The sequence below is a fragment of the Gopherus evgoodei genome, chromosome 5 (assembly GCF_007399415.2).
Source record: "Gopherus evgoodei ecotype Sinaloan lineage chromosome 5, rGopEvg1_v1.p, whole genome shotgun sequence".
Classification (NCBI taxonomy): Eukaryota; Metazoa; Chordata; order Testudines; family Testudinidae; genus Gopherus; species Gopherus evgoodei.
The window spans coordinates 109,053,014-109,125,102 of NC_044326.1; the positions used below are offsets into that span (position 1 = coordinate 109,053,014).

Genomic DNA, 72,089 nt, shown 5'->3' on the forward strand with positions numbered 1-72,089 from the left:
CCGCATGTTATTTGTCAGAGAGGCATAAACTTCCCTTTTGATCATAGTCACATGTTGATTGTATTCTCTTATAGCTCCTATTAATAGCGTCATAAAGACTGGTTGTCATAGGTTTTTATTTTCTCCTTGCTCAGTGCAGCTGAGGAAAGTAATGACTTTTAGTTGACAAGAAGGTAATGACTGGGAGTGGATGGGTCACTACAAAACTAAAAACCAATTCCCTCCCTTCCCCCCATTACTCACACTTTCTTGTCAACTGTTTGAAATGGGCCCCCCTGAGTGATTTTTCCTCCTGTTGATAATAGCCCACTTTAATTGAATTGTCTCATTAGAATTGATCCCCCTCTCCATAAGGCAACTCCCATCTTTTCATGTACTGTGTATATGTATTTTCCACTTCATGCATCTGATGAAGTGGGTTTTAGCCCACAAAAGCTTATGCCCAAATAAATTTGTTAGTCTCTAAGGTGCCACAAGTACTCCTCGTTGTTTTTGCTGATACAGACTAACACGGCTACCACTCTGATACTTGGTTAAAGTTGATGTGTGCACTAACCACCCTTCATTCAGGCTAAATAGACAGAGTGATTAAATGCTCCTATGTGTAGTGATAGATAGTTGACAGGGTAGGAAGCCATCATCCAAGGAACTGAGCTGTATGGCTAGGCCAATCACAAGCTAAGCCATGTGGGTTTAAAGGGTTTCTCTGCAGTGGAGAGGATTGACTATGTGTGAGACAGGCAGAAAGCAAGCAGACAGTAAAGAAGAAATGAGAGAGGAAATAGTCATATGACCTTAGGACAAACTGGAGAGACAGAGCTTCTTATAGATATAGTATTCAGTGGAAATGCAGACCTGGATTTCTGAATAAGGAAACTGTCTCCTACTGTTGGTTTCTACTGTATGCGGGGAAATAGAGTTTTGTGTACATTCTTTGTAAATAAATAGGGTTGCACCAAAGAAATACCTGACTCATATACTCAATTTTTCCTCCTACCAAAGACAAGGCCACAAATATTGTCTAAATACTTGAGTGAAACAGAGGCAATGCCCTCTTATGCAGAAATGTCATTGGTGCTAATGGGCTAAGCAAATTCAGGCATGGTGGTGCGTAAGCAGAGTGTGTACTTGAACTAACAAAATAATTACATTTGGATTGTATAGTGTAGGGGTTGGCAACCTTTCAGAAGTGGTGTGCTGAGTCTTCATTTAGTCACTCTAAATTAAGGTTTTGCATGCCAGTAATATATTTGAACGTTTTTAGAAGGTCTCTTTCTATAAGTCTATAATATATAACTAAACTATTGTTGTATGTAAAGTAAATAAGGTTTTTAAAATGTTTAAGAAGCTTCATTTAAAATTAAATTAAAATACAGAGCCCCCCGGACTGGTGGCCAGGACCCGGGCAGTGTGAGTGCCACTGAAACTCAGCTTGCATGCCGCCATCGGTATGCATGCCATAGGTTGCCTACCCCTGGTATAAATGGCTTTCAGTTTACTCTGAATGCATTTTTTTTAATTACCTCACTGATTTGGTGTAGCAGAGATTGAAAACACAGGATCATTTCTTTCACTAGTCGGTTACAATAATCCTCCTTCAATCAATCTATTTACCACACAATTAATTTGGGATAAAGGCAAGCAAAGATTAAACAAAAGAAAGAAATAAAGAACATGTTCATGAGTTCCATTTCTGGTTTTCAGTCAAGTTCCTTTGTTTTTGAGGTCTTTCTCTCCAGCTCTCCCAGATGTTGACAGCTGGCAGATTCCTATTATTTCCTCAGGTTCACAGGCATCCTTTCCTTTTTCAGCAACAATGGCAGGCAGCTATAGAGACAATTGGGAAGTACCTCTAGTTTGTAAGTCATTTCAGAATTATTTAAGTATTGTCTTTCAGTTTAAGTTGAATAAATTCTCCAACTCTAGTTCTTTTATTCAAAGGTAAAAAGGAGAAAAAAATAGAGACTGTAGGACGAGATAGGCCCTTTCTGTGGGAAAAAAAATGGGACTGGACAGAAAGAGGGAAGTTCTGTGGTGTCCACCTGACTGTGACTGTACTTTACTCTTAACCAAACTGCTCCTTCATGGAAGCAGGGAATGGGTTCCATCATGGCTCATTGTGGGGATGGAAAGGCGAATGTCAGGAGAATCTCACCCCACCCCTGGAACAATTGGGAGAGAAAATCCAGGAGGGATTTTCCTGTTTATTAATACCACCTGCTAGTTTTATTGCAGAAGGGGGATGATCCACCATCTAGTTACTAGGAGGTTGCTCAAGAGTGTTTGAATATGTAAGTCTGTTACACTTGCCATTTGTTTCTAGTGTCAATGTCCTGAGTTACTTAATACTTGTTTTCCCCTCCACATAGGTGACATTAACAAAATCAAGAACACAGCTGGATACAGAAAAGTGTAGAACTGGTACCAACATAAATTACACACCAGATATTAAAACTTTAAATAAATATTATATACACTTAATTTAGCCTACAAAGGACTACAAACACCAAGGTATATTTTGTACATCAATGAGAATATTTATTTCACTGACATAGGCTAAGCATCAGAATGAATATAAATATTTTGTATATGTCGCTACAAGCGGCTGTAATAACATTATTCAGATTATGTAGGAGATGGGATACAATTTTATAGTTAATTCCTTAAAATAGCGTAACCAGTTTCAAACACTGGTTAATGGTATCAACATCTTTGTGCACTTTGAGAGGCAAGAACCAATTTTGTCAAAAGTGTGGGAAAAGCTCCTGAAATCAGTTTGTTCATTTAAAGTAACGTAATTGGCCACTTGGTGGCAGCATAATTTAAGAAATGAAAATAGGTACTTGAAATGTAAAATATGCAACCCTTATTTCTGTAGGGGTTTTAGGCTATGTCTTCACTGCCCAAAACTGTCTTTCCCTTTTAGAGTGAAGTAACTAACCTTTGATAGTTATTTCACTGTAAAATCTTAGTGGAGACAAGGTGCCTGTAGTTTTCAATGCAAAGTAGCTAGGCGAGGTCAATATTATACCCCGTGCCTGTAGTTGGCCTCCCCTAGTTTACCTCACACTAAAACTACAGTGCCTTGTCTCTGCTAGGATTTTACAGCAGGACAGCTAATGTGTTTTTGTTATTCCATAGTAAAACACAACTTTTGTTAGAAATGAAGAGAGCCTTACCACTATTGCAAGTCCCCAAATGGTGTTTAGAATATTATGCTTCTGTTTATCCATTATATAAAAACAGTTCTTGAAGAATTGGTCATTGATTTTGGCCTCTGGCTTCCAACTCCCTTGCTCATAAAAAAATTCTACTTCTTAGCCTGCTATTTTTTCATATGCCCTATAACTCTCTCTTTTTCTCATCAGCAGTTACTACCTGTATTACATATTGGATCCTTGGGATAGTGACAGTGCCTCTATACGTTTTTGTATTGCACTCAGCACAACAGGTTGCTAGTCCTGATTAGGGCCTCTAGACCCTATACAATATAAATATTAAATAATAATGATACTAAACATTTGTATTTGCATGTTGCAATGTCATCTGTTGTGAATCATTTCATATGTTCTTGCACAATAAGCACCGGGCAAAACCAAATTGTGTTGCTGTGTTGTATTTTTTAAGCTCTCTTTTCTTCATCAAGTTTGCCAGATACTAAGACTTACCTGTTCTGATTGACAGGCTTGTACTAGCAGGGAAAATTCAGAGGGAAGTTGGGGACCTTTGGCACTGATATGGTTAAATGCACACTGTTCAGTCTGTTTCTTCTTTGTATCACTGGTGAGGGATACATATCCATTCTCCTTATCACAGTGAGGCAGCTGGGTGATCTGTACCATAAATCAGGAGAGGGAATAATAGAGTATAACCAGAAATAGGGGAGAGTTGGGATTGGGTAGGGACTGAGGATGGGAGCAGATCATGCTCAATTAAAGCAAGATTGTTCAAAGCAGGTATGAGAGAGAGATGTGGAGGAACATGAAACCCATGGTACAGCGGAAACAGAAAGAAAGGAACCAGGCAGATGGTGCTGGGACCGGAGGGACGAACCTTTCCCAGAGGAGTAAGAAATCACCTCATTACGAGTGGAGTAAATGGGAGGTGAGTGTGCAGCCCCAGAACGTGGGATTGGTGGTAGGATTGTCATCACCTGGGAATCAAATTATGTACTATGTTCCAGTCAGATAAATTCTCAGCAGGTTTGAGTCTGTGCAAATGCTATTGAAATGGCAGTTTACAAAATGCTCCCATTTGTTTCCCTTATCTTGTACTTTACCTGCATTTGTATCAGCAAACTCTCTTCATTGCTGTTGTGCATGAACAGTAAAATCCCTTATAGTCAGATCTAATATGGGGTCAAATCCTGCAATAAGCGGAGCACCCTGAAAGGTGGGAAGTGAGGGCACTGTGGATATCACATGAAGCACTTAGCACCTCCTGGGATCAGGACCTTACAGAGCTTCTAATGTAACCTGTTTGTCAAATGTGAATCCTATCTTTTTTCCTGTACATCCTCTCTCAGCATTATGATATCACAGATACTAGATTGTGACATCCCTGAAGGCATCTATAAAGTGCCTTAGGCCGCTTCTGTCTGTGTAAACAGTGTACTGGAGCTCTCAGTGATAGTTAATACAAATAAAGCAGCGGAGAAGTTTGCTAACAAACAAACAGTTGTTTTTAAGAATTTACTGTAGCATGGCAAAGGCTGTTTAGGCACCCTTTGAATTTTGGCTCTTGTTTCTGGGTGCATCCTATTTGAAATAATCTTATGCTGTGACAGAGTTGATGATTCAGAGAGATGGCTGAAGCACTCCTACAATGACTTAAAAAGTTCTGTAGAGGTGGCCAGGTATGAGAGTCAAAGACAAGGAGTCCAGAGGGCAGAGTTTTAGAAAAGACCAACCACCTCCCTCACTCCAGTAGCAAATTAAGGCAGTATCCTTGGAGAACTAGGTTGCAGGTTTCAAGTTAGGAGGGAGCCTCTAAACTGAGACCACAGCCTGGACTCTTAATGTATGCTACCCTAGTGTGGGAGCAGCTGCTCCATTGTAGCGGAGACAATTTTTTATTTCAGAAGGTGGGGAAAGCTACTAGGGGAGAGACTGTTCTATATTTGAATTTGACAAATAGGGAGGAACTGGTTGGGAATGTGAAGATGGCAGGCAGCTTGAGTGAAAGTGACCATGAAATGATAGAGTTCATGATTCTAAGGAATGGTAGGAAGGAGAACAGCAAAATAAGGACAATGGATTTCAAGAAGGCAGACTTTAGCAAACTCAGGGAATTGGTAGGTAAGATTCCATGGGAAGCAAGTCTAAGGGGAAAAACAGTTGAAGACAGTTGGCAGTTTTTCAAAGAGTCGTTATTAAGGGCACAAGAGCAAACAATCCCACTGCGTAGGAAATATAGGAAGTATGGCAAGAGACCACGCGGGCTTAACCAGGAGATCTTCAATGATCTAAAAAATAAATAAATAAAAGAATCCTATAAAAAGTGGAAACTATGTCAAATTACAAAGGATGAATATAAACAATTGACACAAGTATGTAAGGACAAAATTAGAAAGGCCAAGGCACAAAGCGAGATCAAATTAGCTCGAGACATAAAGGGTAACAAGAAAACATTCTACAAGTACATTAGGAGCAAGAGAAAGACCAAGGAAGGAGTAGGCCTGTTACTCAATGGCAGGGAGGGGGACAAAGAGAGGGAAATAACAGAAAGTGTGGAAATGGCAGAGGTGCTTAATGACTTCTTTGTTTCGGTTTTCATCAAGAAGGTTGGTGGTGATTGGAAGTCTAACATTGTGAACGCTAGTGAAAATGAGGTAGGATCAGAAGCTAAAATAGGAGAAGAACAAGTTAAAAATTACTTAGACAAATTAGATGTCTTCAAGTCACCAGGGCCTGATGAAAGGCATCCTAGAATACTCAAGGAGCTGACTGAGGAGATATATGAGCCATTAGCAATTATCTCTGAAAAGTCATGGAAGACGGGAGAGATTCCAGAAGACTGGAAAAGGGCAAATATAGTGCCCATCTATAAAAAGAGAAATAAGGACAACCTGGGGAATTACAGACCACTCAGCTTAACTTCTGTACTTGGAAAGAGAATGGAGCAAATAATTAAGCAATCAGTTTGCAAAAATCTTAGAAGATAGATTCATAGATTCTAGGGTCAGAAGGGACCAATGTGATCATCTAGTCTGACCCCCTGCACAAAGCAGGCCACAGAACCCTACCCATCCACTTCTATAACAAACCTCTAACCTATGCCTGAGTTATTGAAGTCTTCAAATTGTGGTTTGAAGACCTCAAGCTGCAGAGAATCCACCAGCAAGTGACCCATGCCCCACGCTGCAGGGGAAGGTGAAAAACCTCCAGGGCCTCTGCCAATCTGCCCTGGAGGAAAATTCCCTCCTGACCCCAAATATGGCGATCAGCTAAACCCTGAGCATGTGGGCAAGACTCACCAGCCAGCACTCAGAAAATAATTCTCTGCAGTAACTCAGAACCCATCCCATCCAACATCCCATCACCAACCACTGGGCATACTTATCTGGCAATAATCAGAGATCAATTGCCAAAATTAGGCTCTCCCATCATACCATCCCTTCCATAAATTTATCAAGCTTAATCTTAAAGCCAGATATGTCTTTTGCCCACACTAATCCCCTTGGAAGGCTGTTCCAGAACTTCACTCTTCTAATGATTAGAAACCTTCGTCTAATTTCAAGTCTAAACTTCCTCGTGTCCAGTTTATACCCATTCGTTCTTGTATCTACATTGGTATTAAGCTTAAATAATACCTCTCCCTCCCTAATATTAATCCCTCTGATATATTTATAAAGAGCAAGCATATCCCCCCTCAGCCTTCTTTTGGCTAGACTAAACAAGCCAAGCTCTTTGAGTCTCCTTTCATATGACAGGTTTTCCATTCTTCGGATCATCCTAGTAACTCGTCTCTGAACCTGTTCTAGTTTGAATTCATCCTTCTTAAACATGGGAGACCAGAACTGCACACAGTATTCCAGGTGGGGTCTCACCAGCGCCTTATATAATGGTACTAACACCTCCTTATCTTTGATGGAAATACCTCGCCTGATGCATCCTAAAACCGCATTAGCTTTTTTAACGGCCATATCACATTGGCGGCTCATAGTCATCCTGTGATCTACCAATACCCCAAGGTCCTTCTCCTCCTCTGTTGCTTCCAACTGATGCGTCCCCAATCTATACCTAAACTTATTATTAATCCCTAAGTGCATGACCTTGCACTTTTCACTATTAAATTTCATCCTATTACTATTACTCCAGTTTACAAGGTCGTCCAGATCTTCCTGTATGATATCCCGGTCCTTCTCCGCGTTAGCAATATCCCCCAGCTTTGTGTCATCCGTGAACTTTATTAGCACATTCCCGCTTTTTGTGCCAAGGTCGGTAATAAAAAGGTTAAATAAGATTGGTCCCAGCACCGATCCTTGAGGAACTCCACTAGTAACTTCCTTCCAGCCTGACAGTTCACCCTTCAGTACGTCCCGTTGTAGTCTCCCCTTTAACCAGTTCCTTATCCACCTTTCAATTCTCATATTGATCCCCATCTTTTCCAATTTGACTAATAATTCCGCATGTGGAACCGTGTCAAATGCCTTACTGAAATCGAGGTAAATTAGGTCTACCGCATTTCTTTTGTCTAAATAGTCTGTCACCTTCTCAAAGAAGGAGATCAGGTTGATTTGGCACGATCTACCTTTAGTAAAACCATGTTGTACTTTGTCCCAATTACAATTGACCTCAATGTCCTTAACTACTTTCTCCTTCAAAATTTTTTCCAAGACCTTACATACTACAGATGTCAAACTAACAGGCCTGTAGTTACTCAGATCACTCTTTCTCCCTTTCTTAAAGATAGGAACTACGTTAGCAATTCTCCAGTCGTACGATACAACCCCTGAGTTTACGGATTCATTACAAATTCTCGCTAACGGGCTTGCAATTTCAAGCGCTAGTTCCTTTAATATTCTTGGATGAAGATTGTCCGGGCCCTCCGATTTTGTCCCATTAAGCTGTTCAAGTATGGCTTCTACCTCAGATGTGGTAATAACCACCTCCATATCCTCATTCCCGTTTGTCATCCTTCCATTACCCCTAAGCTCCCCATTAGCCTTATTAAAGACTGAGGCAAAGTACTTATTTAGATATTGGGCCATGCCTAGGTTATCCTTAACCTCCTTTCCATCCTCAGTGTGTAGTGGTCCCACTTCTTCTTTGTTTTCTTATTTATATGGCTATAGAACCTTTTACTATTGGTTTTAATTCCCTTTGCAAGGTTCAACTCTACTTGGCTTTTAGCCTTTCTCACTTTATCCCTACATGTTCTGACATCACTAAGATAGCTTTCCTTGCTAATCCCACCCTTCTTCCACTCCTTGTAGGCTTTCTGCTTTTTCTTAATCACCTCTCTGAGATGCTTGCTCATCCAGCTTGGTCTACAACTCCTGCCTATGTTTTTTTTCCCCTTTCTTGGGATGCAGGCTTCCGATAGTTTCTGCAGCTGCGACTTAAAGTAATTCCAGGCCTCTTCCGCATTTAGATCCACAAGTTCTTCAGTCCAATCCACTTCCCTAACTAATTTCCTTGATTCTTTAAAGTTAGCCCTTTTGAAATAAAAAACCCTAGTCCCAGATCTATTTTTGTTTATCCTTCCATCTAGTTTGAACTGAATTAGCTCATGATCACTCGAACCAAGGTTGTCCCCTACAACCATTTCTTCTATGAGGTCCTCACTGCTCACCAAAACCAAATCTAAAATGGCATCCCCTCTTGTCGGTTCTTCAACTACTTGAAGGAATCCATCAGCTATCACATCCAGAAAAGATAATAAGATAAGTAACAGTCAGCATGGATTTGTCAAGAACAAATCATCTCAAACCAACCTGATAGCTTTCTCTGACAGGGTAACAAGCCTTGTGGATATGTGGGAATTGGTAGACATGGTATATCTTGACTTTAGTAAAGCTTTTGATGCTGTCTCGCATGACCTTCTCATAAACAAATGAGGGAAATGCTATCTAGATGGAGATACTATAAGGTGGGTGCAAAACTGGTTGGAAAACCATTCCCAGAGAGTAGTTACTAGTTGGTTCACAGTCATGCTGGAAGGGCATAACGAGTGGGGTCCCACAGGGATCGGTTCCAAGTCTGGTTCTGTTCAATATCTTCATCAATGATTTAGATAATGGCATAGAGAATACACTTATAAAGTTTGCAGACGATACCGAGCTGGGAGGAGTTGCAAGTGCTTTGGAGGACAGGGTTAAAATTCAAAATGATCTGAAACTGGAGAAATGGTCTGAAATAAATGGGATGAAATTCAATAAGGACAAATGCAAAGTACTCAGTTTAGAAAGGAACAATCAGTTGCACACATACAAAATGGGAAATCACTGCCTGTGAAGGAATACAGTGGAAAGGGATCAGAGGGTCATAGTGGACCACAAGCTAAATATGAGTCAACAGCAGAAAGACTAGGAAGTATTTTGGAGCCACTGATCCTTGTACACTCCTAAATGCATGGGGGACAAATAGGCCTTGCACATTTCCTGGCTCTGGGACCAATTTAATTGTATTCCCCTGCATTCTTCCATGGGAAGCTCTTAGTATCAGTGGCAGCTGGTATTAAATGAGTTCTTGTTTTCTTCACCTTTTTCATCTCAGTGTTATCTGAGTCCCAAAGTCTGAATGCACAACATTGAAATAAGCTTCACAAATACATGCGTCAGCAGGGCCAATGATTTGTGCCAGTTGTGGGTAATATCAGCTGAGTCCGAGGGAAGATCAGGGGATCTCATCCCACTCCCTTGTTACTGTTAAAAGCAAGGTTCCATTTTATAACTGTTCCTCCTCAGTGCCAACTGCTTCTTGGGACATGGATCTCCTGTTAGTGGTTATCTTTAACAATTGTGTGCTGCACAATGAACTATCATGGTTTTGTTTAAAAGATTGAATTGGCCCTTTCTAAGGTGAGGCAGCCTGCTAGATGTTTGAATTCTCTGTAAAATATAGAGCTTTCTTCCTGTTTGCTTTGTATGAATTAGCAGCAACCACCTGCAAACCTGCTGATAAGCTGGCTCATTGGTGACCTACACAAAAGGCTGATTGAAAAGGTCTGAGCTATCCTGTCATTTCCTGTACGGAAAAGAACAAAAAAAACAGCTAACCATCTGTTTCAACACAGAGAAATCTATCCATGCCTGTGGAGTACAAATAAGCAGCATCATTGGAAAGTGGTGAAAAACTTGGCAATGTCTCCCGATATCTCACTCTTATGCTGTCAGATGAGTTGTGCACATCTGGATTCGGAGTTCTGCAGGACTACTCAACTGAGGTCACTTGTGGGACTTTCTTCTTGAATCCCCTCCCAAGTGACTTATGCAAGTAAGCTTACAGGCTTGCTTTACCATCAATTGCTGGCCTTATCTGAGCATTTGCCATGGTGATTATTCATGTGTAAGTTGCTGTGTTCCTCCAGAGTTTGAAAGAAGAGGTTTTCAAGTGACTGTTTCCTCCTACAAGTCTCAAGATGCATTCTTTAATAAGTGCTGCATGCAAGAAAAGTCTGTAAGAGTAAAACATTAACTACTGTCACCTTTCAGTGACTTTTCTGGAGCACAGTCCTAAAATCATCAGAGAACACTTGATTTTAGAAACAATGATTTCTTGCCCTCAGGCCTGCAATCTGCAGAATGATTTTATTCTGCATGATCTTTCCCAAGGAGTGGTAACATCATCTCTTCCCCTTGCGAAGATGTTCAGCAATAAACAGGATCAATCTAGGATGTCATCTTAAAAAAATTGCCATGGGATCACCACAGATTTACCCAGGCATTATTTGTGACACTGCAATCAGCTGGAGTGTCTAGGTATGTTACAAGGTTCTTGGATAACTTTTCTCTGAAGCATTGGTCACTGCCTGAAGAGGATAACAAACTAGTTGGATTGGTGGTCTAATCCAGGGCAGCAAATCCTATGTTCCTAAATTTGTCAGCCAGACATCTGAATACTAGGAGATGTTTGCTCCATTATCACTTACCTGTGGCTAATTTAATTCTCAGCTTTGATATGAGATGGACCTGAATCAGGAGCCACATTTTGGGAGATGCTGATACTGAGCACCAGATGGCTTTAATAAGAACTATGGCTGCTCAGCACCTAGGATTTAACCCAAGAACTCTGGGTCCAAAGGTTCCTCACCATGAATCTTTCAGGACAGTTAAGATGCAGATCATGATCTGAATGTCACAGGACAGATCTGTGTCTACTATGGGTTAATCTGAACAAGGAGTCCAAGTGCTCTTGAACTTTGAGGAAGTTTGGATATAGACCTAATCTTTGCAATGCTGTAAAGTGCCACTGCAACCAGGTCTCTTGCTTAATGAATATGGCACAGATGATCCTGGTTGCTTCTGCCACTCTCTTTCTATCCAATCTCTATCTTTTAAATTTTCCTTTCACTGTTGAATCTAAAAACAATTCTAAGTGCCAGTTAAGAGGTTTCTTCTGTAAGTTAAAGAAGGGGCTGTCAATCTTCCTTACCAGTGACTCCAAAACTGGATGCAATGACTAGCTGAGATCCCAGTCCAATAATCCCTTGCATCTACATTCCACAATCCTTTGAGAATAATACATTACAAACACCAATGTTTTTAATAGCAAATACTTAGTAATATATCATTTGTAAAATACAAACAAGAAAAAATAATTATTTTAGGAGTCCTGTGGATAAGCCCCTAGACTAAGACAGGATATCTAAATTCTATTCCTGGCTGTGCTGCACGACTTTGGCCAAGTTACTTCATCTCTCCAGGGCTCTGTTTCCCCATGTGTAAAATGGGATAATGATTACCCTCTTTGCAAAGTGCTTTGTCTTGTGGATGAAAAATGCTATGTAAAGAGCCAAGCGTTAATTACAGTGAAACACTGATCTTCTATGACTTTATCTTCAGTTCATTGCTAATTCAGGGGATGGGGAATGAGGGAGCGGTTGGGTAGGGGGAGAGGCAGAGGCAGAGCCTCAGAAATTCTCGTGGGAGCCCCTGAGGGGCCCAGAGCCTGGGGCAAGGGGTAAATTACCCCACTTGCCCCCCCCCGGGCAGCCCTGCCAACCCCTTCTCCCAGCCCTGGCCCGCCCCCCTTACCATGCTGCTCAAAGTGGCAGGAGCTGCAGAGCTGCGCTGGTGCCAGTGGCTCGGCACGCTGTGGCTCTGGAGGGAAGGGCCGGAGGAACCTCCCCAGCTAAGAGCTCAGGCGGGCCGCAGAGGACGGTCCTGCGGGCCAGATGCGGCCTGCGGACCGGAGTTTGTCCACCTGCCCACCCCTTTAGCAACTGGTTCTACACTGGTTTCTAAATTTAACCAGTTTCTAAATTTAACTGGTTCTTGCGAACCGGTGCGAACCAGCTCCAGCTCACCACTGGTTGTATGTGAAACTATAAATCCTTTCATCACAAAGTTTATAAAGAGAGCTGTCAGACCCATACAGAGTAACTAGTTACCCGTGAAGCAGATGACATGGATGTGAACGGATCCACCTGGAGAGAAATTCTCATTCTCACAAACCTTCTTAATGAATTACTCATCCTGATCTGCTACCAACTAATGAATTCATCTCACAAAAGAACCATTAGACAATGGAATTATTTTAATTTGCTACAGCAGAGCCAAAAGTTACTTGTCTACACATAGGGTTGCCAGCTCTGACTGAAGCTATTCTGGGAGATTTCTCTCCCACACCCCCTCCAAACATGATGTAATGTCATTTTCTTAAAATAGCCAATTAAAATCTCCCAGATTGCTTTCAATAGTCACCTGGAAATCTGTGCAGATTCCTGGAGACTACAGGCCAATTCTGGAGGGTTGGCAATCCTATCTATACATCATGGCAAAGCGCACTAGAGAGGTGTGATTTCTAAAGTGCACCAGTATGTTGTCCACTAACTGGCATGTGCTAAACATTTTTTAGTGCACCAAGCACTATGTTAACATTCACTAGGGAACTTCTAGTGCCTACTATCAGCGTCTACCTGGGCCACTTAGTGGGCAGTGCTTCAGTGCACTTTAGAAATCACACCCCTCTAGTGCACATTGCCACACTATAGAGACAAGGCAGGGGCCTGGTCCAATGTCTCTTGTTGTCTATGGAGTCATCCTGTAGGCTCTAATGGATGTTGCATCAGGTTCTGTATCCATTGTACAAGGCTAAATTACATTTTCTGTTATTACATGAAGCTTCCCTAGCTTTGCTATTTGGAAAGCAGCACACTAAGATGCTTTCAGTGCTTTCGATGAAATATTTGCTGTATTTGGTCCTGTTTTAATGTCTACCTCTGTCATGACTCTTTCCTTATCCTTTACAGTTGCTGGCTATGATTGTCCCTGTCCTCCTGCTTTACATCTTGTTGTGCTATGAGAACTTCCATTTCCATGTGGCTCATATGTATGCTCACCTGGGGTACCCCAATGCCCAACACATTGTGGGACAGAGATATCTGCAAGGTAACATTTATCCAAGTCAGAGGGTAACTCGGCTTCAGAATATATGTGTGTGCAAATAGAGAACTTGTGAACATGTTACACAATACGTTACCTTGTGGATAGATGTTGGCCCCCATATTGTACATTTTAACTGAAATTCTCTTCATTTCTTTGTCATGTCTTTGTCTCACATCCAGGAGCCGGTGTGGAAAAAAATGAGGAGATGGCCATGCATTGGTTCAGGTGAGGTGGAGTAAAAGATTACTGAAGTGGCAACCTGCGACACTGGTCCCCAGGGTAAAGGCCCACAGGTGCCTTTAGAAGATTTCCTGCAGGAGTGGATTAGTGAAGAAAAACAAACTATTTTTTTCCCCTGGTACTGTAGCTTGTTTCAAAATTGCTCTAATTTATGAGAGATTAATGTGGTCTAACTTGGACACTGACTCCCTCTGTGGCTTTGGGCAAGACGCTTCACCTCTCTGTCTGATTTCCTCCCCCATGAGTTATTTCTATTTTTAAAAAACACAGCAGGTGCTCAAATACTAAGGTGATGGGAGCCATACAGGTACCTATAAAGAGATTCTAGAGGCCTCTGAGTGCTGCTTCTGCTGTGATGGACAAGAACAAAGCCTTCTGTGGACACTAGAACAGCAGGCAGGCAGTGGAGGAAAAAAAATGTACAGGGTCAGGAGCATTTAGGGACATTAGCAGCATATGATTTTTTTTCTCCACTGTTAATTTATTGCTCATGAAAGCTTTCTGCTGTGAGAGTAATGTAACTGTCCCTCTACAAAAGATGTCTATGCCATGATCAGACAGTATTAAAATGGGTCAGAGGAGATTTTGATTAGAGTCATCTCAAACACAGGTTTTTAAACATTGTACTTTTAGCTCAGTTGTTCTGCTAGCACAGATAGGGCCATGGGAATTGTGGAATGGATGGAAGAGTAGCCCAGTTAATGAAAAGTGAAACAGTAACTTTGGGAGACAGTTTTCAGACCACAGACTGCAATACAATAACTCCTCGCTTAACATTGTAGTTATGTTCCTGAAAAATGCGATTTTAAGCAAAACTATGTTAAGCAAATCCAATTTCCCCATAAGAATTAATGTAAATAGTTGGGGGTTAGGTTCCAGGGAATTCTTTTTTCACCAGACAAAAAACTATTATATATATACACACACATGCACACACATACAGAGTACAAGTTTTAAACTAAGAATTTAATACTGTACACAGCAATGATGATTGAGAAGCTTGGTTGAGGTGGTGAAGTCAGAGGGTGGAAGAGGGTGGGATATTTCCCAGGGAATGCCTTGCTGCTAAATGATGAACTAGCACTCAGCTGAGCCCTCAAGGGTTCACACATTGTTGTTAATGTAGCCTCACACTCTACAAGGCAGCACGAATGGAGGGAGGGGGAGACAGCATGGCAGACAGACACACAGACTGTGTGAGAGAGAGAGAGAGAGAGATGCGCATTGCCCCTTTAAGTACGCTGACCCCACTCTGAGTACGCTGCCTGTTTAAGTATTTCAGGAAGTTGAGACAGCAGCTGCAGCCAGCAAGCTCTCTCCGTCCTGAGCTCTGTCCTGTCCCAACCCTGGTCTATATGGAGAAGGGATTAAGTGGGGGCCAGGACTAGGGGGGAGAGGCACACCCTAACATTAGCCCCCCCTTCCTTCTCCCCCCTCCCCCGCACAGCAAGCAGGAGGCTCCCGCGAGCAGCTCCAAAGCAGGGGGGGGGAGGGACAGCTTAACTGCCAGCAATTGCTAGCCTGCTGGGCGGCTGTCACACAGGGAACTTAGGGGAGCCGGGAGCCGATAGCGGGCTGCCAGTCCACCCTGGATCCAAGCCCCCACCAGGTAGCTCCAATGGGCTGCTCTTCCTGCAAGCAGTGGACAAAGCAGGCGGCTGCCAAATGTTATAAGGGAGCATTGCGCAACTTTAAACGAGCATGTTCCCTAATTGATCAGCAACGTAACAACAAAACAATGTTCACCGGGACGACTTTAAGTGAGGAGTTACTGTATCTGCTTGTTGAACCTGCAGATTGGATCAGACTTTATATATACCTAAGTCCATTGTAGCACTAACATCAGTGGTCTTTGAATCAGATCCATAGTTCCCTACCTACTTCTGAAGATGTTTATGTAGGTAGCAAACCTGCAGTGAACAGATACACACACAGAGAGAGGAATTATAAGTAGTCTGTTGTGTGTCTGCACTTCCAGGAGCAATTACATGTGTTTTCATTAGAGCAACACCAGAAAGAGTAAATAGTGGGTAACATCAAAATATCAACATATACCCTGCTGCAGTAGCTGCCTTTACTATGGCATTTGAAATGTTAGCTATGCTTAAGACCAAATTCTGCCCTCATATCTGTATGTACTGTTCCCTTTGAAGTTACCAGGAGTGGAGCACACAGCTGAAGGAAGAATTTGGTCCTTAGTGTGGAAATTGCCACAGCAAGTGAAACTACAGCTGGTGGTAAATGTGAATTTTTACTCACTGTAACTTCACCGATGAACTGAGACACACCAAATTTTGATTCCTGTCATAAACACTCACTCACTTTTGGACACAGAAGAAGGTGGAAACAGTTTGTCAGCGGCAGTGCTTTAAGAGGTGAAAAATCCTATTTCGAACAACAGAGGGCCTAATCTGGGAAAGCACTTAAATGTGTGCATAAGGCCATCCCTAATGAGGAAAAACACAAGGTTAAGTGCTTTCCTGAATTCAGGTCTCACACTTTAAATACGAACCCCACTTAAGAATCTAAATACACTCATACCTTCTCATTGTTTGCCCTTTTTCTGGGTTAGTTCATTCACAGGGAGGATCCTCTCAGGGTTTCCTTCTTTTCCTTTTCCTCTGACATTCCTTTTTCTTGTCTTTCAGGGAAGCTGCAGAGCAGGGCCACCCCCACTCCTCCTTTAACCTGGCTGTGGGAAAGCTGAAGAACATGACCATGTCACTTGACAAAGGGTAACATTTTCCTTTTCTAAATCCTAGTTCCTTCCTCAGATGATGTCCCAATATCGCTATCAGTAGGAGAGTCTACATTAGCATTTTTGTTGAAACTACCCACCACTGCACTGTGAGTCATGCAGCGCCTCCAGTAATAGAAAAGTTGGAAGAGTTAGTGTAGACCTGCTCCTTTTTAAAAACCAGGATTAGATGATAAGGCAGTTAAAATGCCTGTAGCCTGTCTATATTAATACTGCTGCCAGTAGAACTGTGCTGCTGATGGTGCTATAGTGAGGAAAAGTTAAGAAAAATACTAGTGTAGACAAGGCCAATGAGGGGGGAAAATAATGAGAGTCAAATTTTCAGAGAGACTGAATTGTCCTTCTAGTGTCAAAGCATTCTTTGGGCCTGATCCAAAAGCCACTGAAAGTCAATAGAAAGACTCCCATTGACATCTATGTGCTTTGGATGAAGCCCTTTGAGAAAATATCCTGCTTTTCTCTCTCTCTCTCTCTGTATGAAGTGTTGTTTTCTTTATGTTGTGTTTGGGAGCACTTAAGCTGCATGAAATGTTCAGAGTGACATCAGTAATCCAGAGAAAAACTTGCCTGGCTTGGTGTTTTGTATAATCACTATGTATGAACATGGGTCCAGTTTTGATTGAATCTAGGTTAACTGAAGGCTTCAGATCTAAGTCAACTAATGAGTTTCACAGCAGATTTGACTGAGTTTTTGTTTCTTGTTTTTGGAGTTTTTTGGTTCATTCAAACCTGAAACTCAAAATAAAGCTTCGGGAGTGTAAAATCAAGTGACCTAAAGCTGGGAAAAAATGGATTTGAACAAAGCCATATGATCTGAAACTACGGTGTGTTATAAATCTCTTCCGCATGTTTCTCTTTCAACAACACTGCATTAGATTTGGTGGAGTTAGGTACTCAGTTGTATGAAAAGTGTATTTAGAGTGATCAGTGATACAAATTCAGCCCAGCTGTAACTCCACTGAGTTAGAAAGCACAACAAAGCATAGCTCCAAAGACCTTGGGAGAAGTAGGGAGGAAATTAGGGCATTGTGATGTTGACAATTAACTCTTTAGGAAGTTCTTCACTGTTACAGTGAAGGATGCTGTTATAAAAGCCTGAATATAGAGAAAGGCAGCACAGCTAATTCATTCCTATCTGTGTACTTTTGTTCTTAAACTTTTCTTCTCTTGATAATGACTGTGTATTCTTTAGGGAAGTGGAAAATCTCCTCAGTGTGGCTGCAGGTCATGGGCTCCAAGAAGCTCAGGAACTTTTAGACATCATCATCAGGAACAGAAATCTTCCTTGATGGACCCCAAAAGAGATGGCAGCACTTTCACCTTTCTAGTCTTTTTACTTGGGTACTGTAGCACAACTTTTCTTCTCTGTCTTTGATCAATTTCTTGTCATTTACTTTTGGAAACCTTCAATGGGACACTGCATTTGTCTTGCACTGGATCACTGTACTTAGAATGAATGGCATTTTATATTGTACGATGCAGGAAGAAATACCATTATATCCAGCCATCTTGATTTAACATGACAGAACTTTGTCTTGAATCCAACTTGATCACCACTCAGCACAGATTTGCTCATGCCTCAGTCTTACAACAAGCTGCTATTCAATTTTATCATAGTACAAAGAGTGCTCTGGGGATAGGGAAAGATAATAGAAGTGATCAGCATATAAATAGCTTTCCATTTGTTTGTAGCTCACTACATTTGTACAGTGCTAGTGCCATTCGCTTGCACGTAGCTGGGAGCAGCTTCCATGCCAGAGGCTGTGCATGAACAGCCCAGGAGTGGGGGTTCTCACAGCAGAGCAGGGTAAGGCTGGCTCCCTGAGTCAAGGATTGGAGAGGCCTAGCAGATCACTGGTCCAGATATCACCAGAAGGAAACGTTACACCTCCATGTTCCTTGGCTCAAGGATTTATACCATCCTCAGGCCTTGTTCTGGGCCCAAGTAAAATGTTTTGTCTGTAAGAATAAGGAAGTTGAAGGTATGTGTACTGCAGTGTCCATGTTTCTATATATAAAACCATCTTCATCATGTTTATGACCAAAATCACCCCCCCAAAACTGAAAACACACACATAGTCCTACTGGGGACTAGAGCCCAACAAAGTAGTTGGTTGTAAACAATTTATTTTCCCCTTCCCCTACTACATTTGGAAGCTGATTTTTCTCTGTATTGCACTTTGTGTAGTCGTACATACCTGTGTAAAGGGGGCATGAAATGCAACCAGATCAAAGAGAAAGGCCAGATACTCCCGCCCATTGAAATGGTCAGAGGAACCCAGTGGAGAATCCCTTCCTTCAAGAGAATTCTCCACTAGCCTAAAGGTGATGGAAGCAGCACAGCTGCCTCCTATGCCAACCCTTCCCCTTACACAAGAGATAAGGGGGCAAGATAGGGAGGTGGTAGGGAAGATCTTTTGTCAACTGTGCAGCCCTCACTTGTGCTGCATGGCCCTGACTGAAAATTGCACCTAGTTCCTGTAGCTCTCTCTTATCTATGGCCGAGTGCAGGCTGTGGCATTTTAAGCCAGTTTTGCACAAGTGTTCATGACTAAGATGGAAGGCAGAAGAGAGCCAGGCGTTTGCACGCACATGCGCACATGCGCGCGCGCACACACACACACACACTTTGGAGCACTAGCTTGAGGGAGGGTAGGCAGGGAAACAAACACTTATTTGAAATTAACCATTTCAGTGTGATTTATAATTGTTTATTTTCCTGGCCCATCCAGTGCCTTTTTTCCTAACATTCTTTTTTAAAGTCTAGAAAACACAAAAGACAATAGTGTCTGCCACTACCTGCAGAGTGTAACAGAACCTGAGCCTCTTCTCCCTTCCCCTTAACATCAACTTAAAAAGGAAAAGCAAAGGCAGAAGCAAAATAAGTTCTCTGGCCCTAGAATCTGAATGTATCTTATTTCCATTGCATATGACAATTACCAACCACAGGCCTGAGCCTTTGAAGGCGAGGGAAATCTTTCTATTGACGTTAGTGGGTTTTGTATCATGCCCCTGTCAACTGTTTTTCAATCCCCCACACACAAACACCTGCTTTAGCTCCAGCACTGCAATCCTTTCCTTTTATTTGAAAACTAGATCTGTGCTATATGTAAACAGCTTGTTGTCAAACAGGGACCCACCAATAAAGTACAATGAACACTATCTTTTCCAGTCATACAGTGTTCCCCAGGAGACTGTTCTTTTTCTATAGCTGTGAGCACAGAAAGCAGAAAATGGGGATAAGGAAGGGTAGGAATGGCTCAGAGTCAGGAATTGTATTCATCCTTTATGCTGCCTTGACTTATAGATGTCAGAGCAAAAGTAAAATTGCATCACTCCTGTGTGAGCTCAGATCTGTCCTGATTTTAATGGTCCTCTTAGGTTAAATATCTCCTGCAGTGTTACAACTGATGCTTAATGGAAAAATCTATCATAGCTGTGACACTCCTCCTAGATTCCCTCTCATGCTGTGAGACTGCCTGGTGCTACAGTAGCTAATATGAAGCTGCAAAAAGACAGTTAAAAAAAAATCACCCCAGCTAAGACTCTAAGATGCTGTAGTGTAGCAACATCAAAAGGTGCTTCTTGCATTGAATGTGTATGTGTGTGGGTGGAATGGCTCATCTGGTCCTGGGTTCGTTTATAAAGTGATAGAATGGTCCTGGGTTCAGATAGTGAGTGAGGCAGCTCTCTATGAACTTACTGTTATTTCCAAACAGTTAGCTGTAAACGTCAGAGGAGTGTTCTTTCAGCAGTGGTTTCAGAAGCAAAGAATCGGTAGCAAGTGAGATTATTCTTAAAGGTGAATCTGTTCTGTGTCTCTCCCAGGTGATAAGACCTAGGAGACTATTTTCTAGTGACAATGGCTGGTTAACTGGTTCCCAGCTGTGATTTTCTGGGGTTGGAGCAGTGAGGGGCTTGAGGGAAGATGAGAGGGAAAACTGGACAGTGCATACACTGATAGTAGCCACATTGAAAGGCTAAGTAGAATAATGATGGAATGGCAGCACAGAATTGACAGGTGGTGAGAAAAAGGGCTTCCACACCCTAAAAACAGCCCCTTCTTCAGGTGTCATCCATCCAGTTTTCTAAGGGCAGTTTTCAAGGCAGAGGTCTGTTCAGGGTTCACAGTCCTGCAGTGTAGAAGATTCTCTGGAAAGCTAAAACTGCATGGAGGAGAGCGGGGGGAGGTATTTCAAGTGTATAATGGATCCTGACACCCTTTTATGTCCCTCTCCCACATGTAGTGGGAAATTCCTTTCCATAATGTAATGACTTACATTATTACATGACTTGGGATGTGGTCATACTTCTTCCCTGAGGTATACTGTCACTACCCCGATTATCCTTGGAATGGAGACTAATGCTCGTAAGTACACTTTGGTGCATCCTTGTGCACAGGACTTGTACAGTCAGAAATTCCAGTCAGGTGAGCCACCATCTTCCTGAGAACTGCATTCAGTACTAATGCATATTCCAACACTGCCTCCAGCAGTGATAATAATGGGACAAGTCTAACCATCTTGTCATCTAGCCCTACTAGAACAGTTCTAGCCAATATGGGAGTTAAAAACTGGAAGTCACCAGTGACATACCTAGACAAGTGCTCACCCTAGTGGAGCTGTAGGAACAATAGGAACACTAGGAAATTTTACAGACAAACAAACGAACAAAAAGAAATCTAGTCCACACTAGAATGGTCTGCTCGGCATCTCTGAGTATATAAATCAAGAGCAGGTTTACTTCTGAATTAAGAAATTATTCTGAAGTTAATCATACATGGAGAGACTGTGATGCCACAGCTGAAGTACAGAGTAATAATACTGCAGGATTAGAGTGGTATTCTGGACTCTGCTTTGCCCAGGATAATAATAGAAGGCTCTTATGATGTCACAAGTGAAATCACTAACATGATATCTGATAAAGAATGATTAGACTATAACAGGTGAGTTGAGTGTCTGATGAGAGATCACATTCAAACTGATGATGGGAAGTAAGTTCCTAACCTCTTGCTCAAACAATAAAAGGAAAAGGTACAGCTGCATAGCATTTAAGAGAGCGCTGTGACCATGGAAACACTGGCCTCTCTTGCGCACCCAATCATTATTGCAGAAACAAACTTCAAAGAGCCACAAGAACAGTTCAGTGATCACTCCCTATCAACATCTGGTATGATAAATACCTGCCACAGAAGGAAGCAAGTTACCAAGTCTTCAGTATAAGACAAACAGCAGCCCAAAGCCTCATTTCCTACTGGATCTGCGCATGTCCTGCATGGCAGCCCCTGGGTCCAGGAAATCTTCCCGGTCAGTCAGAATGGGATCCACTCAGCCAGCAGTCCTCAGAGCATGCACCAAGAAGGGCATCATCAATTACTAATGACTTAGTGTCACCTTCCATGCAGGGAGAAGAGGGTTCTGGACAAGAAAATGAACAGCACAAATCTGCCTTACAGTTCATACCAATATCCCTTCTTGATTAGCATTTACCTCTGCTGGCAGAGAAGACACTGGAATAGCTGCAATCTTAGCCCTTCCCTCCTTCTTGAGAGAGTGCCAAGGACCCCAGGCAGCCTAAAGGATGCTCTTGCTGATGACTAATTGATTTCTTTAACTATGGTATGTAATATTTTGTGTCACTGCCACCTGATGGAATACATGCAGATAGACATTACCCGTTGTTCCTTTACAGGAGAGGGTTTTAGTTTAATTGTTTGAGCACAGGTGTAGGCTGGTGGACACAATCACCAGCCTGGGACAGACAACCATGTTCAGTTCAATTTGTAGCCCTTACTGCAAAGCCTTGATTATTTTCTCTCTCTCTCTCACACACACACACACACACACACACACACACACACACACACACACACACACACACACCAGCAAGTAACAGGCCTGTTCCCATTAAGATTGAGGGGCCTTCTGGCAGCTTAATGACCAGGACCTTCTCCAATCCATGAGGTCCTACGGAATCTACTCACCCTCTAGAAATTGTCTGCTGCTGTCACAGGGGAGCATTCTCCTAGCCCTCTCCTGGTCTCAGGCTCCCTGGTGGCTCTGGGGCCCTCATTTATATCCCCTAGCTGGCAATCATATGACCTAATCACTGGATACCATCCAGCTGGATCCGATGATGCCCAGCGCTTGCTTGTTGGGATCTTCTCCTTAATAGGGCTGGCTGGCCCCTGGGTTCTTAAAAGGGCAGACTACCCTGTTACAAAAGGAGTGGGAGCCAGCCAGGGCTCAGAGTCAGTTGGTACACACAGATACAGCATGAACACCTCTTTCATGCTGCCACTTTATTCTTCAGAATCTAAGCTTTCATTTTAAAAGAATGAAGTCTCTAGCTTATAGCTGCTGAGAGAGCCTCAAAAATAGGAACCAAGTATAACTGATAAAGTGATGTCTGTCTGCATTGGCAGAATGTGAAACAATAACTCAGAAGTGTGGACTGTTCCTTCGTCTCAGTGCACACTGACTTGATGTTCAGTGACAAGGTTGATGGCAGTGACCAGCTCATGTTTCATCAATGCCTGGAAAAAAGGGGAGGGAGAATTATGTGTTAAAGATCTGTCCAATCTACTGAGAGGGACAGCTTCTTCTGGCACCATGAGGAGTGGGCCTGGGAAAATATTGCTACTTTTCCCATCACCCATTCAAGAAGCCAAGCCCAAGGAATTTAGGAGAGTCCCGCAGGGCATTCAAGTCCCCCACAGAGGAGTCAAATTCAAGATCTCCAGTAGGACATAAGAGCCTCATCAAGGGGAAGCCAAGAGCTTAACACCTCCTGCCACTGCAAACACACTTTACTATCAATGTAAAGTGAGTCACTTGATTTTTTTGGATGCTACACCCAAAGTTTATTTCACTAATCCTCCCCCAAATCCTGTTATGATGGACCAAAGTCTTATGTGTTTGGTGAGGGAGAAATGAAAAATTGCTTCTTCATCCTGCTCCCAAATGCCAAGACTGTCCATGCTACGGAAATTAAATATGAGCCCTGGGCTCAGAAGGGCTGAACCCTACATTGGATACGCACACCCTGATTCTGAAATAGGAATCATGGTACCACTGTGACGTTGCACTCCATATGATTCTATGAAAATATGCTAACGAGTGTGACTATAATGTAACTGGAATATGCTTCATGCAAAAGGTCTCTTGTCAGGTATCATTACGAAGTTTATAATCTACTGAGTGTGGTCATCCTATTTGTATAAATGTATCATTCTTGTATCTGAAATTAGATATATGAAATATTACTCTGAGGTCCTATTGTAATTATGCAAAGTGTGGGCCATTAATGGTGGTTTGGAATCTTGATGGCTCCCATCATCTAGGACAATTGGTTGTAAATGGCTCTGTTTACTTGCAAGGCTTCCTGTGAGTCAGGCCAGGAAGAATGAAGGCTTGGGGTCTCACAGGACACGTGACCGTGTCACCTGGTATTGGAATCCATCTTAAACCTGGTGCTTTTCCATTTAGAAGGAGGAGTGGGGAGAGACAAAAGATTCCTGCCTTGTGCCAAAGCTATATAAGGGGGTGGAACAGAACAAAGGAGGCTGCAATCATGAGAAATCCCCTAACTACCACCCGAGCTGGAACAAGGACTGTACCAGGGGAAAGGATTGGGCCCAGACTAGAAAGGGGTTCTAGTCTGTGAAAGAAGCTTATTGGAATATCGTTGAGGGTGAGATTTACCTGTATTCAGTTTCTTAAATGTATTAGGCTTAGACATGTATCTTTTGCTTTATTTTGCTTGGTAACTTACTGTTTTCTGTCTGTTATTACTTGGAACCACTTAAATCCTACTTTTTATATTTAATAAAATCACTTTTGCTTATTAATTAACCCAGTGTAAGTAATTAATTCCTGGGGGAGCAAACAGCTGGGCATCTGGACTCGATGACCTCTCGAGGTCCCTTCCAGTCCTAGACTCTATGAATCTCTCTCTATCAGTGTTATAGAGGGAGGACAATTTATGAGTTTACCCTGTTTAATCTTTATACAGAGTAAAATGGATTTATTTGGGGTTTGGATCCCATTGATAGTTGGGTGTCTGGGTGCTGGAAGTAAGAGCACTTCTTAAGCTGTTTTCAATTAAGTCTGCAGCTTTGGGGGATGTGGTTCAGACCTGGGTTTGCAGTAGGCTGGTGTGTCTGGCTCAACAAGGCAGGGTTCTGAAATCCCAAGCTGGCAGGGAAAACAGGCTCAGAGGTAGTCTCAGCACATCAGGTGACAGTCCCAAGGGGGTCTCTGTGACCGAACCTTTCACAACCACGTTAGGTAGCCTGACAACCCTCATATATGTGAATTTAATTCCTAAGCTGGTAATGCTGATATATAGAAAGTTGCAGAGTGGATAGGAAGAGGTTATAAAAGTACATGAGGAAAGGAGAAATGTGAGAAGCAACAAAGCCATTTACATTTATGATGTTAATCTTTCCTCACTATTAACTTTGAGGGTGATGCTCACACTCGCTCTTTCTGATAGACAGAAGATATTACATGTATAATCACCACTATCAGCTTGGTGACACTGGAGAGAACCAGGGACAAATTTTCTTTCTTCAGCTCATCTATGGCCAAATTTGTTTTGTCTTTAGAAATTTTTATTTCCCCATCATATTCAGCTACAATCAGTGTCTGCTGCCTGTATCCAACCACCAGCTGACTGCGGTCTACCAGTGAAGAACCACAGGAAAAAAAGACATTCCAGCAATACAGCAGCCGGGAGAGCTATAACTTGAGGGACAAGGAGCTAGGTAAATGGAAAGGGAATTAGAAATTAAAGCATAAAGGTTTGATATTGGGGTGTGATGGACTGGCTTTTCCACTCTTTGGATCACTTCCAACAACCTGGACACTTGTGCATTTGTAAGCACCACTATTTATTATTGTTATTTATTGAGTCCCCTCCACCAGTTCAGCCTTGTGCAGCAACATGTATATGGAAGTAAACTCCCCCTTAGCCCACTTTCCAGAGAAGGAGAGGGAAAGCTACCCTCATCTTGAGATCCTGTCTCCCCTGGCCCCTGCCAGCCTTCTCCCTTGCATGTCTTTCCTGTCCTTTAACTGTTTGCAGTTGATAGATTGATTGTTCTCATTAGCTCACTAATCCCCTGCCTAATTAAGCTATTGAGTTCCCATCCCCTACAATTAAATATATTGTGTGGGAGATGGGAATAACTTGTATCTTAGTGACCAGAGTGCTGGGTCAGCTCTACGATCCTAGTACTCTGTCACATGGGGAAGTACCAAAGCTGTGCTTAGCAATGCAGGTAGGGCAAGGATGAGGAGACAGGGAACTAAAATAAGTGGCCTAGGAAACTGTAGGTGGCATCCTGAGAGACATGGTTTAGGTACCAAAACTACAAGACGGGCTAAAATTAACTGATCTTTACTGTCATCCTTGGAAATGGTGCCCCCCTGAAGGTTGCGATTCCGGTCCAGCACAGTAGCGTATGGACAAAGATCTTCACGTTTTACCAGCAGGGAGAACAAATGCGTCTCTCATCCTGAACAGACATAACTCATGAGAATCCCTCCAAATGTCCCCACCAAAAATATCTGAGGTGTAAGACATGCTCACCTCCTTGTAGGTGTCATGATGATGAAGACATTTGATGTTTCAAAGGTCTGGAAGAGAAAGGAATACTGCAAAGTAACATAAGGGGCTGCCACCTCCTCCCTCCACATGTGGAGCGGGTGCTGCTTCTGCAGTAGACTCAGTTCCTGTCCAAACGGAAGCCCTACATTAGTATAGTACTCCTCTCTGTGGAAGACTCTCTCCTGCCCCAAAGGCATGGAGCCAGTTATGTGGGGGTGGGGGTGAGAGAGGATGAGGTGTCCATTCAAACTAGCCGAGTGCTAAGAAAAGCTCCTCACAAAGAATAATTATTTCTATAGAATTCAAGAAGATTCGCCATTACTGATTTTATAGCCTAAGTTAGAGATGGAAAAGAAGATTCGCCATTCAAGAAGATTCACCATTACTGATTTTATAGCTTAAGTTAGAGATGGAAAAGATCTATTATAACATCTATACTCTATGCAAAGGACAGTGTGTGTCTGGTGCAATGGCCGGAGAAACTTTTAAGTGACTCAAGCTTCCTTTGGGAGAATATTCTATTGTTCAGCTTCACTGCTAGGAAGATTTGTCCTGACACTCATCTTATATGCTTCCTTTCTTAAATTAATTAAATTATACTCCTAGTTATGTCCCCTCTGCCCTCTTAAGCCATCCCACTACCTTCTTGGTACTTATATTCCTTCAAATAAAACACAGTTAGGTCCCATCTTACCCACCATTTAGTGAAAGGAGACAATTCCTCTGTTTCTTGCGGGCTTCCAAGATGCTCCTGACAGTGCTCCTGTGCAGACAACATTAATACACACCCACTTGGTCACAGGCTCCAGGACTCATCTCAGCCATTGAACGGGCCTCTGAGAAGGAACTGTTTAGAGGACAAATAGGGAGTTAAAGAAACATTTTAAAAAGGGTCAGAGAGAGGTAGGCACACAACTCCTATTGAAAATCAATGCATGTGAATGTCTAACTTCTTTAGTGAAATAGGGAAGTCCCAGGCTGTGCCTATGACAGCAGGATCATGGCCTGAAATTGAACATGTAACTTGTGAAAGGTTACCAGTCGTCAGGTTGTTACCCATGACATGGCCACTGAAGACTAGAAGAACAGCAAGAAATAGCTGCTGCTGATTGGGAGACATCGTTAATGTCCAAATCACAAAACTAGTTTAAGTCCTTTTAGTTTGATCTCTTCTTTCACTGTCACTCCTTATTTCCAGTTTCCTTCTTTTTTTGTCTCTTTCTCCTTTTCTACAGTTTTGGTTTCTCTTTCAGCTCAGCCACCTTTTCCAATTTTCCAAGCATTGGAGACAGTGCTGTAAAGGAAGAAAGATTCATAAATATAACATTAAGATACCAGTGTAGAAGTGTCACAATTCTTATAGTAGGCCAAAGGAAACAGTGTGTTTATCATTTAATATATTCTGCCTATCAGTTTTCTAACTTTTACATTGCTGTTTGTAAAGGAAATGGGCAACAAAATGTATTTTAAGAGGTCATTGTCAATATAAAAGTTACGTACTTAAAAAAAAAATCTTACCATGTTAGTAACAACTCCTTAAGACTGAAAGCATTATGCACATAATTATTTCTGTTTCTATAATTAGTCTCTTCTATATTTCTTTTTGGTTGTAATAAAAACTGTATACGCTAATAAAGTCTCTGAAACAATTAAAACCTTTTGTTTATGGTTCATTATTTCTAGTGCTGCAAGAGTAAATTTTAATTTGCCAAAACCCAGTTCTCACTGACAATTTATGCAGTCATATTTCTCCTGCTATTAGTGCAGGTTGAAATATATATATATACACACACAATTCTTCTGTCGACTGGGTGGGTGGCAGGGCCTGGACTGGGAGGGCAGGGCCCTCCCCACCATTTATCTCTGTTGTTACCTCCCTGCTCTTCCCAGCTGCTGCTCCATGGTGACTAGGGAGAGTTGAGGCAGAAAGCACCTTGGCCCCTAGTGGCTGGGAGGAGTCACTGCATGAGAATCCAGCTGTGCAGGAGGCAGATGTGAGGAAGGTGTGGAGCCTCTGAAGTTATGCGTGTCACGTGAGATTAGAGTGACCAGATGCCTTGATATTAAGGACCTTGTCTTATATAGGCAACTATACATCCCCTCTGAAAATAGTGTCCCAGTTTTTCACACTTGCTATATGAGATGTGTGACATCTGGCAGGTCTGCTAAGAAATCAGAGAGAATGAAATCTTCCATACTGCTACCTGTGGCAGGCCCAAGGCCACCAGAGAACCACAATGCATTCCTTGGGAGCGTGAGTTCTCAAGCGTATGACAGGAGGACACAATCCCTAGAACCTACTTCTGTAGTTACAAAACAGTAATACACCAGGAAACTAAGACAGAAGGAATACTACAACAAGAATGCCCCATGGTTATCCCCATTGTATGGGAGAGATTACAAACATAAAATGGCTGGAAAACTGCTCAGGTAACAGCATGTCATCCACAAGCAGGTCATATGTCATACCCATTCTGGGGTCATGCCTATAGAAGCTGTGCGACATGTCTAAACAAAATGAAAACAAACAGGAGTCTGGTGACACCTTAAAGACTAACAGATTTATTTGGGCTTAAGCTTTTGTGGGTAAAAAAACTCACTTCTTTAGGGAGACAGTAGCTCTGTTTCTTGTGGGCTTACAAAATGCTTCTGACAGTGCTCCTGTGCTGACAGCACTAACACAATGTCCCATCTGGTCACAGGTATCGGGAGAAGATTCATCTTGGTCACTCTGCAGAAGGAACCATTTTAAGGACAAGTAGCTGTGTGATGAAAAAGCCATTGAGTTAAAGAGGCAGTATTTACTGACAGGTTAGTCTGTGCTGGTTGGGTTTGGCTACAATTGTGTTTTATTTTCATTTGATTTTTTTTATAAAGAGGAAATGGAACAGTAGCCACTGGAGTCAGTTAGTACTAGGTATTAACCTTAGGTAAACCTGACCCATGTGAGCTCCATGTCAAGGAACTGGCACCAGGCAATAAAGACCAATGTCTTTTCATCACAACTTTTTGTTTCACCTTAATTACAGAGGTTGCCTAGAATTCACTCAGTTCTAGCCACAATGGGTTTTAAATTAGACTAGAAGCTGTCTGAGGCAGGGGCCATGACTTCTTGTATGTTTGGACTGTGCTCAGCACGGTGGGCCCCTGATCCAGATTGCAGCCTTTGATTCTACCACATGATAAATAAAGATAACAAGTGATGCAGTAATGGCAATAGCCAGATACTCAGCACAGACATTATTTTAAACTATATTTCATTTCATATTGTTGTGGTCAACAGCACAAATGTTAAGGGAAGTGTGAGTGCTTATAAATCGAAGGTGATCATCTGGCCTCATGGTTTTTCTCATGCTGTGGAGGAAATGTAGGATGTTTGCACAAGCACTCAGTTATTAGAGTTGAGTGACATTTTTCATCCAAAACTTTTTTTCAGCAACAAATGCAGACTTAGTAACACTGAAATGTTTTGCCAATTTGTGTATGTTCCACTAAACTGTTTCAGATGCTCCCCCCACAAAAAAATCCCAAAACAGCAAAATATTTTGCTTTGACATTGTCAGATTAAACATTTAGATTTTTCAGTTTGAAACAACTTTTTGTTTCAAAATTTCCTTCAGTTTTATTTAAAATACAATCAACCCAAAACACTGTAAACTGGTCAAAATCAATACAAAATGTTTCAATTTTGTCAAATCCAAAACATTTTGTTTGACCCAAAGCAACTTTGTTTTTTTAAAAAAACTTTTTGGTTTGCCAAAAATTTTGAAAAATGTCCTTTTGGTTCAACCCTAAATTATTATTTCTTTCTCTATTTTTCAGCATTGCCAGCTAACTGAAAAATCCATTATTCACATAGCTCACTGTACAGTCTTCTGAATGGTCTGTTAGTCTATAAGGTGTCACAGGACTCTTTGCTGCTTTTACAGTCCTCTGATGTGTACCCTGAATTGTGCTGTCCTGTTCCCATAATGCTGACCTGCAAACTGCACCCTGGATTTATCTTGCAGCTTCCAATCCCCTTATCATTGGCATCAACTTTGCATTGTCAATTAAAAGGATTATCTTTCCCAGCACACAGCTCTAATTATAATCTAACTCAGTTTATCTGAAGTACATTTTGGTAGCATTGCTATTATGCAAATATAAATTTATTATCCACTCATTATGTTTTGACTACAGTGTTGCTAATTAGAGGCAATTTAACTGCCTTAAAAAAAATCCTTTCCTCTCCATGCACTTTCACTAACTTGAAAACTGTACAGAATGCACATCAAGAACAGCATCAGCGAAGAAAACCTGCAGTTAACAACTCTGGTTTAATCACCTTAATTGACTTTCATTATGTAGAAAGCCACTTATAACGTGCAAATTATTCTGATTGACTTCAGTTTGGTGACAGGAATGTAAAAGATAAGGGGCAGTTTATTCTGATCACATTTGTAATGCTATAATAGCCCAAATGTTTACATACATTTGGTGCAGTTGCCTACCTTAATTAATCCAGTTACAGGATTTCCCTTTGTAACGGTATTTGACTATGGAGAAAAACTACTTCGGGAAATTTGGGGTAGTTTTGAAACTGGACTATTTTCAGAATTTAGGTCCATATGCATGCAAGAACTCCACAGTTGACTTGAAGTGGAGTCTGCACATCCTCTCTCACCCACAGGCCTGCTCAATACACCAGTAGGGGCACAGAGGAAGCAGGGCAAACACCAACACAAGCTGCAAGATGTCTTCCCCTGGATACGGGCCTTGCAGCGTGGAATGACTCACTTGACAACCTTTTCTAAAGCCACCGCCCCTGCACTGCCAGTAGCCCACACCTTAGCAACGTGACCTGGGAAGGGAAGGGGAGAGATCCCAGAGTGCACAGAGGAGTTAATGCCTCTTCAGGCTACGTTAACTTTATGCTGCATTCGCTCTAGTTTTTCTGCAGTTCTTGGCAGGGAGCACAATGCTTAGCACAGCTCAGCCTCAGTTCCCACTTCCTGGCCTCGCCCCATTTTTCCAAATCACCAAAGGGCAAAAAGGGGATTTTTTCCTGCCAAGGAGAAAGGTAGCTATGTGTGAGTGTATTTGGGAGCCACTATACTGTCAGTGGTTGCAAAGGTCTTAATCCCCAGAAGTCTTTCATTGATATCTGCATAGGGAAAGAGACTTGTTAGCTTTTAAAACAGTTCCTGATCCATTTGGACATCTCTGAGGATAGCTGTTTGCTTTTGCTTCTGTTAACTGATTACGATGCCATCTTGCAGTAACTTTGTTAAACTTTTCTTTCTTAGATGTTCACTTAATATCTAAAAAGGATTTAAGTAAGAAAAACAAACTATACTCCATTGCGCTCAATCATTTCTTCTCTTGTGGACTTTGCCACTGTATGTCAATATATGCTGTTCCTATTATATGTACTGAGGTGAGGGAGCAATCCTACTCTATTAGTGCTGGTGCCACTAAGATTTTGCCCCTTTGCACCACCTTCTTTCATTCAGGTACTATTCTTTTAGCACTTCAAAAATATACTTTACCCAAGAGTTTAAGAGTGCTCAGCATTCCCCAGAAATATTTCCACCCCTAATTCTCAAAAGAGAGAAAAATCAAACAAAGTTTGTTGCTAACCTTAAAAGACTATTAAACGATCGAAAATACATCTTGGAACAGGCTTCTGCAAACTTAACCTTCAAATATATGATTCTGCATCCTAGGAACACTAGGGGTCCCCAGTGGACTTTCAAAAGCTTGGGGAGAAAAAAAAAAGGAGACCAGTTTTCTTCTGTTCAGAATAAATCCCAATACCCCATTCTCCTCCCATGCTAAGCTCTGTTGATACCAGGAGCAAAAACAACAATATTAATGTTCCGTTGTAAAGGGAAGAAAGAAACCACAGTGTTGTGCCCACAGGTATGTAAGGTTCTTTGGGAGTGGGTTTACTTTCTATCTAGAACCAAGTATGCAAAGCTTTTTGTCAATTCAATGCATATTTTGATGTAGGGTGTATTTTTTTAATTAATTAATTCCTTCAGGAGATTTTATCTTTAATTTGTTGAGTGAGTTCAGCGTTCATGTAACTGAGACACTTAACAGCTCTGGCTATAATCCAACATAGCGCAGGCAAACTTTGAGAAAGCTAAACCTAGAACATCCTTTCTATTTCAGGCCTGGGCTTCTGCTGGATAGAAGTGGTGGTTTTGTGACATCACAAGAATGAGGGAGAAAAGAAAAGACTATGATGAGATCACAGAACTCATTTGTATTGTGATTTGAGTCATCAGACATCAGTCAAATAGCCAAAATACATGAAGTTGCTGTACCAGCTATCCCTTGGACATCTGCAATGTGTTTTCACTGGAAAAAGTTTTCCAGTAGCAACACCACTCACTTTATAAATAACAGACTAATAAACCAGAGGTGGACCAGGGACACTGCAGGTCTTAGTTTCCTCTCAGACCAGTTTTACACCAGGATAGCTCTGCTGACTTCAGCAAAGTCACTCCTCATTTGTACTGGTGTAAACCAGAAGAGAATAGGCCCAAAATTAGGATCCATGTCTATTTTAGGATTAGGCTAAAGCTCAGGGTTCAAGGCTAATCCATTCTAAAATAAAGGTATGGATTCAGACTGAACAGCTTCCATATCTCACAAGCTACTCTTGTGAGAGTTTCAGCATGTTGAACAGTGGAAACCTTGGGCAACTGGCAGTTTTGGTTTTGGGGTTTTTTTGCAAATTTTGGCTGAAATATAGTGAAAATGGCCATTCCTACAAAATGTTGGCCACATCTGTGCCAGGAAATGGTTTTCTTCCCATTTCCATCAATCTTTTTAGTTTGGATCTAACGCAAACAAAAATCTTACAGTCAGGTTCAGTTTCGTGGATTCTAAGTCAATCCTCTCCAAATTTGAAGGAGCTCAAATTCAAGGTTCTGGTTTAACTCCAAAACAAAAGAAGCAGGGGATTTGAGGGAGGGGTATAAGATACTTATGAACAATTATACTATTTAGGGCTAGATTGTGGTTTTTCTCAGAGAGGCACGTTTCCCTCTTTTCCCCCATTTGTACCAGACAGAGAGCAATGACAGTAATTTGCTTTTGGTCCATAGAAGCAGCAAGTTCCTCTAATCTCTGTTTGAGTTAGCCCAGCTGGGTTGGCCAGCACATTGTGGAAGCAGAGCCAAGCCTCCCTATCCCTTTCCCATCTCTTGAGGGCTTAGCAATTGTACTTATTTCTCAACACACAGGCCCATGTAGTCCCAACGGGGACATAAGAAAGGCTACATGTGTATTGTTTCCATTTATGTCCCCACATGGGCATGTAGTCTAAGAAATACTTAGTGTCCAGACCTTTGACAATTAAGTCTTCTTTTGGCCATCCACTGAGTTTACACTTCAGCTATAAACAATGAAGAGATCACTTCCTCTGTGTAGACAACATAACGTTTCCATATGCCACCAATCATTTCAGCATTGTGGTGCATTCTCTCAGAGCCCAGCTGCCTGAGTGAGAAAAGAAGCAAACCATTCTGCTTTTGTCCAAGTTGCAGTCCTTTAACTGTCTCATTGAAATTTGTTTTCTAACTAATGCTCTTCAAAGCAGATTTTTATGTTGTTCGATATCGAAGTGTTTGGGATATCATTCAGCATTCAAGGAGGGCAATGATTTCCATTTCCATAATTAATACAACTTGGACTTTATTCATAATTTCTCCCTGTATCTTTTAATAGATGTGCAAAGCCAGAGCCTATGGATAGCCCATCTTTGACTTTCCTCGGTAAGGTTCGGAGGAATATGCTCTACATTTCTGATCAAAACTTCGGAATAGCCAAAGGAGAAATGACCCCTGAGAATAAATTCCAGATTTTACATTAAGCTCATTGCATGCAGGGACAGAACGTAAAAAGTTTAGCCAGTACTGCGTGAACGCTAATACAGCGTGAAATTCACTCCTTTGCAAAGGATCAGCAAAAGGCTTTTGCATTGGATAAATGCCACTTATGCAATACTTAAATCCCAAAATAGAGTTTACGTCTGATTCTGTCTGTTGGCATGGAAGTGAATTTCACCCAGAAGGCAGACACGATCCATAAAGTTTATATTTTATGTACCTCCCTATTGAATCTCAGTGTCTTCATTTAAACATCTCCCCAGAAACAGAGGACATAGATTCTATCTTCCTGAAGCTAAAACTGATGCACTTTTATAAGCATTGTAAGTTTAAAGGGCTGTCGTTTCAATTCTGAGTATCTGACAGCTCTATAATTCATCTCTTTGCCATCACTGAGCAGTATATGATGCCCCTACATCATTTCCTGAAAGAGCTTTTTGCCTTTTTTTAGTTTTAAAGTATAATGATATATTATTAGTATTTTTAAAATGCTCTAAAGGGCAGATGCTAAATGCATATTGAATTTACGCTTTATTAGTAAATGCAAAGTGCTTTCCAGCAGGCGTTCCAAACCAGTATTTAGCACTTTTTGCAAAAAAACCAAACCAAACCATTTGCCTCAGTTATACTGCCAGAACTCAGGCTTAACAAAAATATCAATTTTCATTTGCAAATCCTTTTGAATTTGTAATGGCATTTTGTTAGCGATGGAAATGACAGAATAGACACCATAGACGTAAGGGCTCCAGAATAAGAATTCATGCTGAGAAAAATCTGTATTTTATTCTTAAATCATATTTCTTGTTAGCTTTCTAAAAATTTGGTCTCCATTAGAAATGTCAAAGAACAATGTAAAGTTGGGCAGGATGATTCTATCTAAGGGCTAGAATGTAGCTTTAGGCACAGCCATGAGCAATGGCTGCACCACCCCTGGAGGCAGTATGACTTACCTACCGCTAACACTTCCATCCCTGCTTCCTCCTTGCTCCTAGGGTAGTAACTGACTGTTGACCTACACCAGCAGCAAATTATTACAGCCCTACACTGGCTCAACGACTATGGCCAGAGAAGAGGGGAGTGGAGCCAAGTCTGCGCCTGTTCCCCACTTCTCTTTCCTCATTTGCTCCAAGAAGGAAGTACAGCCCTGTTTATTCCTATGTACCTAGAACAGGTCACTGAGTAGAGATGTAAGGGAGGATGCTGTTTCTTACTGCCCTGCACATGTAGTCTGAGTTACCTTTTAGCCCTAACTTAATACAAACATGATATGGTTGTTGATCTGATGGTACAGAACATTTCCATTAAATGCTAGCATCCTATTTCCCAAACTGAAAATTTCAAAACCTATTTTGAGTTTGTTTTCTATGTAGTCACAAAAAGATCATTTGTCATTAAGATGGAAGCAGTTGTATACATTAAAATATTACCCCAATGAGCCAGATCCTGCCTTGGGTTGGCAAGACAAAGGAACAAGGATTAGCAGAGATGCTGGGAGCACCTCTTCTGCAAATAGAATCCTGATGATGCAGGCAGGAATCCATAAGGTAGGAGTGCAGTTTCCTACTCTTCTGAGAGTCTAGGGTCCGGTAGCTTGTTGCTACCCAACCCTTCTTGCTGACTGGGGCGGCTCTAGGTATTTTGCCGCCCCAAGCATGGCAGGCAGGCTGACTTCGGCGGCTTGCCTGCGGGAGGTCCCCGGTCCCATGGATTCGGCAGCAGCCTGCGGGAGTTCCGACGAAGCCGCGGGACCAGCGGACCCTCCGCAGGCATGCCGCCGAAGGCAACCTGCCTGTCACCCTCGTGAGGACCGGCAGAGCGCCCCCCATGGTTTGCAGCCCCAAGCACGCACTTGGCGTGCTGATGCCTGGAGCCGCCCCTGCTTGCTGATGAAGTATAGTCATTCAAAACTGGGCTCACAGATACCAATGTCAGGCCAGATCCTTGTCTGGCGTAAATGGCCACCGCTCCATTTACTTCAATGGTTCACTGAAGGTCTCTTTACATCAGCTCAGGGTCTAGCTGGTCATATTTGTATTACTTCATCTTTATCTTATCACTTGGAGAGCAATATGAAGGCACCATGTTGTAGATAAATATTCCAATTCTTTTGTAACTTCTAAATAACCTCAGTCAGGGCCAGGTAATTTTGAAATTCAAACAGCCAGCTAGTACACAAGTTAAAAGCTTTGCTTCTATTGCCATTAGGGAGACATCACTTATCTCCTGAAAACTGCTAAAAGATAGTGGTATAGTGCTAATGAAAGAAAGAGCCAGATTCTTGTCCACTACAATTCCTACTCAGGTCATAATGTACTGAGGTATTCTAAATTGTGATGATCCTAGGGGCATTCCCAGAGTAAACAAAGTATATGACATACGTTAACAAAGTCCATGTGATCCATTTCCATCTGCTGGGTACATACACTCTGTAACCAAAATCCTTATGAATAATTGCAAAAAACCAAACCACAAGCAGAATAGCCACTTTTCAAAGTCAGGTATTTTAATTATCTTTATTATTTTTCCTTCAAAACCCCAGAAGTGAACAGTGTCTGTAACACGGGGTTTAAATTTGAAATCAGAGCCAGTTTTTCCACTATTTGAGACAACTGCCTCTCCAAAATGGATCAGAGAGATTACATTAATATATAATTTAGAGCTAATCTTCCTTTTCATGCTCACCACATAAAAAAGGAAACATATAACACCTTTCTTCCTATCTAAGTATCTCTACGTATTATCGATAATTGTCTGTTTTTTCCAGTTTGCTCTTTATTAGGAAGAGAGACCTGACAAAATTGTAATGCAACTACAAAAACTGGATGGACAACATGCAGAAAGACAAACATATGTAATGAATCTTGCTCCTTTTTCAGGAAGAGTTGAAGACAATTGCTTTGATGTTGATTGAGAAAATTGCCTCGGAGCTGTCTATGCAGGAAAACACCAACTCTTTACCTAGCCAAGTGTAACAAGTGAAGATCTAATGGTCCTTACCGGGAGATGGTGGAGATGGGATCAAAAGGATTGAAACTTATTCTATGCTGCCACTTAAAAGTGGACAACACTGTAGCTGTTGCCTCAGGATGAGGGTCACTGTTTGGCATATGGTTTTGCACTGTGGCAGAGGAAGAGGATGACTTCAACTTAGAAGTGTTAGGAACATCCACAGCTTAAAAGAGATGTAATAATTCTAGCAATCTGGTAAAAATTTCAACAGCCTTTCAAGGTTTCTACCTTCAATTAAAATACATTGCTCCAAGCTTTGTCTGCCAGAGCTTGCCTGGAAAATTGCCTTTCAGTCTGAAAACTGGCAAATAAGATCCCAGCTTGGAAGCATCTTTTAATTTATTCTAACTCATACACTATACCTGAACCTGATGAGATGAGTTAAGGATGGAGGACCTGCTCCTGACCTGACTTCCAGTCCATCAAGTTCATCTGCCTGCAAGTTGTTAGGCTGCAGAAGGCACATCACATCAGATATTAAACTCATACTATGCTTGATCTAAAAGCTCAGAAGTGTTAATTTACAGCAGGGAAAATCCATGTAATTTCACTTATTTACTGGTAATCTTTGAAAACTTTTTTAAAAAACTCAGTGAGGTTTGTGACTGGTTGGATCACAGAACCCCCCTTGGGAGCTGCCGCCTGATGTGCCAAGACTACTTCTGCCCCTGCTTTCCCTACCAGCTTGGGACCCCAGCACGCTATCTTGCTGAGCCAGACACACCCGTCTGCTCCAACACAGACCCAGGGTCTGAATTACTTGCCCCAAAGCTGCAGGTTTACCTGAAGGCAGCTAACAGAAGTGTTCTTGTCTTTAACACTCAGATGCCCAACTCCCAAAGGGGTCTAAACCCAAATAAATCTGTTTTACCCTGTATAAAGCTTATGCAGGATAAACTCAAATTGTTCACCCTCTATAACACTGATAGAGAGATATGCACAGTTGTTTGCTCCCCAGGTATTAATACATACTCTGAGTTAATTAATAAGTAAAAAGTGATTTTATTAACTACAGAAAGTAGGATTTAAGTGGTTCCAAGTAGTAACAGACAGCACAAAGTAAATCACCAAGCAAAATAAAATAAAATGTGCAAATCTATGTCTAATCAAACTGAATACAGATAAGATCCTCACCAGTTCCAGAATGCTCCCTTTTACAGACTAATCTCCTTTTAGCCTGGATCCAGCAATCACTCACACCCCCTGTGGTTGCTGTCCTTTGTTCCAGTTTCTTTCAAGTATCCTGGGGGGTGGAGAGGCTCCCTCTTTAGCCAGCTGAAGACAAAATGGAGGGGTCTCCCAGGAGTTTAAATAGACTTTCTCTTGTGGGTGGAGACCCCTTCCTCACTCCTATGCAAAGTCCAGCTCCAAGATGGAGTTCTGGAGTCACCTGGGCAAGTCACATGTCCATGCATGACTCACAGTCTTTACAGGCAGAAGCCATTGTCCACATGGTATCTTGTATGTCTCCAGGAAGACTTATGTGGATTGGAGCATTCCAAGATGCATTGTTCCCCAAATGCTTCCTGATCGGGTACTTAACCTTGCGAATTTCTTCCTAAAGAAGCTGACCAAATGCCTCACAAAGCTTCCTTAGAAATCAAGCAAGTATGCAGCCAGTGTTCTTAACCTCAAGTACAAAATGATATATATGTACAAATAGGATGAACAGATATAGTAGACCATAACCTTTATAGAGATATGTTACATGGCACAGGCAGCACAAAACATATTCCAGTTATGTCATATTCCCATAAAGCATTATGGGGTACAGCGTCACAAGGTTTGTCTTCTTTAATGTACTGTACATACACAAGTATGGAAAGGAGAGTATATTGTACTCTCATGTGTGCTGCAGGGTTCTACATTCATTTATGTTGTAGTTTGGTACTCACATACTGCACTATATTGAAGTTCTTTCCATACTGAGTTTAAACTTCTTGTCCTGACTTCCAAGGCATGGCACAACTTTCCCCCGCCTATATCTCAGTTCTTTTTTCTCTTTGTTTTCTACTTTGTTGATCGGCCAGTTCCTCTTCTACTCCCTTTGGGCCTGATCCAACACCTACTGAAGTCAATGGAAGATCTACCCCATAGACTTCAAAAGAGCTTTAGATGAGGCACTGTGTCTCCCTCACCAATTGCATTTTTGTACCTATTTTATGCGTCCCAGTTTCCAGGAATAACCTCCTTCTCCCTGGGCCCAATCTAAAAGTCATTTATTGGGAGTCTTTCCATTGAGTTCACAGGGCACTGGATCAGGTCCATCAATGATTTAGAAGCATCCTTTCTCCCTGCCTTTTCTAGTCAGGTTTGCCCATCTGATCTCTCCTCTAGTGCCATTTGCTTCTCCTCTCTAGCCATGTAATGCCTGCTGGCTGAGGCACCAATCTAGAGCAATAGTGAAGAGTGGGTGGGTGGGTTAGGTAGCAGGAGGACAATGGTCAGAGTTCTCGCAGGAGTCAGTAGCCAGAAAATTCAATCCAAGGGACTGGGTCAGCTGTTTAGGAGGTGAGGTCAAGTGAGGCAGCAGGGCAGTGTAGGAAGCAAACAGCAGTAATGGTCTATTTCTCAGACAGCTTCCTCTTCCTGGTGGGGTCTTCATAGGTACCCAGCAAGAATGCTGTCTGTCCAGCCAAGCTGGGGCCTCGGTTGGTGGGCCTTTAGCACTAAGGCTGATGGCCAGGAGCAGTGATTGAATGCACTGCCAAGGCACAGCAGCTAAGGCTGCCATTTTAAAGACCTAGCAGGTGTGGGTTCAATACTAGGGTCCTGACAAGTCCTTCCTTATTTTCTTGGAAACTTCTACCACTAACATTTGTTTCACATCATATTTGTTGTTTCCTTCATCCCACTCATTCCTTCTTCTTTCTTGCTCATAATTACCATTTTCCATGTTTGTCTTGTTTAGATTGTACGTATTTTGAGAGCAGGACAATATCTACTTCTGCCAAGTGTCATGAAAACTGGTGACTAAAGTGCAGCTAAATAAATAATTATGACATATTTGACAGATATTTCAATATTTAATCAAATAAAAGAGCAGGAATACTATTCTCATCTATAGATGGACAGATGTCCTACATGTCTATGATTTCTGTGATTGTAAGTGATCACAGTACTTATGGGCATTCCCCTGGGAAGAAAGATCCCAGGATGATCAGTTAGCCCAGGTGATGTGATGTGTTGTAGACCACCTTTCTAGATGATTTTAGAATATCTGCAGTACATGGAACTCTATTCAGCTTAAATTCACCTCCATGGCTACTTTTCCTCCAAGAGAATAACAGAAGCTAGAATGGGATACCCACATTTTGAGGCAATGGGAGCTGCTTTGGCAAATTTGCAGGAACTGAAGGGCTGCTCCTATTTTGCATATTAATTTACAGAACATTTTTATTATCTCAAATACTAGCACACAACCATGTTTTCTTTGCTGTGTGCAAGGAAGCTTGCAATGGAAAAGCTCTCATTCGGAACTATGAAAGTGCATTCTACACTGGTTGTATTGCTAGAATGGTTCTCTCTAAGTCCTTTAGCAGCTACTTTAAATTCAGTCAATGGTCAAAAATCTATATGTTTTTGAACAAAAATCATGATCCATACTCAGATTTAAAATGATGTTATCAAAGGACCATCTTAATGTAATTATAAATTAATGGAGAACCACCTCAAGAGGACCCTGTTGCAGGAAGATTCAGATACCAGGAAAGCCCTATAGACATCAGCTTACCACCTCTAATATAGTTAAATGGCATACTGTGTGTGTTGGGGGGTGTCCTTCAGACAAGACTTTAGTAATAGTTCCATTTGTATGAAGTGGCCATTAAAGGTGCCAGATCATAGAATATCAGGGTTGGAAGGGAAATCAGGAGGTCACCTAGTCCAAGACCCTGCTCAAAGCAGGACCAGTTCCCAACTAAAGATAATGTTTATAACAACAGAGGCTTGCCTCTGTGTGCATGTGTGTGTCTCTCTCTGAAAATTTCCCTCCTTGTTATTGGTATATGAGGTGCAGGAAAATGATTGATGCTGCCCACCCTTCCAGAGATGGCTGCATTTCAGTGGTCACCACTGTTTATGTAATTTGTGAAACAGTTTACCATGAAAGGCACAACATATAAAATGTAAGATATTATTGCATTTGTCCATCAGAAACTTTGCTGCATACCATAGTAATATTTATATTACTACAATACAGTGCTCTATTCCAGGCATTGTTTTGAACATTGTAATTGCCTATCTGATATAGCAGTTCTATCCCAATTTTCACAATCTCTGAATATACAGTTCCACCTTAATTATCTGAAGCTCAGTTATCCAAAACTTCCTATTATACAAAACAGGGTCACAAACCCAAACATCTGTTAAGCACATTGAAAATTCCACTGATCATCTAAAAATCACAATTATCCAAACATATTCAATCCTCTCTTTTCTCCTCCATTGGTATTCAAATAATTTAGGCTCATTTTTATTGGCCAGTTCAAAAAATAAAGTGGACCCAATATACACAACATGGGAGTGGTGGCTTGAAATATACATTATTTGGGAAATTATATGAAATTCAAATATATTTTATATAAAGTTTTTCTTTAAAAGAAATATTGATTTTATTATTGTTTTATTGTGTTAGACAGCATGAAGGAAAAGGTTATAAAAACTGGAGCATTGAAGATTACTGCATTTCTACAGATGCAGCTCCAAGGATAAGAGATGAAAATCATAACCATACAGCAAGAAATGTCTCACTAATACAAGGGCATGTCACATCCTGTATCTCGATCCTCCATTTTGTGGGGAGGGAAGCAACGAATCTGGAAAATGAGAGCAACATAAATATTGCAGGCACAAGAAGTACAATGCTTTCTATCCAGTATCAGCCACCACTTTGTCAAGATAGCTCCAAGCAAGAAAATGCATATCAGCAATACAATACAAGATAAATGCTGTTTGTAATATCTCATCAAGCTCAGGGTTAACATTGTAGTAAAACATCAATACAATATTATTACCTCTAAGACAAACCCGCATATCATATTGCACAGAGTCTCTTATGGATTAAACATCTCAATAAAGTAATCCAGTGACAAAAAGTCCCTACAGTAGTTGCAATCAATTGTGCCACATAAAAGCAACACAAAATATATAATGCTAAAGGAACAGCTTAGTGTCTGCAACTAGACTGGAACTGAACTGTTTCACCCATCTGAAACATCATAACCATAGCTGGTGGAAACTTTTTTCCCTTTATCTCCATAGTCTAAGAGCTGACTCTTTGGCACTTTACAAGCACAGAGTAAGGAAAAGGTCTATGCCCAGAGGATCTTATAATAATCTAATTAAGGCAGAGACAATGCAAACTATCAGAGATTGGATATGAGGATCAGAGCGGACAGAACTAGGCTTCATTGGAAATGGAAGGATGGGGGGAAGTGAGTTTTAAGGAAAAACTTGAGGGAGGCCGCTTAAGTTACAAGAAGCTAATTGCCCTACAGAAGACCTCTCTCTGACCTTTGAAGAACAGAACACTTATGTCAGAGAGATAATCCAAAAGAAGCAGCATGGGAAAGACAGTGTCATACAAATAAAGAAAAAGACAACCATGCACACAAATAGGAAACAATGAAATAATGCAAGGTACAAAACAAACAAACAGAAATATCCAACCACCCAAAAACAAACAAACAAACAGCCCACCTCCTGACTTGTTTTTGCATAGGATGAATCCCATCTTGGGAGATGTTGAGCATCTGCTCTATAAATGACTGCCTCCAATGGCAGTTGAGACCCAGTATCTCCCGGGAGAAGCTCAGCTCCTCACAGGCTTGAGCCCATTTTGTGTTTTTTGAAATGACTGAAGTTTGCTAGGAGTGCACATTTTTATTTTATATTTGTATTTTAAAAGATTGTTTCCTCAGTTTAATTTTATTTCATTGTAGCAGTTCAAGTCTATCTTCATCTCTAATGTGCCTAGCCTAGTATTATATAGGTGCTGGGCAAGAATTACAAGAAAGAGATATCCAAAATGGCAGGCAAATTTTCCAACCTACTCTTGGTTTATTTGTGGGACTACTCGTAGTTTGCACGCAGTAGGATTTCCATCTGCCCTACTTCTTTGGGTAGCGCTAGGCAGGGAGGTAGGCCTTAAGGGAAACTGGCGATGATGAAAATAGAACTCTTCAGTTTTCCTTTGGGAGAGTGTGCCAGATCTTTTGCATAGGTTTTGCCTCCATCCTCCCAGTTGAGTCTACATCTAGGGTCTGCTGGGCACAAAGGGGCAGATGCCCATAGCTGTGTAGAGAGGGGTCCCTGAGACTGTATGGACCGTCCCCTCTAAGGGATCTGGTTCCTAGTTCAGCAAAGTATATGCTTAACTTTAAGCACTATACATAAGCCCTATTCAGCAAAACACCTAAACAAATGTGTAAATCCCATAGAATGTTGGGAAAATTTTAGACAATGATCCTGGGGGTCATTCTGGACTCTAGTGTTCACAACCATGAACAGACAATAGCAGTTCCCAAAAGTGACTTCTTCCATCTCTGGCTAACAGAGGCCAAACATGCTGCTGGTGCAGGAAGGCTGGAGAAGACTGAAGTTGCTTAAAGGAAAAGAAGCTACCAACAAGCGGCATAACACCTGGGGTTTTCTATTGTTTTTTTACATGGATTTTCAGCAGATGCATAGTTTGCTGGCCCCATCATAACCCCTTTTGCAGCACTGCAATGTTCCACAACACAACAAGAGAATGTGATGCTAAAACAGCTCTTAACAAAATACACTTTTCTTCTGGCACTCACCCCATGCATTTTTACATGGAAAGGACACACAGAGGCCTAGCAAAACAGATGGTGGGGAATGGAAATGAAGATTGATTGAAATGGCTTACACTCTTCTTTCATTGTGAAGCCCAAGCAAACAAGATAAAGGTCATTGCAAGCTGACCTCAGAAGGTTTCATGTTACATATTATAGGATAAAAACTCAAGTTAATACAGGAAACAGAAGCAGGTAAAAATAGAAAAAAAGAAAAATCAAAATTAATCTGGAACAAACTACTTCGATGGTAGTTCTTTGTCAGAGTTTTCTCACAAAACTTTCCAATTTGTCACCAGCGTTTGGTTTCCGTTTCTGAGCTTGAGCTAATAAAAAATGGTCAAGCTTCATCAAAATGATATACGAGACTTCCCCTTCACACCCAACCCCACTTAATACATCATGCATCTTGGCTTGGAATAATACAGCAACATCAAGTTGAAGGTTGGAGAAATCCTATTTTAATAAGATTAATCTCCTATGATGAGCCTGGATTTCTTTGCCTAGGGTCAGGTTATACTTGAGCTCAATGACCCTAGAAATAATAACTCTTATTCTTCCAAACTTTGGTGATTATTCTTTCCTTGTCCCAGGGTTATTGAATAAAATGATTAAAGTGCAACATTTCCTGGGAATAAAACATTTGAGGCTACCCCATTGGCTCACCACCTAATAGGAATAATAATAGATTGAATTATTTCAAGAAGAGAGTCAAATGTCAAATTCAAAATAGCTCTGAGTATTTTCTGCATGTTACTATGTAGCTGTTTATTCTTCCATCCTCTTTGACACTCCTTCGGTTACAACTTTCATGTACATTTTCCAAAGTCTATTTTTCTGCCAGTGAGAGCATTGCCCTCAGGGCCATCCTTACCCATATGCAAATTTGAGGCACCAAATTTCCTGGTGCCCTACACAGCTGCGTGCTGCTCCAGCCCCTGCTCTGCCTCCACCCCAGCCCCGCTCCCTATTCTACCCATTCCCTAAAGCCCCACCCCTGCTCCACCCCCACTCTGCCTCTTCCCGCCCCTGCTCTTCCCCAGCCCCGCTCCCACTGCACATCTACCCCGAGGACTGCAGCAGGGGTCGTCGGGCCTGCACTCACTGGGCGGCGCTAAGTGGAGTGACCCAGCCCCAGTCCGCTCCATGCCATTGGCTCCCAGCTGTGCTTCTGGTGAGTGCTGGGGGGCAGTTCCTCCCAACTCCCCAGGCTGGGACTAGGGGAGCAGAGCTGAGCAGGCTAGGGCCGGGTGACTCCACTTCCTGCTGCCCCGTGAGTGCAGGGTCAGGTCTGCCCTGCACTCACCAGGCAGCAGGAAGCGGAGCGACCCGGCCCCAGCCTGCTCTGCTGGCTCGTGCTGTGGGGTGGTTTCCCCCCTGCACCCCAAGCCTGCTCCTGCCCCCCAGCGGAGGCCTGCAGCCAGCCCCACCTGGAGAGGCCTGGGCCTGCCCCCCCTGCAGAGGGGCTGCGTAGGGCACCAAAATGGCTAGGGATAGCCCTGATTGACCTTCATCAAGACACCAGCAAAAGATGCCCAGGTGATAGGAGACAGTTCAATAGCATACAAAGATTAGATACAGAAAGTCTTTGAACTTTCCAGCTAGGACTTTTTCTAAAAAAAGAATATTCTCATAGGGAACTAAACTCAGCTTCCAGAAATTTAGCTTGTGCTTCTAGTGTAGTTTCTCCATAGGAATCAAATTTGGCTTCCAAAGCCAAAGTAGTCTTTAATGTAGGTCAAAATTGTCAAAAATAGCCTCTGATGTTGGAAGCCCAGCTTGAGACACCTTAGGCCTAATTTTTACAGCTCCTAGGCACTTATAACATCTGTTGACTTTAAGTGGATCTGAGGACGCACATCGCTTCTGAAAAGCGGGCCATCGGGGTCTCAAATTGGGTGTCCAAAAACTGTCATTACAAGCAAGGGAAACAGCAAATATATAAGTTAGATTCTAGCTGGCCTAAAAAAATTGGCTTTTGGTCTAGAGAAGCTGCAGGAATGAAAGAGCGAAGTTTGGAAGTGATGATGAGGCTAGTTGTAACAGAGATATTTATATCACATGCCTTTATATGTGGGTGTGATGAGAAGGCTGAGCCAATTCTGACAGCAGACCACCTCCCATGCCAGTTGAGGTCCTGATCCTGCTCTCACTGACCTCAGTAAAAGCAGAGTTGAGTCTTACGTTACAGGTACACACTGCCAAGGAATCTTTTCTCTTTGGCTAAAGGTAAGAAGCATCACTAGTAAGGAAGTTAGAGAAATGGACTAAATGGATCATTTGGGAATAAAAGGAATTGGGCCAGCTTCTGTTCTCAATAATAATAATGATGTAAAATGAAAGCAACGCCATGGAGTTACTCTTGATTTTTGCTGTTGTAAATTAAAGGCAAAAATGGCCCTTTAGCACTAACCTGAGCTCTCTCTACAACTCTCTTTCCTCTGTTGTGGAAAAAAATAGTCATGTGGAACAAACAAACTGCCATGACATAAGGGATTCTGCTGGTTTAGAGATTTTTCTGAACCTTTGACAAACCACATTTTGACTTCCTGGGGTACTTCAAAGGCGGTGCCTTTCAAAATAATGGAACAGCCCAGGCTTAAAGACAGCATTTTCCATTTGCTACTGTGTGTATTCACAAAACAACTACAGGGAACTGTGGAGAAGATCAGAGATCTAATGATTGGTATTTAGAGCTTTTTTGAGATTATAAGCATTTGAAATGGGGGAATTGCCTTGGAAGACAGTATATACTTCAGATAAGTGGCAGCTTGACTCTTTATCATTAGAACCACTTATCTCTCAGTACACACACCGTTAGTTTAGTACTGAGAGGTGATGGGCAAGTTTTCTAAAAATGATTGGGATTTTTTTCAAAGTGCAAGTTATATATATACACACACACCTCTACCTCAATATAACGCTGTCCTCAGGAGCGAAAAAATCTTACTGCATTATAGGTGAAACCGCGTTATATCAAACTTGCTTTGATCCACTGGCATGCATAGTCCCCCACTCCCATCCCACGCACTGCTTTATTGCGTTATATCCAAATTCATGTTATTATTGGGTTGCGTTATATCAGGGTAGAGGTGTGTATATGAATGAATAACAAAATTATGTTGTATTGAGCAACACAACAAATGAGGAAAGCTTCTAGTCTGTCTACACGTACAACAATTAGGATGGGCTGCTTTTTTGAGACCCAGCTTTTAGCACACAACTTCAAGTTAAGGCTGAATCTGAGCAACCAACCCACTTCAGCACAATACAGATCATCAGAAGGAGAAAAGCAAGGAATCTTTTAGGTATGTTTAAATATGAGGCACATAAATGTCAAGCACCAAGGAAAGATTTTGATATAAAAACAAATGCAAACTCAAATCCAGATACTGCAGTTAGGCTCAGATAAGATATAAGCAGTCAGAATAACTCAGGGGAGCGGGAGAGGAGAGTCAGTCAGCAAGGTCTTTTCTTTAAAGGCTATTACTAAAATAAAATAAATTAATCTAACCAGAAAGTAAACACAAAATAGTGCCAGCTTGAAGCTCAACAGTACAATAACCTCTGGGTGAGGATCTTTCCCTTCTCAAAGGTATTCTCTCCCCTCCATCTGTAAAGCAGCCATTCTTACAGGAGTTCACCAGATCACCCATGCAAGAGGGGAGAAAAGCTCAGCTGGAATTATTCACCAGGAACCAAGTAGTGCCCCGCATAGTCTCACACAAACAAGGACTATCTCTTCCTATGTGTTTGTACAGTATCAAGCATAGTGAGGCCTGATTGCAGCTGGAGCATCTTAGTGCTATTGTAATGCAATCAATAAATAATAGTTTTCACAATAGCACAGTTACGGGGAAGGCCATAACCCGGTTTGCATTATATGTTTTATTTTTAGCACTTAAGTGTTTTGGGGAAATATTGGCCTAAAAGTCTGTGTGAGGCTTGGATGGAAGAGTAAATTTCTTTTCATGACTATGTTCGAAGCATGCAATGAAAACCATTTATGAGTTGTAGTTAAGTAAAGATTTCTCACCTTAAACCTCTTTAAGATCAGGAATTTTTTTTTTATATCTATGACTGAAAAATACATAGGCCCAGATCCACTGGTGCAGGTGTGGTGTGTTCTGTGCAAGACTGGAAGGAAGGGTCCACAAATGGCTTTTTACCTCAGCTGATCCTGAGGCTACTTTTTTGGCTCAGCTGATTCTGAAGCCAGTGAGAGGCTGCCTAGGCTGGTCTCCAGGATATGTCAGAGCAGAATCATGGCTACTTGAAACTAAGCCCCATTGCATATGACCCTAAAAGGGCTCTTCTAATAGTCAGGAATTACTGAGGCCTCAGCCATGCCTCTTTCACTGGGATTGGGAAGGCAGGTGTAGGAACCATTATGATGGTTGTCTCTATACCCCCACCAAGAATCCTCTGGGTAGGGAGAATCCTCATATGGCAAATCTGCCATATTTATGGCTACCATCTGGCCTCTAATATATAATTTAGCCACATGCAACTTATGAGTGGGTCTCAGACAGTCGATGAAGCTTCTCCTGTCTCACTGGTGGAACCTCCTGCTCATCAGAGCCTAGCCCAGGACTCTTTTAGGACCACGAAACTAAAAATGAAAACATAAGAACTTCTCTGCAAAGTGCTTTGGCTCCTTCATGCCTTGCTTTGTCAGGTGTTTGCTGTTAAGTCAACTACAATGAGTTTTATGATGTTGAATTGGATGGGTAGTTAACAAACAGAAGGACAGAACTGAACTGCAAAGTGACCTGGACAGATTAGAGCTATGGAGGCTTCAGGCAAGCAGAGGAGTTTCAGTGCCGATAAAACAGTCTTACATCCAGGAAGAAGAAATAACAGCAAACGTAAAAAATGGGGGAAGTAACAAAGCAGCCTCATTCAAGGATTTTCCCTCTTGTTTCACTAATACTGTCCTAATATTAATTTTTCATGCAATCAAACATTCTAATTGCCACAGAGGAGGTGTGAACTTGACATTGGGAGGTTAAAAAGGGCAGTTGTCTGTGGAAGGATCTATGGGGGCCACTATATGAAAATCTGTAGAATCAACGACTTACAATATTTTTTCCTTAATAGTGCATAAGGGCAATTATGAAAAAAATGTAGGTTGTTATTTGTAACATACTGGTTAATGCATCTGTGTCACCACAGCTGTCTGCTGGATGTATTCAGAACTGCATAAGTGTATGTATAGTATTTGTTACTGCCAGTTAGCATCAAGACAAATAGTTCCAGATTATGGCATTTTTCATACACGATTGCTAGTTTGTTGGTTAGGCTCCACTGGAATCCCTGGATCAACATATTTTAAGCGCTTGTCAGTAGGAAGCCCCTCTCCTGCAAACTTTAGGTGCACCACAGCCTTCTTTAGCTGCACTCTGTATGAATTTAACAAAAAGCCCTGTGTAAAATGTTTGGTGCACTTGCAGTATGCTATTTTCAAAGGGTCATATTCAGTCAGATCAGTCCAGCTTTCACCCAAATACACAAAGGCATTTTTTCTCTATGAGGGATCATTCCATGAGAAATTTCAACTTTCTGCCATCACTCTTGTTGGATATAGAGTAGCCCAAAAATAGAGAGGCAAGAATTTTTTAAAATCTGTATATAGTGGGGAAGTATTTTTTCCCCACTCTTCTCATTCTCAAAAAAAACCCCAGAAAACAATTGAATCATCTTTGTTCTAGCTGCTCCAATGTTTTGGCTTTGTGCACAATCCAAGTTTAGAAAATGTGAGTCTAAAAGGTAAGAGTTTTAGAAAGTTATGAGTATCTGAAAGCATGAGGTTAACATGAAAACTTTACAAAATTTTATCTGTACAGACTGCACCTGCTCTAATGAGTGTTAATATTCACTGCCAGTCTTAAAAGAGAATTTCCAAATTTTGATGTGCTTAAATTCTGTAGCTATGATGTCCTTTCATAACTGTTTTTATAAGCATAGAATAATTGAGCAACCAAAGTTAACACATTTTTTATTTGAGATCTAAATTAATCATCTTGAAAATAGCACAACCAGATTCAGATTACACAGTGTTGTGACCATTCTAGGCAGGTATTCCTATGACCAAAAAAAAGTTAAAAAAACCCTACAGGTTTGAATCAAAGGCAGAGAAGGAAGGAAATAGAAAGCAAATCTTGGGGGGAAGGGATATGGTCAAACTAAAACTGGGTTTCTTCATCTTTACCATGTTTGTATTTTGTTGCTGAGTTAATGACAGTGGGTCTTGAAATCCATGCACATTATAAAAGTCTCTTTTGTATACATGTACAAACACATACTGCATTTTATACCATCTCTATTAGTAGATACATACAATATACCTACAAACAAAGAAAGTTGCTGATAACAAAATTCAGACTAGGATCATCTGAAGGATCGTGAAATGGAGAAATCCCAAAGATTCAAAGAACTGCTGGGAATCTGAATATTAGGCAGAGAGCACTGGTGTGAATTGTGCCAAATTTAGCCTACATGAGTAAGTGTGAATTGTTCCTAGCAGTCCTGGATCTTTGCTATGACATTTGTGTTCCTTTACTAATATGCAGCAAGAAGTCACTACTGAAAGCATCTGCTTGAGAATGCATCCTAAAAGTCAATTTCACATTTTTGAGGATAAAGTGACAGCACAATTATTTGCTGCATTGCCTTTTATAGCAAGTAAGTGTACTTTCAGTCCCTTTCAGCCAATAAAGCATCAATACATGCATTTCTTATTTCAGTCAAATTCCACCAAACACTTGTACTATTAAAAATGCAAGGATTGGATAATGTTTTAAAAGTGTCCAAACATATAAACTGGGATGCCTGACCCCACCTTTCTCTATCACACACACACACACACACACACACACACACACACACACACACACACACACACACACACCCCACATTTCTGAGGCTTAGACTCATAGACTCATAGACTAATAGGTCAGAAGGGACCAATCTGATCATCTAGTCTGACCTCCTGCACAAGGCAGGCCACAGAACCCCACCCATCCAATTTTATAACAACCCCTATCCCAGGATCGAGTTATTGAAATCTTCAAAACTGGTTTGAAGACCTCAAGCTGCAGAGAAACCACCAGCAAGCGACCCGTGCCCCACGCTGCAGGGGAAGGCGAAAAACCTCCAGGGCCCCTGCCAATCCGCCCTGGAGGAAAATTCCTTCCCGACCCCAAATATGGCGATCAGCTAAACCCTGAGCATGTGGGCAAGACTCACCAGCCAGCGCCCAAGAAGGAATTCTCTGCAGTAACTCAGTTCCCATGTCATCCAACATCTCCCCGCAGATCATTGAGCAGACCTATCTGGTGGTAATCCAAGATCAATTGCCCAAATTAACAATCCTATCATAACATCCCCTCCATATACTTATCAAGCTTTGTCTTAAAGCCAGGAAAGTCTTTTGCCCTGACTACTTCCCTCGGAAGGCTGTTCCAGAACTTCACTCCCCTAATGGTTAGAAACCTTCGTCTAATTTCAAGTCTAAACTTCCTAATATCCAGTTAATACCCATTCGTCCTCGTGCCTACATTAGTACTAAACTTAAATAATTCCTCTCCCTCCCTAACGTTAACCCCCCTGATATATTTATATAGAGCAAGCATATCCCCCCACAGCCTTCTTTTGGCCAGGCTAAACAAGCCAAGCTCTTTGAGTCTCCTTTCATAAGGCAGTTTTTCCATTCCTCGGATCATCCTTGTAGCCCGTCTCTGAACCTGTTCCAGTTTGAATTCATCCTTCTTGTACATGGGACACCAGAACTGCACACAGTATTCCAGATGGGGTCTCACCAACGCCTTGTATAACGGTACTAACACCTCCTTATCCTTGCAGGAAATACCCCGCCTGATGCATCCCAAAATCGCATTTGCTTTTTTAACAGCCGTATCACATTGGCGACTCATAGTCATCCTGCTATCAACCAGCACCCCAAGGTCCTTCTCCTCCTCCGCCGCTTCCAACTGATGCGCCCCCAACGTATATCCAAAATTCTTATTATTAGTTCCTAAATGCATAACCTTGCACTTTTCACTATTGTATTTCATCCTGTTCCTATTACTCCAGTTAACAAGGTGGTTCAGATCTTCCTGAATAGTATCCCTGTCCTTCTCCATGTTAGCAATACCCCCCAGCTTCGTGTCATCCGCAAACTTTATTAGCACATTCCCGCTCTTTGTGCCAAGGTCAGTAATAAAAAGGTTAAATAAGATCGGTCCCAAAACCGATCCTTGAGGGACTCCACTAGTGACCTCTTTCCAGCCTGACAATTCACCTTTCAATACGACCCTCTGGAGTCTCCCCTTTAACCAGTTCCTTATCCAACTAACAACTTTCGTATTCATTCCCATCTTTTGCAATTTGACTAACAGTTCCCCGTGCGGAACCGTGTCGAACGCCTTACTGAAATCTAGGTAAATTATATCTACCGCATTTCCTTTATCTAAGTAATCCGTCACCTTCTCAAAGAAGGAGATCAGATTGGTTTGGCACGATCTACCTTTAGTAAATCCGTGTTGCAATTCGTCCCAATTACCATTGACCTCTATGTCCTTGACTACTTTCTCCCTTAAAAATTTTTCCAAGACCTTGCATACTACAGACGTCAAGCTAACAGGCCTATAATTACCCGGATCACTTTTATTCCCTTTCTTAAAAATAGGAACTACATTAGCAATCCTCCAATCATACGGCACAACCCCCGAGTTTACCGACTGCTTAAAAATTTTCGCTAACGGGCTCGCAATTTCACGCGCCAGTTCCTTTAATATCCTCGGATGGAGATTGTCCGGGCCCTCCGACTTCGTCCCATCGAGCTGTTCAAGTACGGCCTCTACCTCAGTTGCAGTAATATCCACTTCCATATCCACATTCCCGTTTATCATCCCTCCATCATCCCAAGGTTCACTAGTCTTATTAAAAACTGAAGCAAAGTACTTGTTTAGATGTTGGGCCATGCCTAGGTTATCCTTGATCTCCATTCCATCCTCAGTGTATAGCGGCCCCACTTCTTCTTTCTTTGTTTTCTTCTTATTTATGTGGCTGTAGAACCTTTTACTATTGGTTTTGATTCCCTTTGCAAGGTCCAGTTCAATGCGGCTTTTAGCCTTCCTCACTTTATCCCTACACGTTCTGACCTCACCAAGGTAGCTTTCCTTGCTGATCCTGCCTTTCTTCCACTCCCTGTAAGCTGTCTGCTTTTGTCTAATCCCCTCTCTGAGTTGTTTGCTCATCCAGTTTGGCCTACGACTCCTGCCCATGGTTTTTTTCCCCTTTCTCGGGATGCAGGCTTCCGACAGTCTCCGCAGCTGCGACTTAAAGTAATTCCAGGCCTCCTCCGCATTCAAATCCACTAATTCCTCCGTCCAATCCACTTCCCTAACTAATTTCCTTAACTCTTTAAAATTAGCCCTCGAGAAGTCAAAAACCCTAATCCCAGATCTACATTTGTTTATCCTTCCATCTAGTTTGAACTGAATCAGCTCATGATCACTCGAACCAAGGTTGTCCCCTACCACCATTTCTTCTACGAGGTCCTCACTGCTCACCAACACCAAATCTAAAATGGCATCTCCTCTCGTAGGTACTTCAACTACTTGATGAAGAAATCCATCCGCTATCACATCCAGAAAAATCTGACCCCTATTATTCTTGCAAGTACTCGTCCTCCAGTCTATATCTGGAAAGTTGAAGTCCCCCATAATCACACATTTCCCCTTTGTGTTTACTTCATTAAAGACATTAAAGAGGTCTCTATCCATATCCCAATCAGATCCCGGCGGTCTGTAGCACACGCCAAGCACTATCTCAGGGGAAGCTCTAGTTGCTTTTTTACCCAATGTGATTTTCGCCCAGACAGACTCTGTCTTATCCATTCCATCGCTTCTTATTTCGCTACAGTTAATGTCATCATTGATGTACAAGGCTACTCCACCACCTTTGCCTTTCTTTCTGTCTTTCCTAAACAGCACATAGCCTTCAATACCCGTGCTCCAGTCATGAGTACTATTCCACCAGGTTTCAGTTATCCCTATAATATCCGGTTTCACTTCCTGCACTAGTAACTCCAGTTCCTCCATCTTGTTACCTAGACTCCTCGCATTAGTGTACAGGCCTTTTAATTTTTGGCGTTTGGCATCAGTGACAATCTTTCCCCCGTCGTGCAGAGACCTTTTACCACCAGCATCACCCGCTACTCTGGTTTCTCCACTATTCCTCCTTGGATCAAATCTTGGGACCACAAGGGTATCCCCTCTCACTTTGTTTACTTTCCTCTCCAGGTTACATTCCGGCGTGGAGATCTTCCGAACATCTCCCAACCATCTCCCCCAACTTCCTAGTTTAAAGCTCTCTTGATGAGGTCGGCGAGCCTCCATCCTAGAATTCTATTTCCCTCCTTGCTTAGATGAAGTCCATCCTGAGCGAACAGTCGTCTATCCGTAAACGCTTCTTGAATGGTTGTCTTGTGTCTTCTCATATCTCAGTAGCTGCCAATTTCTCTATAGTCTTTCACTTATCAATCATTTAATTAAGCTATAGCAAAAAGTCACTTTAACAAAATTAGGATAAGTGCTGTTAAAGCTTAAAATGGACTGGATCTCTTTACTGCCAATTTTGTTTTTAAATTAATAGTTAGCCATCAAAGTCTTCATTGTGAGTACTTTGAAAGAGTGTTCTGGATTTAATCCTGAAAGCCATTGAAAAAATGAGAGTTTACTCGGTCAAAAGACTGTCAACCTATTTTGCAGAATGCTATTTATTCATTTGTGGCTTGCAGGGTATTGCTGTTAACTTAAAAAAACAACAGCACCTAGATTTCAAAGATATGAGTCATCTAGCACAATGCTACCTTATTCTCATTTGTTTTTCAGAATGCCTGTCCACTGCCTTTTAACTCACACTCCATAGGACCTTTATTAAATATTTCCAAGCCAAGCGACAGTGTTTCTGCACAAACTCTGACAAATCTACTTTTAAGATGGTAAGAGGGATTGGATCACAGATGCTGCCAAGCAAAAGCTGAGTCCAGCAAATGCCAGTTTGAAATTGTATTCCTGAAGAATTTCACCCTAGTGCCCCAGTTCAGCAAAACATTTAAGCACCTGCTTATGTGCTTTGCTAAATAAGGATGGACTGTTGAAACAGGGCCTGATGTCTGACTAGCATCTTCATTTCATTTGCTCATAAGCTGCTTGCAAAATTAAAAGGAACAATTGTACTATGCCCCTTTTCAGAAGAATAAATGCAGCAGCCTTTTTTCCTAATGTGAGGGGGAACTGTGATGCTAAACTGTTTTCTTCCTGAGGTTCTGCTTGCTAGGTATGATTTAGAAAGTTTCTCTTTTTGAATGGATGGAAAACTACAGTGTAATGAATGAAAAGGCTATTGTAATCACTATATCTAAAAATCGCAGAGTAAATCACAGAAGGTTGTTTTTTTTGAATCATATAAAAATTGGTCCCTTTTGAGGCTCCATGATCCAAGGAATGAACCTTTGTTGAGCTTGAGAGATCTTCAGGATCTACTGCCCCGTCTAGTTTTTAATGCTGTCGAAATTTTGAGCCGTATCCGCCACTGCTGTAACGTGGCACCGCTTCACTGAAGTTAGTGGAGTTACCCAGTTTACACCAACTGAGGGTCTGACATTTAAATTCTATCAAACACAATCTGAAATGTTTGCTTTGGTGGAGTTTTATCAACTTGAAACAAAATCTTGAGCCCTCATTATGATTTTTAATTGCAGGTATTTTGCTACATCACATATGGTTAATTATGAAATTGCTTGAATTAAGGGAACAATTTGAGCTTCAGTGGCGATTCTGAAACATAATTATGAGACAACCACCACAAAAGTTGGAATTCAGACAGCAACCCTATGCTTCCACTGGTTATCTTAAGTGTCACATATAAGCACTTCTCGAGTGATCTGGGTACTCACCATCAGGGCTGCCCAGAGGGGAGGGGCAAGTGGGGCAATTTGCTGCGGCCCCGGGCTCCGCAGGGGCCCCCAAGATAATGGCTGAGGCTCCCTCCCTAGCCCCTGCCCAACCCTGCCCCTCTCCCGGAGCCTCAGCGCACCCAGCAGCGTCTCTGGCCAGCTGCAGCGTGGCTCTGGTGGGGCCTCTGAGCTCTGCCCCGCTCACAGCCGCGTGGTAAGGGGGCGGAACTGCGAGCTCCAGGCCGAGCTCAGCTCCCTCCCTCGGTTCGGAGCTCGCAGCCCCGCCCCCTTACCACACAGCTCTGAGCGGGGAGGGGCTCAGGGGCCCTGCTGGACCCGCGCTGCAGCTGTCCAGGGACAGTCCTGGATGGGCTGAGGCTCCAGGTGAGGGGGGAGCCAGGGGTAAGGGTCTGGGGCTGGGATTGGATAAGGGGCAGGAAGTCCTGGGGACAGTCAGGGGATAGGGAGGGGGCAGAGGTTGGGGAGGCGGTCAGGGGACAGGGAACGGGGGATTGGATCGTAGGCATTCTCGGGTCTGTCAGGACTCTGGGTGGCCCTGCTCAGGCTCAGACCTTCTGCTTCACTATTCTTCTGAGAGGCAAATGATTTAAGGATGGAGAAGCCTTTAATGAATGCTAAATATGAACCCTCGGCTTCTGCCAGTCTCCAGGAAAAAGAATTGCTCCATATTTACAGATAATGCCAGCTATTAAATACTTTCATTAAGTGGAGCCAAGTTTATTAAAGTGCTAAGGACATAAGCCGTGCAGTGTGTCTTTCCAAAAGATTAAACACTTGGCTGTGGCTATCACCCTTGCTCTTCAGAAGCATCTTTTCTAAGACACTACTGTAAGCAGGATAGTCTGTGCACATCATCTGCCAGTCTCAGAGATCAGCTGTTTGCTATGAACATCAACAACAGGGAGATAAAGCAACAGAGAAGAGATCTGAAACTAGATAGAAAATGTAAAATTTGTCATAAACTATCCATGATACATTTCTACAATTCCAGAGTCAAAGATTTTACAGAATGCAAGGGGCCTTGCTTTCAGACTATTCCATGGATGTGCAATTTATACCACTGAACATCTTGGGTAAAAGCTGCCTCATGGTAAAAAACTGTGCCAGCAAAGTAAAAATGTAGGTATAATTGTTGCATCATGAAAAGATTCACAAAAAGTTTACTGGAAATGTGCAGGTGTAATTATAATGCCTAAGCCTTTGGGCTTGATTCTGTGTGTTATCGAGGGCACCCAGATCAATCATTATTCTGATCCTGGAAGCTGAGTGAGCTCAGCATTTACCAGGAGGGGCTCCGCACCTCACAAGATCAAGACTCGTATTTGTGGAAAGGGAAGAGCATTGGCATAATCTGGCTTCCTCACAGAGTACATTATAATTACTGATTTCCAATCAAGTTAATACTTCCTAGGAGTGTCTAGTAGCGCTTACAATGTCTTCAGATATGAGAAACAATGTTTCACTTGCACAAAACTATGAGACAGCCAAATACTGGTTAAGCACTATCATCTTTTCTACCACTCACCAATATCAAGGCCTTCCAGAAATGTAATAGTCACATACAAGGACCAATAAAGATTGCTCACAAATTTAGTTCTTCATGTTTTTTAGGATCAAAATCTTTATAATCTGACATGCCATTCAAACGATTAGCAGGGCCCTACCAAATTCACAGCCATGAAAAACACATCACAGACCGTGAAATCTGGTCTTTTACCCTACACTGTACCAATTTCATGGTGGAGACCAGAATTTCTCAAATTGAGGGTCCTGACCCAAAGGGAGTTGCAGGGAAGGGGGGTCCACAAGGTTATTTGGGGGGTTGTGGTAATGCCACCCTTACTTCTGCACTGCCTTCAGAGCTTGGTGACTGGAGAGCAGCAGCTGTTGCCCGGGCACACAGCTCTGAAGGCAACGCCCTGCCAGCAGCAGCACAGAAGTAAGGGGTGACAATACCAAAGCATGTCACCCTTACTTCTGCACTGCTGCCTTCAGAGCTGGGTGGCAGCTGCTGACTGAGGGCCCAGCTCTGCAGGCAGCAATGCAGAAGTAAGGGGTGGCAATACCATACTATGGCATCCTTACTTCTGCACTGTTTCTGGTGGCTGCTCTGCCTTCAGAGCTGAGCTTCCAACCTGCACCCACTGCTCTCCAACAGTCCATCTCTGAAGACAGCGCCGCTGCCTGCAGCAGCACAGAAGTAAGGGTAACAGTACCGCAACCCACCCTACAACAACATTTTGACATTGTCATGGAGAGAAAGGGAACATTGTGTCACCATCCCATGATGCACAGTGCTCAACAGCAAACACCACAGAGGTTTTCGTGCTTTAAAACCACCAAGTGTAAGCTGTAACCCCAGAAGCATGGAGCCTGCTCAGTTGTGCACTCTCACTGTGAGAATCTCAAACATCTCACACCTTCTCCTGCAGTATTTCCATAGCTGAAGTAGGGTCCGCCACATGGAACATAGCGATGTCCTACAAGCAGCCCTGCAGCAAGCCATTGAAAATAATAATTCACAGTTACTGCTGGCAATCACAGAGCAGCTGCACTCTGTGAGTGCCATTTCTGGTCCCATGAAACAAGCACTGACCGGTGGGACCGTATCATTTTGCAGGTATGAGATGATGAGCAGTGGCGGTAGAACTTTTGAATGCAGAAGGCCACCTTCCAGGAACTTTGTGCAGAGCTTTCCCTTGCCCTGCAGTTCAGCAGCACAAAAATGAGAGCTGCTCTGATGTTGGAGAAGTGAGTGGCGATCGCTATTTGGAAGCTTACAATGCCAGACAGTTACCAGTCAGTGGGGAATCAATTTGGAGTGGGTAAATTGGCTCTGGGTTAAAAATATTTCCTGGCTCTCGGGGAGAATGGATCCACCGCTCGCCTGTCTTCCATTCTCTTCCTCATCCACATATCATCCTCCTTGTTGTCCCTAGACTCACACACCTGTGAGGTGTCTACATTGCTTGTGGGGGTGCTAGTAGGGTCACCTCCGAGAATCGCATGCAGCTCGTTGTAGAATCGGCATGTGTGGGGTTCAGCACCAGAATGACTGTTCATCTCCCTTGCCTTCTGGTACGTTTGGCGAAGTTTTTATTTTCACACGGCACTGCTGTGTGTCTTTCGTGTAGCACTTCTCCCCCCATTCCTCAAGCAATCATTGCATAGATGCCAGCTTTTCTTCTGCTGGATTGGAGCTCTTCCTGCACAGACTCTTCTCCCCACACAGCGATGAGATCCACCACCTCCTGTGCAGACCAGACTGGAGTGTGTTTGGGGCATGTAGTTTCCATGATCAGCTGGGCTCAAGATGGCATGCTTCTGTGTACCTGGCTGCAATGCAGCAGAGTTGAGAATGATCTCCAGAGTGGTCACAGATGAGCATTGTGGAGGCCAAGTAAGTTGAATTACACAATGCTGTGTCTGCACTACCTCGCAGTTGACCCGTGAAAATCGAATTAAGCGCTATTCCTCTTGCAGAGGTGGATGACAGAAGTCGACATTAGAGGCAACTTAGTTCGGTGTGAAGGACCCAGTAGTGTATACACATATATTAACAGGTCGACTTAAGGCGGCTTCCTTCGACCTAACTTTTTAGTGTAGACCCGGGGTGAGACTCAGAGCCCACCTGGGGTGGGTTTAAATACCTGGGGCAGGCACAGCCAAATCAAGGGAACTGACAAGTACTACTGTGACAACGTTAAAGGAAGAATCACTTTCTTCTAACACCCAACAATGGAGTGTTCAGTATTATCCCTGAAGCCACTCTGTCTTCCTCCGCTTCTCTGTAAAGTTTCTACTTAGAATCTTCCACGGATTTCTTGCCTGCCTGCCTTTCTGTTGCAGACACAAATGCTCAGGAATATGCTGTTAAACTAAGCAAAAAATGTTTCCTAGCTCAGCAACCACCATTTACGTCTACTCATGAGTTTCAGAAATGTGGGGGTGAGAAAAATAAAACGAACTAGTAAGAACAGCACATACCGGCCTGCTCAGATTGTGGGGAATGAGGGAAGCAGAAAAACCATCCAACATTACACATACTCAGGCTTCAGGTGGAATTCTTGGCCTGGGGAAACTGAATCTTGTCCTGGTAAGGGAAAGAACTAAGCCCTCTAAATGATCTCTTCCATCTCTAATTAGTATGATCCTAATACAGACAGAACAACATCCTCTGTCCTCATAAATAATTGAAAAAAAGTGTGCAGCTCTTGGATGCTGCATGGAGACATGCCAGACATCATGGCCATGTGCAGGAGAGTCAAAGTTCTCTGCCAGTGTTCACAATGCAGCAAAAAACTTTTGTTCCATTGTGGGGATTTGCCTGAGTAAGGAGGGAGATTTGGGCCAGTTTTCCCACAACGTAATCCTGCTCCACTGCTGTATTTTGCCATTGACTTGAAAGGCAACAGGATAGAGACCCAAATACTATAAATGGATAAAATGACTATTTTATGTCTCTTTTTTAAAGTTAACACAGAACAATGGTTGCTTCTGGCAGGAGTGCCAGTAATGGTAATGAACAAATCATTGACTAAATGTCTGAAAGTAGTCAATGCCCCGCACACTAATGATTCTGGGAATTCTTTTAATGATCTACTGTGAAATGCCCCATGAATACAACAGATTATTCTTAAGCATCACAATGGCACATATAAACTTTCAATGTACAGGCTACAGATTACTTTGCCTGTGTCCCTGGAGCAATTACCAACTGTATTCCCTTTATCTGCAATTTGCCCTAATCACAATTTTTAATCTGAGGACAAAACTTTAATGTGCCTCATCCAGAAAACTGGACTTTTTTGTGATTTGCCACCAGCCTTCCCTTGCCATTGCATTTACTTAGTGACTAGGAAGAACATATATTTGTTTGGAAAGAAAGAGAGAAAGCAAGTAGCAAGCCAGATCTCACTGAAATTCTACAGATACATATTTTGTTCAACAACAGTGTAATAGTTCATATTAAATTAAACTTTCTCATAATATATTTTACAGATATTAACATTATTAACCCTCATCTTCAGACATCTGTTGGGCTGGACCTGCAGTTCAAAACATTGGATTTACCCCTAAAAGAAGAGGCTCAGGGGAGGAATAGCTCAGTGGTTTGAGCACTGGCCTGCTAAACCCATTGTTGTGAGTTCAATCCTTGAGAGGGCCACTTGGGGAATTGGTCCTGCTTTGAGCAGGGGGTTGGACTAGATGATCTCTTGAGGTCCCTTCCAACCTTGATAAACTATGATTCTATGTCCCTGAAAGAGTTAATGTAGAAGAGGTATTTGTGTTAGCATTAGTTCATTATTGGCTTTTAATGCAGCACAAGCAGTTGGCAGAGGCAATAAATAGAATGGTTTTCTACATTCTTTTCAGGATAAGCTGCCGTAGGCACCTAATTGTTAGAATACATGGAATCACGACTTCTACTTTTGGTTCAGCCACTGACCCAATGTGATTTTAGGCAAGTTATTTAGGGCCCACTTCTATGAGGTGCTGCTGGGCAGTCTTGACATCATGACCTTCGAGGGTGCTTTGGCAGGACTAAACCCTCAACCTCTCTGAGCCTTAGTTTCCACATCCACAAAATGAGTGCAATGGCATTTAACCTACCTCAGAGATGTGTTGGCTTTAATGTTGGGATGCTCAGATCTTTGGATGAAAGCTACTGTAGGAAACCAAACTATGGAATGGCCTATGGTGTTTGGATCATACCCTATCATATATTACACTAATAAAACTAAAATTTACACATTTATAGCACTCTTCTTCTCAAAGAAACCAAAAAGGTCTTTACAAACTATGCACATAAAGCACCACTGAAATGCAGCTACCTCTGGGAGATGGACAGCTACCAGGTGGACAACTAATGCAGTGTGCAACAAAATACTTTGGGAAGTCAAAAGAAAATTGTCATAGGATCTTTAACATCCATGCAGATGGATGCTGTAGCTCCAGAGATTTCTACACTTGAGCCTCAGGCCCACTAATTATCTCCTCTAAAGTGTGTGGAGTGGAGGTTTGGAATAGTTCTTTTACCTCAGAAAGTGGGGGAAAGCGTATCAAAAATAACTAATCAGTAATGAGTGCTAGGCGTAAGAATACCATGTTGCAGTGGCATAGAAGAGAGAACCATAAAATAAAACTAAGTAGTTATGGCACTACACTGTGAATGAGACAACACGCTTACCATAAGTGATATCTTTTATAGTGCATCTATATCTGTAGGATAATTTATTGTAAATAGTTTCAAACATTTTTGCAGACCCTATCCTATGAGACACTGAGCACTTCCTGGGAGGCACAGAGCATCCTCTACTTCCATGATTTTAGAGTTGAGAGTGCTCAGCTCTTCCTAGGAGGTGCTCAGTGCCCTGTGGACTAAGGCCTTTAACCAACATTTTGAGGTGAACTAAGAACACAAGGTTAGAGAAATATGGTCTACCCTTTAGTTCAGGGGGTGGGCAAACGTTTTGGCCTGAGGGCCACATCTGGGTATGGAAATTGTATGGCAGCCCATGAATGCTCACAAAATGGCTGGGGGAAGCAGGCTCTGGGGTGGGGCCAGATACGAGGAGTTCAGGATGTGGGAGGGAGCTCTGGGCTGGGGCACGGGTCTGAGGGAGGGCGGTTAGGGCTCTGGGATGGGGTGGGGGACGAGGGGTTAGAGGTGCAGGAGGGTGCTCTGGGCTGGGACCGAGAGATTCGGAGGGCAAGAGGGGGATCAGGACTGGGAAAGGGGATTGGGACATGGGAGGGGGATCAGAGGTGCAGGCTCTGGGCAGCGCTTACCTCAAGAAGCTCCCGGAAACAGCTGCATGTCCCCCCCCGGCTCCTACATGGAGGCGTGGTCTGGTGGCTCTGCACACTGCCCCATCTGCAGGTGCTGCCCCTGCATCTCCTGCTGGCTGTGGTTCCCAGCCAATGGGAGCTGTGGAGGCGGCGCTTGGGGCAGAGGCAGTGTGCAGAGCCTCCTGGCTGCCCCTACATGTTAGCGCTGAAGGAGGGACATATTGATGCTTCTGGGAGCCGTGCAGATCCATGGCACGCACAGAGCAGGACAAGACCCGGTCCCTGCTCCCCAGCTGGAGCTCAGGGGCCAGATTAAAATGACCGGGGCCCACATCCAGCCCTTCAGACCATAGTTTGCCTTCCCCTGCTTTAGTTTATCCTTTCAGGTTAAGGTGCCCGGTAAGCGGACAGCCACTTGCAGAGGGAGAGGTTGGGATGGGGGAAATAAAGAGAATCAGTTTTCCTGAGAAATTCTGAATGAATAATAATAAGAAAATGCCAAGCTCCCCAAAGAGATCTGGAAGGGATGCCAGCATCTGACCTGGCCTGAAAGATGTTATTAAGAACTGCTCAGCCTACACTTTTGTGACGGTGTGAGGGAGATGACATTAAGAGGAGGCTCATCTGTGAACACACAGAAATGGGTGTACCGAGGATCATGAAGCATCCTCTCTTTTAGCTAACAGAGCCATATCTCCATTGCCCATTGAGGAGAAAAAGAGTAGAGCTGTTTGCCATCCTGAGCGAAGGTGTTTTGGGGCATAAAGGAAAAGAGAGAGAGAGAGAGAGAGAGAGAGAGTGTGTGTCGGGGGGGGGGGAGGGAGGAATATGATCTGGGGCTTTGGAGATTTCTCTTTGGATGGAGAACAGAAACTGCCAGCAATGATAGTCACCTTGGAGTGGGACAATACCCATACTGTACATGCAGCTGCTGGAGTTCTCTTTTCTTTTGTAACTTGTCCAACACAACATTATTAGCCTTAGTTAGAAGGTTGCTGATGCCAACAGGAAAAAGAGGCTCTCTCCTCTCAGATCAACCTTTCTTTAAAAAGGTCCACTAATGACAGGCGCACTGGACTCCTTGCCTGAAAGATGATGTCCTACTAAAAACAGCCTGCTCTTTACAACAGCCCTTTAGCAGGATGGTGGGAGAAATCCAATCCAGGATTATGAAGTAAGCAATCTTATGCTGCAGCCAGAAACAAAATTATAACATGGCTACCAGGAGACAGCGAGTAAATACATTGCATCTTTTTTTTCTCTCTCTACTGCTGGCTCACCGGAGCAAAGCCTGCAGTCCATACAGCTTAGTAAATAAAAATAAATAAATAAGAGTCATGGAGGTGGTTGCCAAAAAGTGCTTTATATACTCTGCATTTTTAAAAGAAATCAATCAGCCTACCCTTTATTCATACTTTGCACTAGCCCCTGCTACATATTTCTGCCATGCTACACAGCTAAATGAGAGCCTGTGTGTGTACGGGGGGGAGGGGATGATGGACTGCAATTTATCAATGTCTTTCTATACTAGTGGTTGAAACATATGCATCTCAGTGCTTAGCAGTTCCTAGTGATTGATGGGATTGTTTACTACTTTTCCCTTTGGTCTGAAGGATACTGAGTGGGTTTTCTGCCAGCACATGTGAAGGGCTTGGCTTAATCCCAGGGCAAAAAGCTCTGCAGCCCAAGTTTTGTTTACACCACTGTAACCCTGGGGCATTTGGAGATTTTAATAACTTTCAAATGCACACATTTCTGTTAGCTGAAAACAGATACTGAAGCTGCACGTGGGGTTATTAAAACCTGTACTGTGTATACAAACTATAAAACAGCCCACCTTACTGGAAAATTTTTTTTTGAAAACAGAAATGTTGTTTGGTCCATGAAGTTCCTGTTTACACAGTTGTATTTGCTGAGGTAGACAAAAAAAACACAACTAATGTCACAGTATTAATAACGCAGTTACTGCTAGATGACAAACATTAAATGGAATGAACTGGAAAGGGTAATACTAGATGCAGCAAGTCTCCACACACACTGCTTGCCCACTGATATAACAAAGGAAATAGCATGAGTATGCACATTGATAATTGTGCATACAAACATGGGTAATGTTCTCATTACTGGACAAGGTTCATAGTGTTTGGCTTAATTGCAAACTTTGGCTGTCACACAAAAGGAAACTTGCTGGCAATTTTGCTGCATTATCATGTGCAAGATATTTCTATTGCATTGACATTTTCCTAGTATTATAAACAAATAATCACAGACAACAATAGGAATTGGGTTAGATATACGTGCAGCAGCTCCTTGCCAGTAGGCTGCTTAGTACAGAACTGGGTGTAACGAAAACATTAGGGTTGAGTTCAGACCCAGTATAAAGCAGGCACATGTCCCATTGATTTCAATGGTGGAGAGGAGGAACTGGGAACCAAGGGCCCCCTGGATGCCCAGGAGGGAGGCAAGGAGTGTAGGCGAGATGCTCTGAAGTGTGTGAATGTAAATATAATTGTGCAGAAGCAGAAACCCATCACTGCCTATGCACAGAAACACCAGGTCTGCTCTCCCACAGGGGCATGTGTACACACCAGCCTATTTGATTCAACTGAGGATAAGCGCCTGTATAACATCACAGCACTGATTATGGTTGTTATATTCCTTCGCTCCTGTCAGAGCTGGAGAAGATGGAGAGGGGCGTGTGAAGATACATTAAAGGAAATTGTATAGCTGGGGGCAGGGGTGAGGTAAGGTTTTGGACACAGCTATTTTTCACTCAGACAAAGTTCTCAAGCATGTAGGAAAATGTCTGTGTGCCCCAGCCCTGGTTCTCGCTCTTCTTTCAGATCCTTAAGCAAGGAGGGAATAATCTGTACCCCCAGCACAGCACCAGTTACAGACTACCAGGTTGAAGGCACTTTTGGAACTGCAATACGTATATGCTAGTTTTGGTCATCACTGCAGCTAACAGGCTCTTTCCAATTTTTTTTTTTCAAAAGTGTATATAGTGCAGTGGTCAAGATAGTATGTAAAGGGTGATGGTTCCATTATCTCTGCCTGAGGCTGGGAAATAAAGTCAAGCTAGAACCATTAATTATATAGATTTAGGCTTTTTATTTAAAATAAAATAGCTACCCCAACCACCTGAACAGGTTTGTCCATTTCTGCAATCAAGATGGAGTGCTTCACAGTTTATATTCTTGTACATAAGGCGCATTAATGCACATCTGGTCAGTGTACCTTTTCAATTTTAAAATAAGGGAAGTGTCAAGCACTTTGAAGCAGTTCACATAGCTAAGCATTTCTTCCCACTAATTATTATTCCCTAAGGCCCAGGTAGCTTTCAGTATTTATAGTCGGCACTAGCAGCTACACCATACACTTTTCCTCTAAGAAACATCATTTAGGTCTAGGCTGTAGTTAACACTAGTTTGGTAGATAGGTGGCATTTATAAAACACCTTCAGTGATTTACTTCCTTACAACTTAAAATGATTACCTAAGTATTTATCATATCAAATGGGAGGAGGGAGTGGGGGTCATATGTCTACCACCAAAGGTAAGCCAGGTCCAGTGAGAGACAGAGAGTTGGCATAGCTATCTGGTCCCAGGAGAGAGAGTAGGTGAGGTACTCTCTTTTATTGGACCAGCTTCTGTTGGTGAAAACTTGTCTTTCAAGCTAAACAAGAGCTCTGTGTAAGTTCAAAAAGCTTGTCAGACCAACTTCCATTGATGAAAGAGAAAACATTAACTCACCTACCTTGTTGCTAGTGGTGGTGGGACAGAAGAAGAAGAAGAAACAGGAATGCCACTGAACATCAGTAAGAGAAAATTAACTTCCTAATAAGTAGGACATTCAAGATTCTCTGCAATAATGCAGTCAGGCAAACTCTGGTTAAGCAGCTAAATCTGAAATAAGTTTATACAAACTATCAACAAACAATTAAAAATTGCACTATATATTGTAAGTGTCCAGCATCTGCACCTAACAGCTCCCTGTGACAACAACAGCTGTAATGGAAAATCTATTCCTTATTGACAAATCTGGTTCTCAGTCTGCTTAATTGAATTATTTCTTATACAGCCTCCAGCCCATACTGCTGCACGCAAAGACTACTTGCTTCAGAACATTACAGTGAACAGACTCCCTCACTGCCCCAATCTGAAGCGATAGTGTAGTTCCCACTAACAGTGGAAGTTTTAAAAAGTAACCAGAATACACTGCTCTACAGCCAAAATGCTTCTGAAATAAATGTAGTCCAACTTTACTTATTCTGGGTCACTGAGAACGAAAATGATGCTTAAAATTGTTGATTGGCTCTAGTTTTCAAGATATGCTATTGGGTCAGTATATACGACCCTTGACTTGGGAATGGCGGAGGATAAGTGAGTTATAAAGGGAAGGGATCTCAATTTAAATCAGAAATGACTAAAATACATCTTTGACTGGATCTATGAATAAATCTATGACTGGGTTTCGACAGTACTTGCTTTTTAGGCAAAACAATGAATGATGCAATCTGAAGCTGGTATTGCATCATACATGATATGAATTGCATCATGTTATTCCTAGAAGTCATGGATGATGCAATCATAACGAAGCTTACATCACTCTGCTGAACAAACTGCCCTATATCAGCTCTAAAAATCATACGGTGTCGTGCTCTCTTATTTGTCAGTGTTTGATTTTGCAAAGGGACACATTTCTGTTCAGCCAAAGTGAGCAGAGATGCCTCGTACTTGTGTGAACAGTGCGGATAACTTCTGCTATGTTTGTGGTGAAGTGACTTTTGCCTCACAAAAGCACAGTATAACCACTATGGTTAAGAAAGCCTATCACCTTTATTTTGGCTGCAAAATTGGAGATCAGGACAAGAGGTGGGCCCCACATATATGCTGCAACACTTGTGCAACAAATCTTTGCCAGTGGTTGAACAGGAAAAGGAAATCTATGCCTTTTGCAGTGCCAATGATTTGGAGAGAGCCAACAGATCATACCAGCAATTGTTACTTCTGCATAGTGCCTCCAGTTGGGAAAGGTGTGTCAAAGACGAAAAAGTGGACTGTGCATTATCCAAACATTCTATCGGCTATATGCCCAGTACCCCACAGAGAAGGACTGCCGGTTCCTGATGCACCAGAATCATTCTCACTTGAGTCAGACGAGGAAGAGGATGAAACTTCTGGTCCTACCATCAATGTCACAGGACCCACATTTGCTCCTATTCTCCTCCTCTGAACCACACCTCAGAACACAAGGTGAACTGAATGACCTTGCCAGGGGTTTGGAACTACCCAAGAGTAAGGCAGAGCTGTTGGGCTCTAGACTACAGCAGTGGAATCTCCTGGCAGGCTATCAGGGCAAATGGAGCCCATCAATGCTTGCAGACTATTGCTGGATAGTGACAAGAGATGCTCCATTTAATGAATACAAGCGACAAGCCAAGAAGCGCCAAGTAGACACTGAATAGGACCAAACTATGTACATAAAAATTTATTATGAAACAAAAGGCAAAAAACTATTATTTACATAACCCTTTTGCTGATTTTTAAAGTGTTACATAAACAGGACAGGTGAAATATCATCATGTAAAGCAACCATAAACACATGAAAAGACCTAGGTTTACAATTTATGATTAAAACTCTACTATCTACACAATATACATAGACATAAAATGTAAAAACTTAAATATCTTAGAAACAGTAGCCAGTTGTTTTGTCATATTTGAATTCAGCACATCAAAATAAATATCACATTTTATCTCTGAAGCAGATGACTTCTCAAAAATTGTAGACCAGTGATATCAGTGGAATTTAGTCAAAAGAGCAGGTTTAGATACCCTGCTCTATCAACAGGTCCTAGAAAAGGAGTTTTAAAAGTTTGCACTTAGTAGCGCTACAGTCATACACTAATGGATCCCTCTGTACTAGACGAATACAGAGGGATCCATTATTTTAAAAATACCCGTGGTTGTGAAAGATGGAGGACCGACTATGCTGGAGCTTCTCTCCTTAACAGGGACAATGCTTCCAAAATTAGCTCCTCCACACTCTACAGGAGCCAGCTGATTCCCATGCTTATTCGATTCCTGGTCACCTAGACTTACCACCAGGGTGGCTGTTGCCAGTAGTTTGCTGAAGGCACATGTCATCTACAAAATGGCTGGAATATACATGGGAGCTGTATTTATGGAGGATAGACAAAGTATTTACTAGACAAGTTGGCAGGCTTCTTTAGTTCTCACTGGCTCTAGTAAGATTCAAGGTAGTGCTTGCATAACAGAATCATAAAAGTTTAATGTGTTCACCTCACTTGTATCTGAGTCATTATAAATAATTATTTGTGTAGTTTATTAAGGAAGCATTTCATGTTTCTAGTAGTGGACACCACCACATTCCAAGCTGGAAAGAATATTCCATGATATGTGCCATGCGCAGATCTCACAGGAAGCTTTTTATGTTCTATAGGAATGAATACTGAACCCCTCAGACACTCATCCTTCCCTTCTAATGAAGCTCATCATCCTTGTATGAAGGGTTAACAAATACCCTTACTGCAGATCTCCTCTTGGCAAACAACATTCCTGCTGTTCCTCCAGTAGGGGTCAGTGGTAGCCATTTTGGCCTCCGCAGCAAGGAAGGGGGATTACAATGGCAGTTAGAGGAAAGAAGGAGCACGGCCCAGCCAGATGCTTAACGGAAGTCGGGACAGAGCTCCAACATTCTTTCATTGTTTCCTTATACTCCCTTGTCTACCTCTAGCCATCTGTTCCTTGTTCTATGCTTTAGAACACGACACAAGCTCTTTGGAACAGGAACTATGCAGCACCTAGCATGAGTGGGTTCCAGGGCACTACCATCATATGATGAATATGAGAGAAGAATGATCTCAAAGACAACCTACATTTGAAAGGTAAAAATATGAACTTTTATTGTCAAGATAGACAAACCCATTTTCTTGCACAGAAATCGGTTTCAAGAACAGTGCCAGTAAGTAGTTGCTATCTTGACGTTCGAAAGGGAAGCCAAACAGTTCAGGTGGAGGGGACTTAACATCTATACATCAGTGCAGAAAGATCCAAGCATACAAAGTGACACCATCGTTTAAGGCAGCGATATTAAAACATTAAAAGCAGTACAAGTGCAAAACAAGTCACTTTACAATGGTCCAATTCTGATAAGGCAAAGGCTCAATAGCTGTGAGGTGCAGTAACTTCCAAATGTTAGAAGAGTGCAGTTCTGTAATCCAACTAAGCCAGTTACACTGTATACCTAATATGCAACTTGATTGAGAACACACACACACACACACACACACTTCCCCCTCCTCCATCATAGACTTGGTAAGTGTCAAATTGTGCCATAAGTGTTTCATACATGTTGATGTAGCTTAAGTACTTGCAAGATAAGTCTTCAAGAGAATGAGTGCTAGGAGCCAAGACACTTGGTACGTGTCTGCCAAGGCAGTTTCCCCTCTATTATCTGTTGATAGTCATCTTCCAAGAAACCCAAGTGCCAACAACAAAGACACAATGCATCTTTCAGATTTTCCCCCCCTCTCAGAAGAGTGGCATATAGCCAGAGAATTGTTACTGAGAAACACGGCAGGGAAAATAGACTAAAAGATTAGGCAAGCCTCTCACCCCCAAACTGCATAGTGGGGATATCTGCCTCTGGCCGGATCTGAAAGATGTTGCTTCAGTTACAGACAGCGACAGTCACTATTTCAGTTCATGGTCTTTTGAAATTCCTGTGTTTTATCTAGGCCAACTAGTCAGTTTATTTGAGCATAGGAAGACTAGTTAATTTTCAACAGAAGTGGTGTAAAATTGAAATGGAAGTCTCTAGCGAAGATGAGGGGGACAGCGTGAAAAGACATTTGAGCAGCAACATAAGCATCAGGTTGAACACTAGCTAAACTTTAGCTACATTGGAGTATGAAGAGGGCAGGTTCATGAGAGGGAGAGAAACTGCCAGGACATTCCAGAACCAAAGTAGGGCTACTATGATGGTGTGGAGAACTGAAACCCCCATGAGGTGTCCTCTGAAGTGCATGAGCTACCATACCAGAACAGAAAAAAAAAGAAATCCTCCAGACTTGGGAGAGGAGCTAGCAGGAGGACAAACAAAAGTGTTTCTTAGTTCCATTTGGAGGAAGGGATATAGCAAGGGAATACCAGGGTTCAGTTTTCTGGCCCAGTAAAAGAGGGCAACTGAGTGCAGACATTCCATTTTCAAACCCAAGTATGAGGTAGGCAAGTATTTCCAAGACAATGATTTAGCATTTCTGCTTGGGAAGTTACCTTGCTTTTAAATCCATCTTTGCTGCCCAAATTGCATTGTTTTCCAGTTTTTAAAAAGCAAAAAATATTCAGACACAACTGATTATTGTTTTGACTAGTCATTTGCCCCTTAACACTTCAAGAAGTTTAAAAGTACACATTGCTGAGATTGCAGTGCAAATTGGCATAGTCCTTAGATTGAGCAAATTATGTTTGCTACATAACCCCTTGGAAAAATTGTGAAATATTTACTTTTGCACCAGGTTGCTGTGCATGAAATCAAACTGTAAAGCAAGGTACCTCTTAAAAAAAAATCAGGCACAGTTTTAAACATGCAACAAGATTTCTAGCATTCTTCAATAACTGTCCCAATCGAGTAAAGTTTTTTTTTAATAAGCCGAAACCCAGGACTCAAAATCAGAGTACGTTTGCTGCCAGATGCGAAACAAGCTTGGGTTAAGAAAAAGTCCCTGAAACTGGGCCATGAGCAACAGTCCTGCTTGAATACAAGTGTCAGTTCAAAAGTAGGAACAATACTGGGGTCACAGATAATCTTATCCAGCTTTTTACATACATTTCCAATTTCTAAATTGACATGGATAATGCAACCTCTCAAACCACAAGGCTCAGTTGAAGAAAGCCGCAATACATCTTGAGCTATTTTCTTGGTTAGTTGTTCTGGTATCAGAACCTTTGAGCAGTGAAGTTTGGTCTGCTTTGATTTGGATAGGCAGTTCTCCAACATTTTAACTAAACTCTGACAGGTTCTCTCCTCAAACACCACCTCACTAAGGTTGGGTTCAGGCACAACGTAATCCCAGTAGTCAAAGTCTGCAGGGGAATTAATTATGAGAAGGAAAGACACATAGTAACATACCAGTAACTGGAAAGAGGCAAACAACAAGCCTACCTGTTAATTTTCCTGAAGTGATAGTCAGCAAGCCAGTGTGAGTATACTACAATGTCTGTTTTAATTCTCATTCATATAAGAAACCGCACTACACAATGTACATTTTGTGTGTGCTGCCAACAGCAGTCTGTGGTCACTTTAACTTTATCATCTGTACTTTGAATTAGTTAACCAGCATAATCAAGAGAAATGTATTACTGAAAACTTAATGAAGTCATTCTCCACTGAGGAGAGGACTTCACAATCATTA

At 42.2% G+C, this 72,089-nt stretch overlaps 1 protein-coding gene and 1 long non-coding RNA gene across 4 annotated transcripts in view; both read right to left on the reverse strand.

Annotated features, from left to right (window-relative positions):
- Positions 1-22,282: 22,282 nt before the first annotated feature.
- LOC115652872 lies at positions 22,283-28,919 on the reverse strand. The gene is made up of 4 exons (XR_004000761.1): positions 28,763-28,919; positions 26,861-27,009; positions 26,145-26,191; positions 22,283-23,085 (listed from the first exon to the last, which is right to left on the reverse strand). It is a non-coding gene; the product is annotated as an uncharacterized LOC115652872 (long non-coding RNA).
- Positions 28,920-68,385: 39,466 nt separating this feature from the next.
- The window catches only part of DDIT4L (DNA damage inducible transcript 4 like), a 5,210-nt gene continuing 1,506 nt past the window's right edge, over positions 68,386-72,089 (reverse strand). For all 3 annotated transcript variants that reach the window (XM_030565379.1, XM_030565378.1, XM_030565380.1), the window contains exon 3: positions 68,386-71,760. In XM_030565379.1, coding sequence (XP_030421239.1) covers positions 71,276-71,760 — 485 coding nt within the window. In that variant the 3' untranslated portion in view covers positions 68,386-71,275. The remainder of the gene's footprint in view (positions 71,761-72,089) is intronic.